Below are 57,773 nucleotides of genomic sequence, written 5' to 3' on the forward strand. Positions count from 1 at the left end.
GCACTACAAAATCGACTAGCATCGGACATGTTACTGTTGAAAGAGCATGGAGTGTGTGCTATGCTGAATCTAACTGAGGGAGAATGCTGTATCACCATCCACAATGCCACCACCTCTATAGAGGAAGCCCGTGCCAGAATGAAAGAAGTCACCGACAAGACTGGAGAACTCTTCCAGGCGATGCAACCAAGGAACTGGTTTGAAGGAGCATGGATTGCATCACTGTTGAAGTCTCTTGGACTCACAGGGTGGGGAAGATGGCTTATAAATATCGGTCTTACAGTATTGTGTGGATTCTTGTTTTTAATGCTAGGCCTTGCAGCAGTTAGATGTATGATCTCTCGCCTTCTGTCTTCTCTTTCCTCTGTACCTGTTCGCTATGTACAGATCACAACTGTCGAAGAAGAACTTGGAGTGTTTGAGCCATGGGGTGGTGTAGGAGACAACTTGTAACTCCCAGAAACAAAGATTGAGAGAAGTAGCCTGAGGGAAGCATGAACAATGTGGAGAGGGGAAACCTGGTAAAGATAAGGGGGGAGGGGGGAGGCCCTCTGAGCCTTTCTGAGAAATGTCTCAAACACTCACAAGTACCCTGAACTGAATAATGCAGGCCTTGTGCTCAATGGACTGATAAGGCTACCCATGGGGGAGGAATAGCAAAGGATGCGGCTGGAGGAGGAAGCCCTGTGGAGACAGGAGGGTTCTGCTGATACCGAAAAGCCGGTCGAAGAAACTCTCTAACACTCGTTTTGGAGTTTTAGAAAGCAGGCATTCTTTATTGCAGCACTGGATGCACGGGGGATAGTTCCACCTAGCGTGCATACCACAGCTCTAGCACTAACAGGTTATATAGAATAACTAATTGCATATTCATCAGATTAGTATACATATACAGAAAAATGATTATAACTGATTATCTTAGTACTGCCTACATCCGATCACGTGCAATGAAGGATCCATTTGAGTCGAAGGGCTGCTTTTACGACCACCGACCCATTTGAAGTTCTTGCTGGCTGTCCTTGAAGTCTTTATTCTTGTCCTTGTTCTTTGATCTTGAAGCTTAACGCAGTTTCAATCACATGTGGTCAGTTTCAACTTTGTTCTCATCTAGCATACAGGAACATCTAGTCATAAGAGCAAAGAACTGCAAAACTTATGAATAATTAGTAGTTAATCACTTGACTACACTTTTGTAATTATCTCCCCGGCTACCCTTTGTCTATTGTTTCAACCTTAATGTTAATATATGATCATTTATCAAATCTCACTTATACAGTTATCTAGCAGCAAACCAGTTTTCATAGAAGGTACAAAATATTAAAACCATAAAAATTTGAGCAAACCACACGAAATGTATGGAAATATGCTATCACTGTTGTGGTGCAACTTGTGAAGCTTGCTATGCTAATAAAGATTATGGAGATCACGCTAAACCTATGTGACTACAGCACTCCTCTCAACCCAAATCATACTATGCATCACCTGGGGAAGGGGGGAGTGTGACGGTCTGACAGATTATAATCAATGTCTCAAACATTCATTAAAGAACTTTGGTGGGGAAAACAGCCTCCGTAAAAACGCTGGAGTTTTGTGAACAGGACAATGTGGCCGGAGGAGAGGGCCCCACGGAGGGTCGGACCGCGCTTCTCCAAAGCTGCAATTCCTTATCTTAAGTGACCAGGAGAAGGAGCACAGCGTATGCGCCTGGAGGAGGAGGCCCCACGGAAGATGGGACTGTGCTTCTATCTTAAGTGGTCATGCCAGCAGGGAAAGAGAGACAACTCCCCAATGAACCCCCCCAAAGCTCACTGACTGATTCCAGAGAACCTCAGGAACGGGAACTGCGCATGTCGAGACCATCAACTAACACACTATAAAAGAAGAGAACGAGTTCTAAGTGCACGCCCTCTGGAACCGGATCTCTACGCTGGCTGGACCAACGCTGGACCCAGGACTGGTGAAACCCTTCTCTTCTCTCTTTCTTTCTTTCTTCTTCTTTCTTTCTTTCTTTCTTTCTCTCTTTCTCTCTCTCCCTCCCTCTTTTTTTTTTCTCTCTTTTCCACAGTCCCTACACCTCATCCTTTTAAACATAAACCGTTGACCAAGTCTGAGACTAGGAGTGGATCTAGCCGCCTCTGGGCTCCTCTTTGAGAAGGAGTCCAGAAAGCAAGGGGGTCTGCTCTGAACCTCGTGACAAAACGGGAGGGCTCTCCTTCTGACACAGTTTCATGTTCCTTTTTCTGCTTCTTTTTCTACACCTCCCTTCTCTTTTCAAACAGCGGTTTAATGACATGTTGCAAGGTTCATATTGATAAGTTCACTTGTACTTGGGCAAGGTTAGCTAGGTGGAATAAATGTTGATTGTTGTTTGAACTCCCCTGGTGTCGTTTCACCTTAATTCTGACAAAGGAAATCCACGAACCTGAGTCGCTCCAACTTTGGGACGCGACAGGGAGAACCTGAAACGAAACTGCCACCATAGCAGGCAGGCGGGTCGTACTGATATGGTAAACATAAAGGGGGAAGATAGGTGCCACTGTGTGGGAATCTGCAGAAGAGTGCTCTTATGAACCAGAAACTCCCTGTTGGCTGGAACAACGCTGGAACCAGGACCGGTGATCTCTTTATCTCTCTCTCTCTCTCCCCCTCTGTTTCTCTTTTCTCTTAGAGTTGTTAAGTAACGCAAGGCATACCTTACTGCTTGTCATAATTTGTTATATACCTAACCAATTATCAGAAAACCTAGTTTAAGACATATTAATCACTGTGGGAATCTAATAAATGTTTGTATACTGACCTTGAAAGTTGTCTCACCTTAGTCCATGCCGCTGGGGATTTGTGAATCTGAGTCACTCATCCTCCTCTTCTGAGTGGGTTGTGACACTGGTACAGCGTGTTTTGGATTTAATGTGTGAATAATGTCGATAACACACTGATATTTTAGTTGTTGCTAAGTAACGCTTATCCTAAGTTAAGGATTTTTCAGTTTCCCATGTACATGTAGGTATACAAGAAGCTGGGAGGGAGCATAGCCAGGACAGCTGACCCAAACTAGCCAAAGGGATATTCCATGCCATAGAACGTCATGTTCAGTATATAAACTGGGGGGACTTGGCCAGGAGGGGTGGTTCACTGCTTGGGTATCAGTCAGCAGGTGGTATGCAATTGCATTGTGCATCACTTGTCTTTTCTTGGTTTGTTTTTTTTTTTTCTTGATTTTTTTTTGTTATATTCCTTTTCATTACTATTATTATTATATTTTTATTATTATTGTTAGTAGTATATTTATTTTACTTTAGTTATTAAATCGTTCTTATCTCAACCCATGAGTTTTACTTTTTTTTCTCCAATTTTCCTCCCTATCCCACTGAGAGGGGGGAGGAGTGAGCAAGCGCTGTGTGGTACTTAGTTGCTGGCTGGGGTTAAACCACGACAACTGTGTATGATTGTGATGGAAAAGGACTTAACTGCAAGGTTCAAGCAAATGATTTATTTGAACTTCACTTACAGACTTAATGCCACTATTGCAGGTTTTACAGATACAATGGAGGAATGCACTATTGCAATTTTTTAAGGCAAGAGTAGTACATTATTACAACCACAAGCACACATGTGTTTACAAACTTACAGCATAAACAATATTCACTTACCCCTCCAGGTAAGGGCTCTCAATCCCAGGGAAGCTACCTTGACCGGTGTCCTGATCAAGGAGGGGAAGGGTTTCCTTCACAAGCCAACTGTATAGTTGGAGAAGTGACTCCCTCATTTCCAACCTGAATCTTAGAATTTTTATCCCCTGACTTGTGGAATGGTGTGTATGATTATGTCTGAGTGGATTATGATATATGCCTAAATGGATTGTGTATATCTGAGTGGAGTTTCCCCTTATCTTTCCTTTGCTGGTCTGTGATTGTTTGAATACACAAGGTTGTCATTTGAAACTGAAGCTGAAACCCTCCAGGTTTTGGGTTTTTTTTCCTTGCTTCCTCAGGCAACTGAATAGTGGTTGGATTGAGACTCAGGGCATATGTATTGGGTCTGGCTGAGATGGAGTTAATAGTCCCCATAGCAGCCCTCATAGAGCTGTGCTCTGCATTAGTAGCTAGAAAGGTGTTGATAACACACCAGTGTTTTGGCTACTGCTGAGCAGTGCTGGCACAGCACCAAGGCTCTCCCCAACATTTTTGCCCCCCCCCCCCTCAATGGCAGGCTGGGCCAGGGCAAGATCTTGGGAGGGGACATAGCCAGGACAGCTGACCTAAACTAACCAAACAGATATTCCATACCATATGACATCAGCTCAGCTATAAAAGCTAAGTAAAGGGAGATGGAAGGGAAGGCATTTTTGTCTTCCGGAGCGACCACCACGCGTACTGAAGCCCTGCTTCCCAGGAAGTGGCCAGACATCGCCTGCTGATGGGAAGTAGAGAATAACATCATTTGTTTTTCTTTGCTTTCACGCGTGACCTTTGCTTTCACTTTATTAAACTGTCCTTATCTTGACCCACGAGCCTTTTGTTATATTTTCTCTCCCCTGTCCAGCTAAGAAGGGGGAGTGATAGAGCGGCTTTGGTGGGCACCTGGCACCCAGCCAGGGTCAACCCACCACAGTCCTTTTTGGCGCCCAATGTGGCGAAAAAAGTTGGGACAGGCGGTTTTCGGCAGCCGGAGAGAGGAGTGAGAACATGTAAGAGAAACAACCCTGCGGACACCAAGGTCAGTGAAGGAGGAGGAGATGCTCCAGGCGCCGGAGCAGAGATTCCCCTGCAGCCCATGGTGAAGACCATGGTGAGGCAGGCTGTCCCCCTGCAGTCCATGGAGGTCCACGGTGGAGCAGATATCCACCTGCAGCCCATGGAGGACCCCACGCCGGAGCAGGTGGGTGCCCGAAGGAGGCTGTGACCCTGTGGGAAGCCCGCGCTGGAGCAGGCTCCTGGCAGGACCTGTGGATCTGTGGAGAGAGGAGCCCACGGAGCAGGTTTTCTGGCAGGACTTGTGACCCCGTGGGGGACCCACGCTGGAGCAGTGTGCTCCTGAAGGACTGCACACCGTGGAAAGGACCCATGCTGGAGCAGTTCGTGAAGAACTGCAGCCCGTGGGAAGGGCCCACGTTGGAGAAGTTCGTGGAGGACTGTCTCCTGTGGGTGGGACCCCACGCTGGAGCAGGGAAGAGTGTGATGAGTCCTGCCCCTGAGGAGGATGAAGCGGCAGAAAACAACGTGTGATGAACTGACCATAAACCCCATTCCCTGTCCCCCTGTGCCGCTGGGGGGGTTGGTAGAGAAGCCGGGAGTGAAGTTGTGCCCGGGAAGAAGGGAGGGGTGGAGGGAAGGTGTTCTGAGATTTGGTTTTATTTCTCATTACTCTGCTCTGGTTGATTTGTAATAAAGTGAGTTAATTTTCCCCAAGTTGAGTCTGTTTTGCCCGTGACGGTAAGTGGTGAGTGATCTCTCTCCTGTCCTTATCTCGACCCACAAGCTCTTTGTTATATTTTCTCTCCCCTGTCCAGTTGAGGAGGGGGAGTGATAGAACGGCTTTGGTGGGCACCTGGCAACCAGCCAGGGTCAACCCATCACAGCATACTATTTGTTAAGGGATTTCAAGGCTCAGTTCAGGTTTTGGTTCTTTGAATGGCACAGCCACCACCCTGTTTAGTTTAGGGCTTATCAGACAACCCAGGGCTAAGCTGGCTACACAGCTCCCTGTGAGTCGTCTCTGCAGAGACACAGGGCCTCAAGCAACCCAAGCCTGGGTCACTTTTGTAACCCCTCATGAGTCGCCTGTGTACACTAGACATGGTGAAACTTGTTTGTGAACTATGAGCTGGACAATCCACACAATGATGCACCCCAGGATGTGGTTTGCTCTCTTGGCTGCCAGGGCACGCTGCTGACTCATATTGAGCCTGCTGTCAACCAGCACCCCCAGATCCCTTTCTGCAGGGCTGCTCTCCAGCCACTCCTCTCCCAATTTATACTTGTGCCCAGTGTTACTCCATCACAGGTGCATAATCCAGCATTTGGTCTAGTTAAATTTCATGCCACTGATGATTGGCCAATGCTCCAATCTACCTCTGAAAAGCCTCTTTTCCGTCGAGAGAGTGAACAGCACCTCCCCATTTATTATCATCAGCAAACTTGCTAATGGTGCATTCAACTCCTGCATCCAGATCATTGATAAAAACTATTGAACAGAACTGGCCCTAGAATTGACCCCGGAGGAACACCACTGGTGACCAGTCACCAGCCAGATGTAGCCCCATTCACTACAACCCTTTGATCCCTGCCGCTCAGCCAGTTCTTCACCCAGCGCACCGTGAACCCGCTCATCTCACAGTGGGACAACTTGTCCAGAAGGATGCTGTGAGGGACACTATCAGAAGTCTTACTAAAATCCAGAAAAACCACATCCACTGCCTTCCCTTCATCCACTAGGTGGGTGACCTTATCATAGAAGGTTATTAAATTAGTTAGACAGGACTTTCCTTTTGTGAACCCATGTTGACTGTGCCTGATGATTGCATTGTTCTTTAAATGTCTTTCAGTAGCACCCAGTATGATGATATATTGTGGGTATCAAAAGAGAGACACAATAAATAGCAGGAGATTATAAATTCATCCATATCAATCCTCCTAATAGGTTTCTGTTTGTGTTGCCTCATATATGATCCTTCTATTTCCTTCCTGTGACAATAACCACATCAATATTAGTAACCACAGGAAAAGCTGTGGTAGTCATTGGGGAAATTAGTAATGGGAAATGGGTTTGATTTATATCTCTAATTGTTTCATAAAAGAAGGTATAATGCCATTTCCACTTCATGAAAAGCAAGGCTTTGACCCTGCAAACAGCTGAGGTGATGTCCTTACCTTACTGAGATCGGTGGCAAACCTCACGCTGAATTCAAATGAAGAGCTCTCCTCTTCTAGCACACTTTAGTTTACATGTCACGAGCATTCAAGCAGTTCCAGCAAAGTCAACAGGACCATTCTTAGTGTGTGAAGATTAGTTTAAAGGAATTAATTTTTAAGCCTTCTGGCATGTGAATTTGATTTGTGAAGAGTTTCCTGCCATGCACAGCATAGCTATACCTACTGGTTCTCCTGGTATACACAGAGTTTATACCAACAAAACAATGCTTCTGCTAATACAGGTTGTTTTGCTTGTGTGGGGAATAACTAAACTACACTGATAAAACCATACGTCTTCCTTTACTGATGAAGAAATCCTAGCATAAACATAGTCATTGTCTGTCATGAAGAACAAGAGGAAAGACAGAAGATATCCAGACTGGTAAATTTGTGAAGCAATATTTATAGCAATTTTTGTTGTAAACCATGTTATTTGGTCTTCTGAACCCAAACTGTACCTGGACCTGCAGAAGTATGTAGAGCACAGAAGAAGGTGAGAGCATTGAAGTGATCTAAATTTAACAGAAACAGCTTCTGAAACTAGGTAGGCTGAGCAGAACATGTCTGTTGTGGAAAACTACTATAGGAGGTTATGATGACATTTAAGTTGGAAATAAATATAGAAAAGAAAAAAAAAAGATATCTCCATATGAAAAGTTCTCTTTTGTTAAGCAAACTTGGAAAAGTAGGCCAAGGTTTTTGCCACAGATGCTCACACATGTTTTTAAAAGTCCTTTCAGTGAACCATGATATAAGCAAAGGGTAATTCACACAGAATTTAGACAACAGTTGAGATTTAACAACAAAGCTAAGAATTACTGGTTTTGAATGACTGACGTACCTCTGGGTAGTTTAATGAAGAGAAGAAAAACTCATTTAGCACTTTCATCCAAATTTAGTATTCTGAATACTATATGTAATTTAAGGTTCAGTTTGGTGTAGATCAGACTACAGACTGTGAGATAAGTGAAGAGATATAGCTCATTCCATATTCAGGGACTGTCTATATCAGTATATGAAAGCATTGAATAAATACAGTGAAACAAAAATGTATGGCAAATGTTGAGGTATAAGAAATAAAACAAGAAACATTTTAACTCCCACCAAATACTAACCATCAATATTTAAATACAAGTCTTAAAACTCATTTTAATATGAAAAATGTATAATGAATTTAAAATTAAATTATTTACTGCACAAACTTGGATGACGGGATGAAGTATGAGACCAAAAGTTAAAAACATATTTTGGCAGGCACTTGAAATGTCTTTGACTTTCATTTGTTCTAGGAGTAGAATACAAGATATTTATGCAACTATATTATACACTCAGATCATTAATTAAGCAATATTAAAGAAAAATATGGAAACATATTTAATTCCTTACCATTACACATTTTTGTGCCTCTTCATGAAGATGTACAAAATACTTAACCTTATACTTGTACTAAAAATCCAGTGTGCCAAATATACAATCAATCTGAACCAAAGAATCAGGCAGAAGAACAAAAATCAAAATTTTCATATAACAGGTTTAAAATCTGATTAATACAGATTTGATCCAGAAAGCTTCAGATGCAGTGAGCCCAATACTCAAAAGCTAGAAAGAAAATGGCCACCTAATATTAATAATAAAAATAAATAATAATAATAAAAACATAATGTATGTTCTTCTCAACAGAGAAGTATTTGTACAATCAGATCCCAAACACAGTGAGAATTCCTCAGTACAAACACAGTTCAAATAAACAGTCCTTGTTGCAAAGTTTTAAATACCTTTCAGCTGCATGTTCACAATATGAAACATTTTAAGTAACAAAATTAAAAGAATGTAAGCATTATACAAAAGTACATAGCAACATCTAGTCGTTATCATTTGCAGTAACACGATGAACTCTAGTATAAAGTATCTGTGCTTGTCTATTTATATCTATTATCCCTTCCAGGAAAGGAAGGTAAGATGACTTTTTCAATTGCTTCAGGATTTCAGTGTGTCTACCTACACAAATAAGACAATGGGATTTGACTGTATTAAAGAAATGACCATTATAATTTGCATCATAGGATGTATAACCTCTAATTATTTGATTTTTCAAGAGTTCTGAGCATCTCAGTGTCCAGTGTACTTTAATACAACTGACAAGTGCTAAACAGCTCTGAAAATTAAAACACAAGTGCTTGTTGACTCATTCTTTTCTGAAGAAATGTAATATTAAAATTATCACTGACTTTGATGGGAGCAGCATTCTGGGCAAAAACTTCAATAAAGCTGTAGGTAATAGTTCATATTTTGAAGCAATACCTAGGTATTAATTTTGAATGATACATAAGTATAAATTTGACCTATATTATTGAAATTAATTGATCATTTTATCTCTCTCAAGATAATGACTGTTTCTATCTGAAAGAATCAATATCTTGGTGACACTAGTGAAAAGCCAGGATAAGAACTCAGAGGCCATTCCTTTGTTATACTAATTGGAAGGTAAAAAGACTATTAAGAATCAAGCTTTTAAAAGAACAGCTTCTCCATTTCAAGTTTTTCACCCATGTTGTAACTGAAAATAGCCTGACTAGTAGCTTTTTCCCCTTTAACAGTAAAAGCATCCATCTCTAAGAAGGTGTTTCAGAAACATTAGGTGGTATTAAACCAAGGGTTATATGAAACTATTTTTAATGGTTTATCTCCATTAAGCAGTATTCCTTTCATGTAAGTTATCCAGCTAATGAATTGATGTTAAAAGGGTGCAACTGTTCTTCAAATATGTCCCAAATGAATGCTGTCTACATGACATTTATGCTGTTGAAGGATAAAGTCATGCTATACACCTTCCCTAAAATAATAAGCAAGTAAATCCTAAATATACTGAACTTCTGCCCTATTCCATCCAGGAAAGTGAAATAACAGCAAGTGAATATCCACTGTTCTAAATTTCACAGAGAGCTCAAAATAATAACTGTTAATCACAAGGAACAATTTAGATGAAAAAGGAACAAGTTGAAGGAATTATGAACTGAACACACAATACTAAATTACTATTTTTTCATAAGCTACTTATCTTTACCCTACCCTTTTCTCTATAAAATTAAATTCCTCTATTTTCCCTAAAGTGCACCTAGCTAACTTGTGAACTTAGAGCATGTTAATTTTGAAATAAGGAGACCAGATGACCAGCATGATGATAGGATTTTGCACATACTTAAATAAGAGCAAATCTCATATTTTAATGCAGGTTCATTTCACAGCCAATTCTATTTGTGTTATCCCTTTTTCTTTAAAAAATCTGTATTGACACCAACTTGACATTTTATTTCCCCCATTTTTTAACGACTAGATTAATTTAGAAACTTTTCACATCCAAGTAAAGTGAACAAACCCATTTTTGGAGGGATTTTCTGCAAGTTTTGCCCACAATGTACAAACTACCATGTTTCTTAAAAGTATGTGTAGTTACCACAGAGGCTTACTTTAGGAAACTGGCCCGACATATGTGTTGTTTCTCTACACAGACAGACCTGATGAAGGAATTGCATGTAGAAAAGTCTGTCAGTGTCTTCCCAGCTATATTAACTGGTCTAATTAACAGAATAATCTCTCCCTACCCCCCCCCCCAAAAAAAAAACCAAACCACAGTCAGCCTTAGAGAGAAAAAATTGTACCACATATGACCAAAATAAGATTCACCTACAAGAATTTTCAAGAAAGACTAAAAACAGCTTTCTGATTAGCAGAAAGTTCCATCCGTGTTTAAACCAGGCTGAAACACCCCAGCAAAGCTCTAGTATTCTAAGAAGGTTAAATGCAAAAAGTTAGAGTGAAATCTACCTCTTTCTTAGCTGCTCCTCTTTCTCTATTTTTCCCTTCATGGACAAAAATGGGCAGCAGAGGTTTCTCCTATCTGTTGCATGGTTCTGTCATCTGAAACTTTGCAAAAAAAAAAAAAAAACAACAAAGAAATTAATGGTATGAAAGGCTGTGAATAGGGTCAAGTGCAAATGAAATATTTTCTCAGGCTTGTCTTCCTGGAGCTATGTTATGCTCTTTTCCAGATCCCTCTGAAAAAAATTCAGAGGCCCTCTTTTATTCGTTCAGAATTGGGAATTTAGAAATATGGTTCCTTCCTATTGGACACCCACCCAACTTAAGTGATACTTATACTCTTATATAGTGGCATTTTTGCAGGTTGCTATTGGAAACTCCTGGTATTTGTAAATAAGTGGAAAATAACTCAGAATTTGAAATCCCTGAAATACAAACTTCAGTCTACGAAGATGATGCAATAGCTTCAAATCAGCACTGTCTTGTTTTGATTTTCACTTCTGCCAGAAATCCTGCCTTAGACTTTGGCTGAGTTTTTTAACTTTTCTGTGCCTTAGTTTCCACATCTGCAGAATATAAATGCTTGTTTCTTTGTGAACTTTTTGGAAGATAATGATGATACTTTTTATATATTTGCTAATTATTATAAACTGGCTCAAAAGAAATAGGCAAAACACTCTCAAAACACAAGTACAAGTACACATTACTTTACTAAGTAAAAGCAAGTTTCCTGCAAATATTTTTCAAATTATGATGGCTATTATGTATGCGTTTCAAATATTCTAAGAGACACTGAAAAGCACAATGTTTTTTCCTTCATACAATGTGACACATCTGCTGATGCTATAAAATTAAAATTAGCAAGGTGTAATACTAAAGAGAAATTGTTTCTCATCATGCTCTTAACTGTTTACAATTTAATCACACACATACCCTTTCATTAAAAAACTCCTACACTCCTCCTTGCCCAACAGTAAGGCATACAGAGGAGATACTGGGTCATCTGTTTTTCTATGTGTAGCTGGCTAACAGTTGTTTTCAGTTATATTGCAAGTAAAGTCACATTTCAGTGTGCAGAGGTGTCATGCTGACCATGACAATCAGAAAGCTGCTTTCTCTAAGCAAGAAGCCTTTCCTGGGGAAAGCTGGGCCCTCAAGGGAGCATGGAGCTCATCCCCTTCCCACCAGGATTATCCCATCCCTCCAGTGGTAAAACCAGGAGGGCTGTAGGGTGCAGCCTGAGGTGGGTCCCTGATAACAAGCCTTCCTTAGATCGTCTCTGTAAAATGCCCGAGGGAGCTCCCGTGGGCAGGAGCTTCGTGGGGGTGAGTCCCTGCTAAGGAACAGGCAGGAAGGTGCCATCTGGACAAGTGAAAAGTGTTCATGGGAAGCTATTTTGCCTTACCAGAGCTGAGGCTTCAAGGGAACTGGGATAGGAACTGGGTTTGCTCTATCTGGAGGGAACAAAACTGAAAAATGCTAAGGAGCATTAGTGGGTTATAATGGCATTCCAGATCAGTCAAAGGTGGAAAGTATTAAATCTTCCTTAATTTTTGAGTACATGCAGTGTGCTCTGACATAGCCTGTCTGTCATCGATCATTTTTACCTGATAACTCCCTAATCTGTGTATACAAATTTGGAAAAAGGCAAAGATGGATCAGGGATCAGAGGATGAGGTACTGCTGGAGCTGCTTGTGACTGTGACAACTTTCCTAAAAAATGTGTTTCTGCAAAGTCTTGGGATTTTTATGTTGTTAACATCTTACCCCCAGGTACAAAGAGCAGGTATGTCTACATCTTAGGCTGCTGTGTAGTTTGGAGGTACGCAAACAGTTTATATATTGTAGACTAGACTCAGCAGTGCAGCGTGTGACACAAGTTAATTTACTCTGTGTCTCAGAGCAACAGCAGAATAAATTAAACAGTATAGACCTCCATTACTTAAGTACCTAAACTAGCTTGGGATCTCTGCATTGTCTGCAAACCCAATTTAGGATGCATCCAAAGAAACTGTTCATTTCAGGATACAGCCTTTAGCCTCCTGAATTCTCAGGATGGGACACAGTCTGGGGCACTATTGCAACTGAGTGTCACTGTGACACACACCACCCCTCCAACAGATCAATATTCAATATAGCAAGTATGACAGATGCTATTTTGGCCAGAAGCAGAAACATGTAATTCCAAAGTTAAAAGCATGAGTCTTTTTAGCCTGGGATCAAGCTGAAAACGGCCAGATTCCCACTTCCTGTGTACCGGGACAAAAAATACCACTAAAAAAATGGAACAGATATTACTTTGTACATAAAACACCTCAACTTTTAGATACAATATCCACTTGTTGTGGTTTAACCCCAGCCAGCAACTAAGCACCACACAGCCGCTCACTCCCCCCCCCCCCCCCCCCAGTGGGATGGGGGAGAAAATTGGGAAAACCAGGACACCACTGCAAAGTAAATTTCACTTTCTCTGTTTAACCCACAGCAGGCAATCAACAACAGCAAGGTTTAAAGGCTTTGACATTTTGTTTCCTGCTTCAGACACTTAGGATGTAAGGTGTTAGCATAACTGCTAGCACCTAGGAAGGGGCTCAATACGGAGTGAAGAGCAGGTCGCACAACCAGGTACCACTCGGCCGTGGGGTAACGTTTCCGCACAGTATTCCCGGTCCCGGAACAGGACTGCAAATCGCGGCAGTCACAGACAAGCTGATCCAGACGGGCGCGGCGTGACGCCGAAACCAAGGGGTTTGTCCGAGTTACCTGGGCTCCAGCCGGCCTCGGGGCCCCTGAGGCAGCACAGCTAGGGCCCCAGCGACTCCCGCTCGCTTCGCCCCGGGACGGGCAGCCTCTGCTGGCCGAGGCTTCCCCGGGCGGGCGGCGGGGCGAGGAGAGGGCAGCGGCCGGGGCCGCGCCCCTCAGGCCTGAGCTCCGTGGCGGGCGCCGAGCGCCCTCTCCGGGCGGTGCAGGGCGGGCAGAGCACACTTGCCATCCGGGGTGGGAGACCGCGGCGCCGCTGGAGGCGGGGTCTAGACGCTGCTGCTGCTGCTGCCTCCGCCTCCTCCGCCGCCCCAGCCCGATCCCGCCGGTCCCTCCGCTCCCTCCCTCCCTAGCCGGCTCCGGCTGGACCACGGCGGCTGCCATTGGCTTAGCGGCCCCATCCGGGCACTCGGTGCAGCGCTGTTGCTCAGCCCGATCGTCCCAATATGGCGGAGGTGAGCGGGGAAAGCGGGCTGGGGCGTCGGGGTTCAGCTGGGCTCCCCGCGGGGCCCCGCCGCTGGCAGGCCTCCCGCACTCGCTCTCGGCATCCCCGTAAGGCGCTTCCGGGGCGGCTCGGCTCGGCGGCGCGGGGTGGCCGGCAGCACCGGGGCAGTGGGAGCCTGCGCGACTAGGCCGCACGGCGGGTGCTGCGCAGCGCGGGTGCCGGGTTCGCAGCCCGCGGGCGGCCGACAAGCCGTGGGCGGGCGCGGAGAGGGGCACGGCCGCCGTATCGGGCCCCGGGGGGCGCGGGACGGGCCGCCGGCGGCGGCGCCGCCGCAGCGCAGGCGATGGAGAAACGCCCGGCGGGAGGGAGGAGGAGCGAGCCCTGGGCTGGGAGCGGGGAAGAGGTGGCTGGTTCGGTTCTCTCTCTGCCTGCCCCTGTCATGCCGGACCGGGGGTGGCTCCTGGGGGGCTTCTGCCAGGGGAGGAGGAAAGGAGAGCGGCAGGCGGGGAGCGAGTGAGGGAAGGAGGGATGGGTAGAGGGTGAACGGGATAGAGGGGCGAGCAGGGCGGGGGCCGGGGACGAGGCCGGCGGGGGAAGGGGGCAGCTCCGGGGGTGGAGGGGAAGGGGCGTGAAATGGAGACTTCCTACCTGCTGCTGGGCTGGAGGGAGCTCGTGTCTCACCTCGCTCTCTCCTCTCCCTGCAGGCTTCCTTTGGGAGTTCGAGCCCAGGTTCGTCTTCGCCCACCTCCTGCCCTGGCACCTAGCCTGCTGCCTGCACGCCATTCTCTCTTTCCTGCTCCTTCCCAAAGTTACCCCCTGTTGCCTCGTAGCTTTCCTAACGCTTCATGTTCATGTAACTAACTGCCTACCTGATTTTTAAGAGAAGGGGATGTGCGCTATGGAGTTCTTCCCTTAACTCTGGTTGCAGTTAGTAATTGGCTGCTCGGAACCCAAAATGAAGACAAAGTTTTGTAGTACTTTTAAGTCAGCATCTCAGTAAAGCCATGTAGCTTGGAGAGAGACCGCTTCTCTTGCTGCTGATAACTGCAGGCTTGTGTAAATTTTTGACTTCTTGATAATATCAGAAAATGTTTAAAATCATAATGATATGTAATTGTTAAGGCTTTAACTGCTGTTAAGGTTCTTTGGAATACTTTACACAAGCAAGCATATTTAACATCAGTAGGGCTACTCATGAAGAAGTATTTGGGGAATGCATTTGCTTCTGTGTAATTGCTTTCAGCATTGGCTGGTTTTAATCTTTTTTTTAACTACTCATTAAATTTATTGAGCTTGTGTTATTTGAATATGGTTTTAAATATTTTAAATGAGATATTGAGTGTTCAGAGCTACTAAAGAAGTAGGACTTTTATCTAAAATCTGTGAGTGGAATAGAACTTCCACTTGAGTTACTCAAACATAAAATGAATTAGAACAGTGATTAGAAACAGTAATCTTGAGCATACGTATATATAAATATATATTACGTTAAGGCAGTTGACAGTTCTTTAAAAGCCATAGGATCAGGATGTGATGGCCAACAGCAGAAAAATTCAACACATAATGTTGTAATTGGAGTAGTATTATCAGCTATACTGAGAGTTCTATGAGACCATAATATGAATAGCATGTGAATAAAAAGCATTTTTGGCCTGAATGTTTCCCTATGGTATGGTGTTATGAACTTTCACAGTATTGTCTTAAGTGAGCTAAATGGACAAAGTTTACTTTAATTACCTGCATATAAGGAATGAACACTTAGCATAATTGCTGAAAAATTAATTAGATGCTTTAAGACTCAAAAGTGTTAGTATATACAACTGTCTCCTTGAAGGCTAGAAGCAGTGCAGAGATACTGCTTTATTTTTTTGAAGAAAAGCATTGAAAATTTGTAGCTATTTCCTTCAAAACTTCTAAAGAAGTTCTTATGTGGAAATAATTCTTAATAAACCTTTTCTTTGCTGCTTGTAAGCCAAGAATTGCAACAGAGCACTAGTATGTAAGAACTAGAAGGGGAAACCAGAAGTGAAAGAGAAATATCCTAATCTGTTTCTTTTCTCCATCCTGAAAGCCTTAAGAAAGTGAACATTAAAGAACAAAACAATTCTGTATTTCAGTAATTTTCATTGTAGAACACTGTGGTGCAGAATATTTGCATCTTTAAAACTTGTTGAATCTAATGATAACCTTTCTAACAGTTGACAAAATACACTTAAAATAATAACAGTACTTTTTTGATGACTTATGAGCATCCTCTTGAGTAATGAAAAAGTGTCTGTTGGACCACAGAGCTGTCACAATGACTTGTTAATAAATGTGATCCATTAGAAACGTTTTGTTATTTTTTGGTATATTTTCCTCTATATTTCTTGAAACTGTTATGTTTCTTAGCACTTGATCTAAAAAGGAAGAACAATTAAATTAGTTTTAATAAAATATCTCATCTGTGAGGCTAAACTAATCTGAAGCGAGTCTTGCTGCTTATTTTGCTGTTAGTAGGAAGCTGATTTGCAACCCAAGTTAGCTGTTTACCAGTGAAAAACTATGCTAGTTACCATATAAATAGAATCAGAGTCTATAAATCAGTGTCTTGCAGCATCTGAAATCTTGTGACATGGACTTTATACCTTAATGATGATTTCAAGGATGTTTTGAACAATCTTTTATTCAGTAAAATATTAATTTGGGATTGTACTTTCTGAAACTTTGTTTCAGTAGTTTAGATACTTCTCCCAAGTATTCTATACTGCAAGAGAGAAAACTGCACCTATTACTTACAAGTACAAAAAGGGAAGGCCAGCTAAAATAGCTGAATTTGTCAGGTAGTTAGGAATTTGTTCCAGTTATTCCATTGAGAGTTCTGACACTGTATGTAAAAATTCGTGCAACCTTATTTTTTTCTGTGATGTAATTTCATATGTTGGTATAGAAAAAAAATTACTCAAATTAGGGTTGTGGGTTTTTTTTTTATAGTTGGCTCTCTATCATCTGAGGATCATGACTTTGACCCTTCTGCTGAAATGCTGGTACATGATTATGATGATGAGCGAACTCTTGAAGAAGAGGAGGAATTGATGGAAGAAAACAAAAATTTCAGGTCTGAAATTGAAGATTTAGAAAAGGTAAGAGTGACTTACTCTCTCCTAAACGTCCATATATGTTGTACCTTTTTTAGCGAAAAGAACACTCAACCTGTTCTTTAGTTTGTATTGTATAATGGAGTTTCCTGCAAAATGCCTTTGCAGTTTGTTTAAAAAAAGAAAAGAAAATCAGGTTTGGTTAGGATATAGCAGTGCATCCTCACAAAAAGGCTGAACTTAGCTTCTCAAAGATATTAGTGTTATGTTAAGTTCAGATTCTTTTACATTTAATAATCCTTTCACTTTGGAAGATAAATTACTGAAGCAGGTTTTAGAGTCCTATCATCTACTATCACTTATCACTTCTAAGGTTTATAAGTTGGAAATAAGTTGAAATTATACATTTTGCATGCTATTAAGTGACAGCTAGCTGGATTTCATTCTGTTGGTCAGATTCTGTTTTTCCAATCTGGAAATGCAGTCCTGTTTTAGACATGATGGATCACATTTGTTTGCTACATAAATTGTAGTTCTGTGTCTCAGTTTCATTAGTTTGGCATTTGGTGGGTATACAAAATGACCAGCGTGCTCCTTGGCTTTTCCTATTCCTTTTTACACTCTTTAATTACATGTTTTTCCTATTTACACCTCTTGTTCATCTGTGGCAGTGCATCACCCATTTTAAACGCCTGCTGAATGCTGAACATCCACAAACTGATGCTGCTTGCAATTATCATTCAGTGACCCGCTTATACCACTCGGCATAACTGCAGATTTTGATCATCAGAGTTCCAGGAAAGCGTAATTTTTAGCATTAAATATGAGGCTGTGTTTTTGTAGTCCATGTAAAAACAAATTTTCTAAATGTAGAGTTGACAGTGTTTATACTCCTGATGTTTTTTTTTTGTCCTGCTACCTTTACAATTACATTTTTGCTGATTATGAACTTGCAATTATAATACCGAAGCAGCTTGTCAAGTCTGGTGGTTAAAATGGAGTTGTTACTCCACAAAATGATCTTATTGCTTGTCGTAGTTTAACCCCAGCCAGCAACTAAGCACCACGCAGCCGCTCACTCACTCCCCCCCCACCCAGTGGGATGGGGGAGAAAATCGGGAAAAGAAGTAAAACTCGTGGGTTGAGATAAGAATGGTTTAATGGAACAGAAAAGAAGAAACTAATAATGATAATGATAACACTAATAAAATGACAACAGTAACAATAAAGGGATTGGAATATACAACTGATGCACAATGCAATTGCTCACCATCCGCCAATCGATGCCCAGTTAGTCCCCGAGCGGCGATTCCCCCCAGCCCCACTCCCCCCAGTTCCTATACTGGATGGGACATCACATGGTATGGAATACCCTGTTGGCCAGTTTGGGTCAGGTGCCCTGGCTGTGTCCTGTGCCAACTTCTTGCGCCCCTCCAGCTTTCTCGCTGGCTGGGCATGAGAAGCTGAAAAATCCTTGACTTTACACTAAACACTACTTAGCAACAACTGAAAATGTCAGTGTGTTATCAACATTCTTCGCATGCTGAACTCAAAACATAGCACTGTACCAGCTACTAGGAAGACAATTAACTCTATCCCAGCTGAAACCAGGACATTGCTTCTATAATAGAAGGAAAAAGAACTGAGAACTGCTCATCTTAAACACTTTATTACTTTATGTCCTGATCCTGGAAAGACTTGGACATGAGTTTACATTTACCCATTGTGAAAAGTCTTTGCAGGACTAAGACCTTAGCTGACTAAAGAAAACAAATAATTTAATCAGTGTATGAGTTCAACAAGAAATTTTTAAAGGTAATATAACTTTTAAAGGTATAAATATTGAAAAATATTTCTAATTCTTTGACTTGAATCAGGTAACTAAAAAAAAATCTTCACGGTTTGTTTTATTAATTGTGTTAGCATGCAAGTATGATGATATTTAGTAAAATCACTTGATCAAAAGCTGTTGGAAAAAAACAAGTTATAAACCAAGCCTTTCTCTTGATTTTTGCTTCTGTATCATAGCTGGCTGTCTCCTATTATCTTCTGTACTGGTTTTGGCTGGGATAGAGTTAAATTTCTTCATAGTAGCTTGTATGGGGGCTATGTTTTGGATTTGTGCTGAAAATAGTGTTGATAACACACTGATGTTTTAGTTACTGCTGAACAGTGCTTCCACAGCATCAAGGCCTTTTCTGCTCCTCACAGTGCCCTGCTGCTTGGGGACTGGCTGGGCATCAGTTGGTTGGTGGTGAGCAATTGTTTTCATTTGCATCGCTTGTCTGTCTTGGGTTTTACTTCCTCTCTCTCTTTTTTTTTTTTTTTCCTCTCCCCCCCCATTTTCCTTACAATTTTTAAAAATTTTTATTTATTTTTAATTATTAAACTGTTTTTATCGCAACCCACAAGTTTCTTTTTCACTTTTACCCTTCCAATTCTCCCCCATCCCACTGGGGGAGGAGTGGGGGAGTGAGTGAGTGAGCGGCTATGTGGCGTTTAGTTGCTGGCCAGGGTTAAGCAACAACAGTCCTTTTTGGCACCCAACGTGGGGAACGAAGAGTTTGAGATAATAACAGATTTGACCAGAGCGTATTAGAAGGAATTTATATCTGTTAACAGTTGCTGGTTACAATATTGATTTATCTGTTCTCGATATTAGTTTATCTGATCTGTGCCATGCTTCTTTTTTTGCTGTACGTGTTAAAGACTGGTTTTGGCTTTTGCAGTTTGCTGTGCTCTCTAGTGCTTAGTGATGTTTTGCCTGGGAGATTTGTTACTAAAACACTGACCTTGAGTTTAATCTGGTGTTTGGGCTCTGTACTGAAGCCATTACTGTACTTCAGGTACCATCTCATGGAGACAATTAACAATTATACTCCTTCCTCTGAGAGGATTTTTGTGGAGGAAATACAGAATGGCACCTTCAGCACCTTCTTCCATGATGTTTTCTCCCTCGTTACTATAGCTCTTCAGTATCTTGAACATCCTTGGGTAGTCAAAATACTTCTATTGGTATTTCTTAGGAATATCGTTTTGGTCTTTTCTAAGGTTAACAAGCTATTTAGGAATATGACCCAGGCCCTGCGGTGCGGCAGTGTGGTTATGGGTGGCAAGGCATGTAGGAGAATATGGGCAGGTATCTAGAAAGCTTCTCGCCTTTGATGGTCTGGAACTTCACTCCCGAACAAGTGTGGAATCCTGATGAAGTGATAGAATGTTTGGGGGGGGGAAGATGCCCTGGCTATTCTAAAGAGGCACAACATACCGCACTGTGCTGGGGCCTGGCCTATACCTACCAAACACTGCTCAATACTATTCAGCACCCTCAAGGAGAAGAGAGGGTCTCTGGATCTGAAAACATACCAACACTATGGCTAAACCAGAGACCCAGCCTTCAACTATATCAGTCACCCCTATAACTAAAAAGAAACAATGGAAGAGGAAGTCAACTTGTTTAGTAAGGGATGAAGAAGCTTCTCCTGAGAGGGAGCAGGAGAGAGAATCAGAAGAGGCAGCCTGTTCTGCAGCAGAGCAATCACAAGAACAGGAGGAGGAAAAGACTGAAATCTTAAATGAGACAGAAACCACCCGATCCCTATCCTTAAGTGAGCTGTGAGATATGTGAAAAGATTTCAGCCATCAACCAGGCAAGCTAATTCTCATCTGGTTACTCCAATGCTGGGATATTGGGGCCAATAGTCAGGAATTAGAGGGTAAGGAAGCCTGGCAGCTGGGATCCCTTGCTAGGGATAAGGCCATTGACAAAGGGATTGGAAAAGGGGCAGGAGTCCTCGGTCTGACAGCAACTCCTGTCAAGTGTGAAGGACAGGTATCCCTTCAAGGAAGAGCTTGCAAATTCCCGAAGCAAATAGACCACCGTTGGTGGTCTGTTGATGGTGGAGGTGATCTATAACAACCTGGATGACAACCAGGTATCCAGAGACCCAGATGAAATCCAGTGTACGTGTTCCATGTGGTGAAAGTTTGTACAAAGTGTACCGACATCATATCCCAACACCCAGGCAGTAATGACCTGGACATACATGGAGACACTAACTATGGATGGATTGGCCAGACAACTCCAAGAATATGAAGATAATCTCGCTTCTTCCCTATGGGCCTGCATCTTGGCTGTGGAGAAACTGACCCCAAAATTGTCCCAGCAATCCAAGAAGGATAGGACTTCCTCACCCACACCAACCAAGGTCTCAGCTATTAAGAGTCAGCCTTTTTCTGTTCAAGGGAGAGGGTACTGGTGGTGCACACCACATGCAACCCTGTGGTTCCTCCTGTGTGACCAGGGGGAGGACATGAAGAAGTGGGATGGTGAACCTACCTGGAGATTAGAAGCTCGGGTACAGGAACTGCAAGAAAAAAACCCCCAACAGCCAAAAAGCATCCATCCAGGAAAATAACTGCTCCAGTGTCTGTTGGGCAGCATAGAAGGGCTGATCATACTTTTGACCCTGATGAAGGGACTTCTTGTTTGCAGTTACAAAAATCAAGTAATGAAGACTCCAACCAGGAATAGAGGGGCCCTGCCTTCAGCCAGGCAGAGGAAAGGGACAACTGGGTTTACTGGACTGTGTGGGTTTGGCCTGGCACATCAGCCCCATGGGAGTATAAAGCTGTGGTGGATGCTGGTGCACAGTGTACTCTAATACCATCAGATTAGAAAGGGGCAGAATCCTTCTGTATTTCTGGAGTGATGGGAGGATATTACACTACCATGAACCTGCCATGGCAAGCACTGTGTGCTTACATTGGTGAAAGTGACTACTGGATGGTTAGAAACACACCCTGTGACCTGTGCCACTGCCCGGAATACTGTCTTGGGCCTTGGAAAGCAAGTTTTATGGCAACACAGCACCCCTGAAAGAATTGAATCAGACAATGGGACTCATTTCCAAAACAACCTCATAAACGCCTGGGCCAAGGAGCATGGCATTCAAGCATTCCGATAGACATTTAGCAGAAGCCGCTTGGCTAGTTAACACTAGAGGAACTGCCAGTTGACCTGGCCCTGCCCAATCAAAACCCCTGCGCACTGTGGAAGGAGATAAGATCCCCATAGTACATATAAGGAACTGGCTGGGAAAAACAGTCTGGGTTATTCCTTCCTCAGGAAAGGGCAAACCTATTTGTGGGATTGTTTTTGCTCAAGGACCTGGGTGCACTTGGTGGGTAATACAGAAGGATGGGGGACTCCAATGTGTACCTCAAGGTGATTTAATCCTGGGTGAAAATAATCCATGTTTTCAGTTGTATGATGGCAGTATTACATGATGCTGTATGTCACCACTGCTGTGACTGTCATATATCAAAGGTTTTATAGCAGAAACCTCTTGCTGCTAGCCAAGCTAGAGGCAAGAGGAGGAATTCATTGCAATGTTAAACCTTATGGCCTAGTCCAAAGGGACCAGGGGTGGAGAATGTAATGGAAATACCTTTAAATTGTTGTAACCCATGATTTGAGTTGCATGTTATAGGAAGGACTACAGCAGGAACCACCTGAACCAATGAAGGACGAATCTCAAGAAGCAGTGCAAGTGCAGCAGTGACCCGACTTGAGCTGGCTTTGGTGCCCAGTAACTCCATGCAACACACCACCTCTACTGTCCTGAGTGACCACCATAACAGATGGAGCCCAAAGTCATAGACCAAATGAACTCAATGAACATTTTATGTATATTTATGGACATTTCACAAACATCTTATGGGGGAAAGGGGTGGTTAATGAGGATGTATTGCGATAGGGTGGGAACTGAACATGACGTAAATGGTATGGAATAAGGGGTGGAGAATGTACTGGTTTTGGCTGGGACAGAGTTAAATTTCTTCATAGTAGCTTGTATGGGGCTGTTTTGGATTTGTGCTGAAAATAGTGTTGATAATAGTGGCCTTTTCTGCTCCTCACACTGCCCCACCAGTGAGTAGGCCCGGGGTGCACAAGAAGTTGGGAGGGGACACAGCTGGGACAGCTGACCCCAACTGACCAAAGGGATATTCCAGACCATATGATGTTGTGCTCAACAATGAAACTTTGGGGAGTGAAGGTTGGCGGGGGCTGCTGTTGCTTGGGGACTGGCTGGGCATTGGTTGGTTGGTGGTGAGCAATTGTTTTCTTCTGCATCGCTTGTTTTTCTTGGGTTGTTCTCTCTTTGTTTTGTTTCTTTCTCCTTTTTTCTTTACAATTTTAAAAAATTATTTCTTTTTAATTATTAAACTGTCTTTATCTCAACCCACAAGTTTGTTTCTCACCTTTACCCTTCTGATTCTCTCACCCATCCCACTGGGGGGGAGTGAGCAAGCAGCTGTGTGGTGCTTAGTTGCCAGCTGGGGTTAAACCATGACACCTTCTCAACAGTCATTATAAAATATATTGTGCGGAAGATGGAAAGGAGGGATAAAAAGTTGCTATATTGGTTTACTTTTGTGGTGTTTTGCACACTTGCAGCTGTAACTATCTAGGACTAAAGTCTTCAAATTTTTCTGCATTTCTTTCTTGTAGGGGGATTGTTAGTGTTTCTAGTGTATCTTTTGTCTTGAAGAAATATAGGCAAATCATGTTCTACAGTGTGAATCAGATAAGGAGCAAATTTTTAATAATTACTCTTTAGTTTCATCCAGTAAATGGTTTTCTTTGATAGCTTGATGGGACTTCATTATATGCCAGGAGACATGGTTATGAATTATTTCAGTCCTGTGCCTGGAAATATTTTAGATCTTTAATCAAGATTCCTGCTTTCAATTAATTTTTTTGGTTTGTTTTTTACTTTTGTTTTTCAAGATATGTCTTATCCTTTTAGGCCTGAACTGTTTACAAGTATTTGGCAATATGTTGAAATGTTTGTAAATCTTCTTGTATTAGGAAGGAAACATGCCATTGGAAGATTTACTGGCATTCTATGGCTATGAACCCGCAATTCCAGTTATGGCCAGTTCCAGTGTGGATAGCTCTCCAAGTGAACTTGCAGATGAACTTCCAGATATGACTCTAGATAAAGTAAGTCAGAAGTATTTTCCCCTGTATTATAGTTTGAAAGCAGAAATCCAGGTGACCTTAAATGATATTTCACTATCTTTTGATGTTACAAAAGACATATCTTTATCAATTTCAGTATACAATTAAGAGTTACTATACTAGTGGTGGACTTGGCAGTGTTAGGTTTACAGTTGGACTTGACCTTAGGTCTTTTCTAACCTAAATGATTCTGTGGTTCTACTCTGAATTCATTCTTTTTCAAGGATATTGAGGATCTGAATCTAATTATAATTATCACACTTACACATGCATAGCAACTTTAGTGGCACTATATTACTATATTTGAGAAATGAATAAGTTAACGGTTCTTCTAAAACACATCCAGAGAACTTTAAATAGATTTCTTTTTTTTTTTTTTTTTTATAGAAGTGGGATTCTTCTGAAAAGATCTGTATTTTATTTTAATGTATGTAATGTCCAGAAATAATAATTCTGGCTTCCAACATACATGTCATGTATCAAACCTTTGTGGATAACTTGAAAATGCACTCCTGAATGCTTTGGAATGTTCCTTTCAACTGCATATAATTTGGAAAGGTCTCAACTTGGGGGGGGGGGGGGGGGGGAGATTGTTTCATGTGCAATGGCTATATGTATTGCATTGTTGAATATAAAAACATGAAACTTCAGGTTTTGTGATTCGCAGGCTAACTTTAAATTCTGAGACTGTAATCTGATTTTTGGCTGTAAGGCATATGCAGCTAGTAGTTTGTATTATAAAATCTGTAGGTAGTAAGTATGTGTGGGTTTTTGTGTGTGTTTTTGGGTGTGTGGTTTTTTTTTTTACTTTCTATAAGTATGATGAAATGATAAACTCCACAGAAAGTAGGGTATAGTGATGGCTCTGCACATCTGATTCTCATTAGGAGTCATGATTGTGTTGAGGCTACAGAAATGTAGTCAGCTTGTTGTCTAATACAGTTCTTTCCCTCCCTAATCTCTATACAGAGGGGTTCAAACATGTCTGCTAGCGGAGGAAGTGTGCTTTTTCTTTCTTTCTTCCTTTTTTCTTTTTTTAACCTACAGAAACATCAGGTTTTTTGTGTGATTTGGGAAGATAATGGGTTGTCTATTATCTGTAACTCTTCTCAGCAAAAGTCTACAAAAGTGCTTGGCTGTTTTTTTTGTTGGTCCCATCGTGTCCGTGTCTGTGTGTTGTCGTATGTTGTGTCCCGTCCCCCGTGTCCCCCCCTCCCCGAGTTTAAGGGGTAACAGCCTGTTAAAGCTTTAGTATATCTGTGATGCAAAGAATGACAGAATTCTAAAGATTTCCACTGGCGTTTTTCATTGGAAGCAGTTGGAGGAACATCTGAGATTTGATACTTGCAGAGGTTACTACTTGTACATTTATTTTAATAGAAGACAAGGGGGAAATGAACCCATGTTCAACTCTGAAATGAATGGTTGTATTTGTTCTGAGATTTAGGAGTGAACTAGCTTTTTAATTGAGAGGATGGTCTGCTAAAATTACTTATGGTAAAATAATTCATTTTAATGGGACTTACAATTTTCTGAATCTAAATGCTCACCAGTCTATACTTAACAGTCAGTCTGAGGTTTTATTTTTTTTATTTTAATGTTACAGGAGGAAATAGCTAAAGACCTCTTGTCGGGTGATGATGAAGAAACACAGTCCTCTGCTGATGACTTGACACCATCAGTTACTTCACATGAGGCTACCGACTTCTTTCCTCGGCCATTAAGATGTAGGAAACCTAATTTTATAATAGTACTCAAAAAGTCTTAGCATTACATATAGCTTCATAGTTTAAAATATCAAAATTGCAGAGTAGTGCTGACTTTACCAGGAATTGAGAAGCAGTGCTTTGCAGGATGTTGTACATGAATGTTGTCTTTGGTTGGTATTATTGATTACCTAAAAGACCTATATTTAGTACTGTGCGCAAAGCACAAGTACAATTAATTTTTCTACAAATACAGTAACTTTTCATAATTAATAGTTAATGTGTTGAGGAACACTCTTCGTGATTTTCAATATGTTAGTGAATGACATGAATATGTAACCCATTCTTTTAAATTAGTGTTTCTCTACTAAAATTTTTGCTGCGGCTTTTAAGCCAGTGACTCCTCCATTCAGCATGTGGATGTGAAGTGGGACGTGGTTTCTTTGTAATTATTTCCCTTCACACATTCAACGATTTTCCATAGGATTTCGTGAGCCAAAGTGGTTTTATATGGGATGGGGCCTATGAACCCATGGCCACCAAAATTTCACTACCCATGGAGCTAGTATGGGAAAGAACTGAGAACCAGTGGTTCAGTTATCCAACCTGGACAAAGATATTCCTCATTGCTCCAACTCTAGTATACCAGTGAACAAATGAACTGCAATAGGCAATGTGGAGGATTTTTATCACAGTTTTAATTTGGCAAGTATCTTGAGCTGTTTCTGGGGGATTTCATCCCTCTCTAGAGAAGGGGGATGATAAAGGGGATGTGCTGTCTCAGTCATCAGCAATAGTAGCCCTTTGCATGCTGCTGATTGTGTAATGCAAGACATTTGTATTGAGAGATACAAAAACCTTAAAAATTATAATGCCCTTTTTTAGTTAAGCAAACCCCAACCTTGCTGGCACTTAAACATTGCTTGTGAACTGTTAATGAATATGACACTGAAAGTGTGGCAGGTTTACGGAAAAAAATTATTAGCCGCTCGTTACTCAGGATTAAGAAACAGTCATCTTTGCTTTCAGCTATTATGGTTTTCTATCAGAATGTTACTCTTTCTTTATTAGAACTTTTGGTTAGGCATTTTAAAATCTAATATCCACCATTTCAGGGAGGAAATGTCAGTTTTCTGTGCTGTTGATAGTTTCAGATTTTTATTTTTTTTTCTGATCCCTGTCCATTTCTCTAAGATAACATTCAATTTTAAGATAAACATCTAACACACAGGCTATTTTATTAAATTTGGATTAATTGGAAAAAATAATTGCATATTATTATCCAGGCATATTGTTGTTTCATGCATTCATGTTAGCTTCTTGCCTGCTACTTCTAACAGCAAAAAGAGATAGACTGGTGATTGTAGTAATGACTACAGAAGAGGAGCCTCAGTCCATACAGTCTTGGATATTGTCTCCGATGTTGATGATTCTATTTAGTTGTGATGAAGCTAAAGTTGCAACCCTATTTATGAGCATGTTGTTACTGAAAATTGAGAATACAAAATAGCTTTAATCTTACCAGAACTGTAGATTCCATTCTGCTGGGGATAAAATAAAAAATAGAATTACTTCAGAACCCAGTACCACAACGTTCCAGATTCTAAAATATGAGTTATTCTGTGGAGTACTGTATTTGAATTACTTGGAGTGCTCCACTGTATTTCTTCCTAGGAAAAAAAAAAAAATATTAAAGAGGAATAAGCAGTCTTTTGCTGTCTTTTGCTTATTCTATTTTGTATATATCTACTATATCTTCATTCCATGCTGAGTCAGCCTTGTTTAAAGGAATGTTTTGAATGCCCATTAAAACTTCTGATGAAAGGCTTTAGTAGGTAATAAAGACTTGCCTTCAACTTTACTTTCTTTGTGATTAACCTGGGGCTAAGTCATAGCCCTTGAAGTTTTCTGTTTTTCTCGTACCTTTTCTATAAGGTATAAGCCTTTATAGAAGAAAATTTATGAAGAAAAATGATCTAATTTCCTTTTAATTGTTAGAAATACAGTAGATTTATCATCACTGCAACTGAGACAATGTTTTAGTTCTGCAATATACAAGTACCAGTGCTTTCTGACTTCATGCTAGTTTGATAGAAATGTAGATCAGAAGACTCATGATGAGTGTCTCCCAGAATAAAAGCAGAGGCTCCTTTCAAAAGTAAAGGGTATCTTGTAGTTCTGTGTTTGAACTGAAAATTCTTCCTAGCTAAAACCAAACTTCTTTGTGTCTGAAGCAAACACTACGTGTGATGGAGATAAGGAATCAGATGGTGAAGACATAGAGGCAGACAATGGTAATTCATCTGAAGATTTGAGAAAGGTAATAACTATATCTTTTAAAAAAAAAAAGTTAAGAAATCTTTACTATTAAGAAAAATGCATTAAGATTTATAGTACATATCTAAAATATTACCTTAATTCTGGAATTCTCTGCAAAATGCCATGTTAATGGAATTTGTAATGCTTCCATGCACAAAATATTAAGCTAATACCTTTCTCTTGTGATTTTTTTTTTTTTTTTTTTTTTTGTTACATCTTCAGGAAATAATGGTTGGTTCACAGTATCAGGCTGAAATTCCACCTTACCATGGCAGATACAGTGATAATGAAAAGGGTAAGTTCTTCTGATTGTTTTACTTTTTATCTTATGTTTATACATAGCAGTTGATGGGAAAATGTTATTTAAATTTATAATATAAATTCAGTGGCTTAGTTAAAGTCTCAAGAGACCATACAAAAAACCCCAAAAAACAACAAACCAACCCCCCCCCCCCCAAACCAACCAACAAACCAAACCCAAACAAAAAAACCCCTAGTCAACTGAAGTAACACAACCACATAATTATATCTCAGAAGTGTGATTCTACAACTTTGAGAGGAGATTCTCAATAAGACATAGGAGGGTGGATTACAGTGTTAATTCTGAAGTATCTAGTAATATTAGGAGGCAACAAACTGTGGGTCAATAAGGAAATATTTTCATCAGAGTATCATAACTGGGCTATGAGCATGTAACTTAGTTTACATTGAAGATCTTAAAACCAGTATTTTTCTTTGCTGCTTTTTTGGCAAGCACAACAGTGTGGGTTACAAAATGGCTATGAAAAACAAAGCAATAAACTATTTTAAATTTCCATAGCATGAGTAGATGTAGGTCCTGATACACCTTGTCTTTTAAAAAATATGATGTTTTGAGTATGATGTTATTTCTGTGTAAATTTAGGTTAAAAACTGCAATTGTGCTAGAGTAGAAAAAAATAACTTGTTTAATAGAGTTTTATTTGGTATCTTTAGAAACCTTCACTATGAGAAAAGTATAGCACATATAGCTGTGGAATTCAAAAAGCAAATATTGGAAGAAATTTGCTCATGGGTGGAACAGCTGTGAAATTAAGGAACAGTTTGGGGGATATGTTAATAAATGAAGGGCATTCTGGTTTTTTGTCTGTAAGTTGTGTTTGAACTGTAACATTTCATGGGAATATCATTCTAGTGAAGTGTATCAAGTCTTTTCATCATTACCAACTGCTTTTTGAAGAGTGATCCTTTGCAATAGAGAAGAAGGATGTATAGTACGGATGGAGCTGGAAGCATTAGCAAGTGAACATCTCTTGTGTTGCTTAAGAGACCTAGGGAAGTTTCCTATTTTCTAAGATTCAAGCATGATGCTTACCAGTTGTAAGAAATGGAGGAGTAAGAACCAGATTTATCTGGATAGTCCTTTTACTATTTACACATCTTGACTTCTCCTTGGCTGAGAACTAGAGAAGGGCCAATAACCAGAGAATGATCAGGAAGGTGTTAATCTGACAATTTTCTCTGGAATGAGCTGGTGCTAGAGAGAACCAGTAAGGGTATTGTCCACTGGCATGGCCAAGAGCAGAGGTAGCTCCCAGATGGGAGAGCCTGAGGAGCTCCTCTTGAGAATATCAGGCATGGACTCTAGCAAGAAGTGCTGGGTTGTCTTGGTTGATAATGGAGGTTGAAGCTGAGCATCACCAGTGCTCAGAGAGGTTGGACCTGGCTGTATGGTTGGAGGATTCTGTGAAAGCCTCTTCTGTACTCCCTGAAGAGCTTGTGATGGTAAACAGGGGCTTCTATTTCTGCTATGTAGTCCCAGCTACTGGAATTGTGCTAGAAGGCAGTTCTGCTCTTCTGTAAACCTTACACTTGTAACATGTCTGTTTGAAAGCTTTCCATGTTCTTAAGCCATAACAGAACTTTCAAAGGAGATGTAATTTTGTTCCTCACCCTAACTTAATATTCTTTCCTGTAGTTTTATGAGAGATTTGAGAATCTTCTTCATCTCTTCTACTGTAACTGCCATTATGCTTGTGTGTGTTTGCATTTAATAACTCTAATTTTGTATTGCCAAGAGAGTACATGAAGCATTATGTGTAATGTTAATCACACCTATTGATCAGAGTAAAGGATTTATAGTTTAATTTAGAATTTAAATGTGTGCACAGACAAAGGTTCAGGCCAACTCTTGAATATTTCCAATATATTGTCTTTCAAATAAACTACTTGAGGCGCATACATGATTTCAGTATACTATGAAGGAGGACTATACATCCTGATTGCTTGTAAAATATGGAACATACAAGTTGTTAACAGCATTCGGTTGTTAGTGAATGGAAAAAGAAATTACCACATTGAGACCTAGATTTCCATTCTGTTAAGTTTTGGCAAATTTTAGTTGAAAATGACCAGTTAGCCACCACCCCTTTTTTTTTTTATATGTAATATTTGAAATATTAAAGTAATATCCTGTACTCTTTCACTGTAAACTATAGCTTATTTGTTGAAAAATGGCTGAATAAAACTGAGTGGTTTTGCTAGTTTGTTTATATGAAGATGATGAATACATATGCATAACTTGACTTGAATCATCTAGCTGTCAACAAGCTGCTCCTCTGTGAAGACTCTGTCTCGAGTTTGGTCCTTTATCTCATCCTCATGGAACCTGAATCTCTTCGCCATACCACACTGCAGAGTCTGTCTCTTAACTGAGAATTTTGGGGGAAAAAGTGAGCTGCAATTTAAAAGTGGCATGATGGAGCTTGATTTGATTACTTCTGTATTCCTGTTCTTTGTCTTTGTGAAATAGCTTTTTATGTTGTAGACTTAAAAATGTCACACCTGGCATTAATGGATTTCTGTTTTAACAGCCTATGAAAATGAAGACCATTTACTTTGGAAACCTGATGTGATCTCGGAAAGTAAAGTTAAAGAATACCTTTTTGAAACCTCCTTAAGAGCAGGAAATGAAAACATGATTGGCAGAATTCCTGAAGGACTACATACCCGGGACAATGAACAAGTATGTTTTATATTTTTTTCCGTTTGTGACACATTGCTTTGTAATTAATATGTGTTCTCTTTCTCTGCCTTGTATTATAAAGGCAGCAATATTCAATATTTTTTTTTAATTAGATGTTATTGGGGTCAGGATCTTACGAGTATTTGAATGTTGGCAGTGTTGTGATCTGTGATGTTTCTGATTGCCATGCTGTTGACAAATCCAGCTTTTGTAATAATTGCGTGTAACGTTTTACATTTGCTTAATTAAACCTTTCCTCAACTTTTGGATGGTTTTGCTTTTGGTTGTTGTTTTAAAATTTTCATCCTGTATAAAGATAAATCCTCTTTTTTACATTAGATATGCTCACTGAAAGGCTAGTTTCAGAAGTTTAGATTGGATATTTGCAACCTTTGACTCTTTCTAAAGACTACTTCTTCTATTTTATAGGCGCTATATGAACTTCTCAAAAGTAGCCATAATGTTAAAGAAGCAATTGAGAGATACTGCTCAAATGGAAAGGCATCTCAGGGTAAGAGAGGGTACCTGCTTTTTAAGAAATGTGTGTTTGGAGGAAAAAAAAGCATTAAAAAAAATTGCGTAGAAAAATCTTGAGTAAGATTCAGATTGACGAGCACATCCCTTTCCATTATGTCTTTAGCACAGATTAGGTATAATCTGACTGTTGGCCAGATGCAAATTTCTGCTAGAGAAGTTTGCAACTTGTATAAAGGTTGCAGGATCAGCTTTTACACCTTTTCTTCCCTTCTTTCCTCCATTGCCGTTTTAAGAACGGCACAGGCTGAGGAGAAGGATGGGGAGGAATTGTGATTTTGCTCCCATAAGGCAGTTCTCACCCACATTACAGTACCTTTTTGAGATCATGATCAATTATAATCTGATGACATTTATAGCAGAATCAGAACATAGCTGGCTATGTAAGTGAGCCCCACTCTTCATCGCTGTGCTAACATTGTGCTATGTCAACCCTAAACTGGTTCTACCGTATAGTTCTATAGGTCTTTGGTAGAGCGTGGAGAGATTTGCTCAAGTTTACAGTGGAAAACGAGTTTCCATCTTGTTTGTCCCTAACTTTATTACTCCCTTAAATAAAAATCAGAGTTTATCATTTAGCAAAGACGGTTCTTTGTCCTGTATTTTAACATATGCGTTGCATAAAGCAGAAATGGACTATGAGCCCTGGTATAAGTTGGTATTCTGGCAGATATTCCCTACTCAGAACTGGATCCAAAGGGAATTTGAGTGTTTACAAGTTAGGTGCTGTGAAAGCTAAGTATTTAAGGTAAAGCTGAAGGGAACAATAAGGAATATCAGAGCAGTGCTTCAGAAAGTTCTCGTACAAGAAGAGACTGTGTAGAGCTAAACAATAAAGAAGTATCAGTTGCAGGGCTGTATCCTAAGCCCCACACCCCTCTAGGATTTAGATTATTGTTTTGGGATTGAAAAATACCTCTGCCCATTTGTGGGTCAGAGCCCCAAATTCTGTCTGAAGGACTAGTGCTCCCCCCCCCCGCCCCAAGTCAGATGGGATTTATACCCTTGTTAAAATCATAAAGGATGATAATACTGTTAGTGCCTGTCTCTTATAGAGTAACCATTGTGCTATGATTTTTGATTACAAACTTCTTAAGAAATAATAAATCAAGTCTTTTGAATGTTCTTTGCCCTCCAGGATAAAAGATTTCAGAAATCAGACTCTTTTATGAGTCTTTATAAACAAGAATATTAGATTTCAAGTAGGATATCTGTACAGTAGAGGAAAGAACATGGGTCTAAACTGAACTATTGGGGTTTTTTTAGAGTGCTTTTGGATATTCATGCATTAGCAACACAAATATTTTATTCTCTGTAAAAGGTTAGTGAGGGAAAATAAGTTTATCATGCTACTTTTGCAATTGTCTAGAAGAGATGACAGCATGGACAGAAGAAGAATGCAGAAGCTTTGAACATGCACTTCTGATTTATGGAAAAGACTTTCATCTCATACAGAAAAACAAGGTTAGTATTTTACAGTTAAATGGAAGAATTGGTAGATGATACGATGCTGAAAATTTGTAAAAGCAATGCATTTTTCAGAAGCCATGCAGAAGAGTGAAATAAGAACCAACATATTAAAACCAGTTTGGCATTTTTGTGCTAATTTTACCTCCAATGTCATTGGAAAAGCTAGGCGTTGCAAGATGAGTCAAGATATTATCTCTGAAAGTGACTCATGCTGACATTACTTCCATTTATGCATTTATACTGTAGTTAGTTTAAATGTCTGCCTCTCCTAGAAGTATAGTATTTCCATACCATGGCTGTGGGAGGGGAAGACGCATCTTTAATTATTTTTGTCACCAGGAAGGTGTAATTCTACAGAAACAGGCTTAGCTCTTTGTGTTTTCGGAAAGTGTAGTCATCCATCAGTACTCTGCTTTCTGGCCAACAAAGGAGTTCTAATCTTGATCTGGATTGCTTCTGATTGACTCCTCTGTGCTTGAAGAATAGGAATTGGATATTTTTTTTAATCAAATATATGTATCATTTGGTACAGTTGACAATATGGATGTTTCCAAACTTTCTGTACATTTCCTGTATGTTTTGATATCACCTTGAGGTTTTGTACTGGTTTTGGCTGGGATAGAGTTAAATATCTTCATAGTAGCTAGTATGGGGCTATGTTTTGGATTTGTGCTGAAAATAGTGTTGATAATACAGGGATGTCTTAGTTACTGCTGAACAGTGCTTCCATAGCATCAAGGCCTTTTCTGCTCTTCGCACTGTCCTGCCAGTGAGTAGGTTGGAGGTGCACAAGAAGTTGGGAGAGGGGACAGCTGGGACAGCTGACCCCAACTGACCAAAGGGATATTCCAGACCATATGATGTTGTGCTCAACAATGAAACTGGGGGGAGTGAAGGTTGGCAGGGGCTGCTGTTGCTTGGGGACTGGCTGGGCATCAGTCAGTTGGTGGTGAGCAATTGTTTTCTTTTGCATCGCTTGTTTTTCTTGGGTTTTATTTTCTTCTCTCTCTCTTTTTTTTTTTAATAAAAAATTTAATTTTTTTTTTTTTTTAAATAGTAAGCTCTCTTTATCTCAACCCATGAGTTTTGTCACTTTTACCCTTCCAATTCTTTCCCCCCCATCCCACTGGGGGGAAGTGAGCAAGCAGCTCGTGTGGTGCTTAGTTGCTGGCTGGGGTTAAACCATGACAAGTTTTTTCTTTAGGAGACTGGTGGTTTTGTTGTATTTCAGGTAAACTTTATAGGGTTGTGGTTGCTGTTCAACAACAGTCAGATAGTCCTGCTCAACACTTGGCTTAACCTGTCCTATGATAAATATTTGGGTGGTTCAAATTTTAAATGGACCTCACCAATAAACTAATTCACCAGAGATATAAAGAAATAACTTAAAAATATTTTTTCCAACATGCAACAAAACATGTGAGTTGATCTATCTGTCACTAAGGACCAGAATTTGTCTAGAGTATCCAAAGTCTTTTCTGCTTCACTTCTCTTAGGTCATTGATTTGCTCAGCTTTTTCCATCTTAAGAGTGAGTCTGTCTTATAGTTTAAAAAATTGTTATATAGGTTATGAACTGAAATGCTTCAGATGTAGATACAGTTTCAATGTAGTTTAAAAAACAAACAAACAAACAAAAAACCACCAAACAACAATAATGTATACAATAGAACACATATGATACTTATTTAGAATAGAATAGAATAGTTCAGTTGGAAGGAACCTACAACAATCATCTAATCCAACTGCCTGACCAATTCAGGGCTGACCAAAAGTGAAAGCATGTTGTTAAGGGCATTGTCCAAATGCTTCTTAAACACTGACAGGCTTGGGGCATCTACCACCTCTCTAGGAAGCCTGTTCCAGTGTTTGACCACCCTCTCGGTAAAGAAATTTGAATCTTGTTGTGGTTTGACCCCAGCCAGCAACTAAGCACCACACAGCCACTCACTCACTCCCCCCCACCCAGTGGGATGGGGGAGGGAATCGGGGGGGAAGTAAAACTCGTGTGTTGAGATAAGAACAGCTTAATAGAAAAGAAGAAACTGATAATGATAACACTAATAAAGTGACAACAGTAATACTAAAAGGATTGGAATATACAAGTGATGCACAATGCAATTGCTCACCACTCACTGACCGATGCCCAGTTAGTTCCCAAGCAGCGATCCCCTCCAGGCCAACTCCCACCAGTTTACATACTAGGCATGATGTCACATGGTATGGAATACCCTGTTGGCCACTTTGGGTCAGCTGTCCTGGCTGTGTCCCCTCCCAACTTCTTGTGCCCCTCCAGCCTTCTTGCTGGCTGGGCATGAGAAGCTGAACAATCCTTGACTTGTTGCTAAGTAGTGTTTAGACTAACTGAAAACATCAGTGTCTTATCAACATTCTTCTCATACCTAACTGTCCTGGTTTCAGCTGGGATAGAGTTAATTGTCTTCCTAGTAGCTGGTACAGTGCTGGTTTTGAGTTGGGTATGAGAAGAATGTTGATAAGACACTGACATTTTCAGTTGTTGCTAAGTAGTGTTTAGTCTAAAGTCAAGGATTTCTCAGCTTCTGATGTCCAGCCAGCAAGAAAGCTGGAGGGGCACAAGAAGTTGGGAGGGGACACAGCCAGGGCACCTGACCCAAAGTGGCCAACGGGGTATTCCATACCATGTGACATCACATCTAGTATATAAACTGGGGGGAGTGGGGGTGGGGGAATTGTCGCTTGGGGACTAACTGGGTGTCGGTCAGCAGGTGGTGAGCAATTGCATTGTGCATCACTTGTATATTCCAGTCCTTTTAGTATTACTGTTGTCATTTTATTAGTGTTATCATTATCAGTTTCTTCTTTTCTATTAAGCTGATCTTATCTCAACACACGAGTTTTACTTCCCCCCCGATTCTCTCCCCCATCCCACTCTGTGGGGAGAAGTGAGTGAGTGGCTGTGTAGTGCTTAGTTGCTGGCTGGGGTTAAACCGTGACACTAACTGAAAAACATAGCACTATACCAGCTACTAGAAAGACAATTAACTCTATCGCAGCTGAAACCAGGACAAAACTGTAGATCTCTCTTCAAGTCTCCTGATTTAATTGGTTTGTTCCAGATACTAGAACAGTAAAACTAACAATATTGCAGGAATATGGGGACTGGGGAGATGACAAAACATAATTCTTTGCATTAACCTTGTCAATTCTTCTTGCCGCCTTTTAGGTAAGAACCAGAACAGTTGCTGAGTGTGTGGCTTTCTATTACATGTGGAAAAAGTCAGAACGTTATGATTACTTTGCTCAGCAAACAAGATTTGGAAAGAAGAGATATAACCATCATCCAGGAGTTACGTAAGTAAAACATTCTTGGAATATGTTTTCTGTTGCAAATCATAAATGTAGAAGATTATTTTTTTCTTCCTGTCATTGCAGTGTAATGCTGCAGTGGCTATGGCAACTGAAATTAAATCCATCATTGTTTTTAGGCCTTGTTTTCCTGTTAAATAACCCATTATGAATGCCATATTCTTTAAGGGACTACATGGATCGTTTGGTAGATGAAGCAGAAGCCCTTGGTGGAGCAGTACATTCTTCAGCCTTAACATCTAATACTCGAACAGAAAACATTCCTGATCAACAGCTAAGCATTCTGAACTCTATCACTGCCAATGAGTTGACAGGTAAATCAAGGAGGGTGAAAAAAAAACAACCACCAACCGAAAAAAAAACCCCAAACCCTTTTTGTTGTAACTATATAAACAACTATTTTGTTTATATTTTGTGTTCATCTTTTTTTCCAGCATTGACAAATAGCGTAGCTACAGTCTGCCACACTTCAGATGTGAACTGCCTGGATGATGCCTTTCCTCCTATGGACATCTTACCCCGAGCGCCAGTTAATCATGTGCCTGTTGGAACAGAAGAATTGCTTAACTTGCCTAGCAATGGTGAAAGTGATTGTTTTAATTTATTTGAGACTGGCTTTTATCATTCAGAGCTAAACCCAATGAACATGTGCAGTGAGGAGACAGAAAGACCTGCAAAGAGATTGAAAATGGGAATTGCTGTCCCAGAATCTTTCATGAATGATGTCTCTGTAAATAACCTTGGTGTGGGCTTTGAGAACCACACACACCATATTACCAGTGCCAAAATGGCTGTTTCAGTGGCTGACCTCAGCAGTCTATCTGCAAATGAGACAAATGGTTTTATCAGCACTCATGCTCTTCACCAACATACTGCCCTTCACTCAGAATGACTGTGGAAAACTAAACATACAGTGGGTACTTTATGCAGTAGTAGTAAACTTGATAGGAACTATCAGGTTTGCTTAGTCTTTCACTGGAAGTTTGAACTTTGACATCAGTGATGTCTTTTTATGTATAGAACTATATCTTGATTTATCAAGAGTAATTTCTTTTTTCAGTCCATAAATGTGGAAATGTTTGACAGAGTTTGGGACTAAGAGAATTCTGTGGTGCAGCTTTAAGCTCTGCTTCATTTTTATTTTTTTTTTAAAGCCTGTAGACAGAGGCCACCATTTCAAAACCAGCACAGAAGTTCTGAACTGATTGGAGTGGCTTTTTAGTCTAAGTTACTTTTGCTGTAACAGATGCAGTGTAATAACAATGTTTACAGGTACTGATCCTGATCCCTGCTTAGTGTAGCAATTTTGTAAAATTTTTTTCTTATAAAGGCAGGGATGGGTTTCTTTAACTTAAACTGCACAAACATACAAGGATGTTTTTAAAATAGAACCTTCTCTCATGTGATACTAAACTAGAGCACTTCAGTTTAAAAAACAGCAAGTTCATCTTGGTGGAAGCTAGCATAAGGGACTTAACATGAGTAAAGTATGAAGACCTACACTTGGATGCTGTTGCAAAATTATAGGCCATGGCTATCTTACACAGAAGTAATTATGCTGTCAGAGGTATCTGTGTACTTTAAACTTACTGGCTTAAACAGATGCATTTTAGGCTATTGTATTCAGATGGGTTTTGTCCACAACTTTGAAGATTAATGCACCTGTGCAACTTAACTTTCCTAAGGCAGCTGATGTTGCATAAAGCTACAGTCTGCGCAGCTTAGGATTTACCACTAAACACAGTCTACATTTTGGAAGACATCTTAAATTGTTTGGAGCACTGCAGTTCAAAGTGTTACAGTTTTGAGGGACTATCATCTAGTTTATATAGAAGTAGTAGAACCTTGATGTATTTGAAAGTTTTTCTTCAGCGTGGATTGCATTTATTTGTTTTAGCAAGTCATTGGCTCAAAAATGGCACTTCACTACCTTGGTCAAACAGGAAAGGACAAGTAAAAATGTTTCCCATAAAAGCAACTATTTAACTTTTATTTTGAACATTGAGTGCAATTTAGCCATCCACAAAGTTTGTCTTGCAAATGTTTGTTCTAATTGTTGTGGGAGAACATTACTTTGGTAGGATTACCCCTTTCCCTCCATACTTTTTCTTTGCACTGTTCGTATTACAAATTTAATTGCCACTAACTTGTTTTCATTATTGAAGTGATTAAGCTTGCGTTGTTGATATTTGTAATAGTTGCTTCAAGGTTATGCTGAGTAATTAGAAAGTAGTGACTTTAATATTAGAAAGGGAAGAGGTTATTTATTATGCATACTGTGAACTGCATTGACATCCTGACTTTTGGATGCAGCGTATGGAGTTTTCTTTACAGCATTGTAATGAAGATTGCTTTGAAGCATTTACGCAATAGCACATTTACCATATTAAAACAAATTAGTTTAGCACAGTGGACAAACATAAAGATAATTTTGTAATCAGTTCTTAACTTATACATCTGAAATATGTAATTCTAGTAAGTACACAGTAAATAATGGGTAGCCTTGGCCCTGTGTTGTACTCTTGTACTCTGACATTTTTAGTCAAGTTGTCAGCTTCTTGTTGCTGTGTTTTGTGCTGAACTGTGTACCTTGTTTCTTTTGTTTATGAATCAACACATTTTATGTAATTTTGTAAAATACTGGCCATAATCCTTCATTGTTATACATTCAAGTTTATGGGTTTACAGTGAGTGGCTGGTCTGTATAAAAATCATTATGCGAAGATGACTGAATGCTTATACCAGTTGCACTTAAATGAACATGCCCATTCTCATTAGCTGATGCAGTAATATATTCAATTTATCTATGCATTGCTGGGCTCTTAATGTAGACAGAGACTTGTCTAAGGTTTGGGTTGTCAGCAAGTTGAATGGACACTTTATTAAATAAAGACTTGACCAAAATTCAGAAAATGATGAGAGAAAAATGAATTCCAGCTAGTCTAATAGATTTTTAAATGCTTATCTTAGCCTGTTGGCTAGCTAGCTGGAATCATTTACTTTTAATTCCTTGTTAAAATGAGGCAATAATTTGCAAGATTTTGTAAATATGTAAATTCTTCATACCTTTTTAGATATCTATTACAATATTTTCTGACTACTACTGTGTATAGTAACATTTTTGTGCATGCTTGATGTGACATTCATAAACTTGTACCACTATGACTTTATCCATGTAAAATAGCTATTTATTGAATTTTTCTTTTAGAAGCTGGACTTAATTATTTTTCTCTCAGTTTAAACATTTAAAATGGAGAACTTATTACTGTTTATTAAAAGAATTGCATTTTGAAAGTCAGCATGAAGATAACTAACTGAATTGCAACCATATGAAGAAATTATATTGCCTTGGTTCTTTGATGGTGAAGCACAATTCTTATAACAAACTGTGATGAATTCTTTGTCCTCTGCCATACTTTTTCTTCATATAAACAAACCAAAAATCCATAATGGGCAATTGCAGTGTTGGTAAATGTATCCTTTTTATGTACAGGGAATCTGAAGAAGATAGTTGATTCATTTAGAAGTGTAACTTGGTGCTGTGATTATAGCAATACTTTTACTTTGGTTACTCGTATGTCATCTTCTCATGCTAGGTTTTTAAATGTTTAGTTTTCCTCTTGTCATGGTCAAACTGCTGAATTTACTTAAAGGATACTAAATTGTGTACTATTAGGTCAGTGAATTGTGCAATTGTTTCTTGTTTTTAATTTTTAAAGCTGAGGGTCAAAAATGTATGAAAAACTTCAGATCAAGTAGAACATAGCGATGCTACTTAATTTAACCAAAGTCTTTAGGTGACTATTTCAACTTTGAATGTAAACTAATGGATAAACTGACCACCAGGGACAGTATTTGCCCAGCACTACAAGCACATTGTCTACAGATGGGGAAACTAAATACAGTAATTTATAAAATAATGACAAGGTTACTATTTTTTTATTCCTATTATTTTTCATTGGAAGAAGGAAAATACTATCAAATGTAAAATACAGTAGGTATGGTTATAGTAGTCTTAATAAAACAGATTCCAGTTATTCAAAGTAAGTACCCTGTGCATAACAACAAATGTAGTTACAATCGGAACATGTTTTCAATATCAGATGTTCAAGAGGAAGTCGCTATTGTTGCATTGGTTTTAATATTTGTACATAAACACTGATTTTTTTTTTTTTAGCATTATTTTGTATTTGTTGTACTTTAATACCTGGTGTACAATTCCAGAAATAAATGTCTGGAAAACTTTCTTTACTTGTAAAGCTTTTTGTGCATCTGCATTATGTTTGCTACTTCCTTTTCAGAATTATTTAGCAATAACTGAACACATTTTAAGATACTCTGGGTACTGCTGATGTCACGACCCAGGCTGGACAGACCAGGGAGGGGTCATGGTGAAGTCAGAATTCCCTCGGGCTAAATTAAGGTGAAATGACACCAAACGATCAGTTGTTAAACATTTTATTCATGGCAGAAGCAAACTGAACTTGGGAGGCATAACAGTAGGTGGCAGGGTTTCTCACAACAGGAACTGGCATGGAACTACCTCAGTAAACCGTGTAACCGGTGGTAACCATATACATCAATTCAGGGAAGAAGGAGAGCCCTCCCGTTGAGTCACGAGGTTCAGAGTGGACCCCCTTGCTTTCTAGACTCCTTCTCAGAGAGGAGCCTAGGGGCAGCTGGATCCACTCCTAGTCCCAGACTTGGTCAACCGTTTTATGTCTAAAGCAATGAGGTGTAGGGATTATGGAAAAGGAGAGAGGAAAAGAAAAGAGAAAGATTTCACCAGCCCTGGGTCCAGTGTTGGTCCAGCCAGTCTAGAGGTCTAGTTCCAGTGGGTGCACATGGGTGGTGCTTCAGTTTGTGTCCTTTTATCATCTCCTTGCCCCTCCTTCAGGCAGGCACTCGAACTCATTAGGCTAATTAGGTGTCATGCATGGTTTGTGCTTTCAGAACCTTCAGGGAAATGGGTCGGTGGGCTTTGGGGGTCGTTTGGGGAGTAACTTTTCCTTCCCTGCAGACATGACCATTGTTTGATCTTTGGCCATGCATGGTGAGCTGCCCTGCTCAGCATAGCAGAACAGAGCTGCACATCCCTTGGCAGGCCCCTGTTGCTGATGTCCTGTGCTGATCAGCTGCTTTTCACCTGTGGTTTGTTATGCAGAACTTGCCCTGCCACAATGTTTGAGACATTAACTTTTTCAGTCCCTCACATGTGCTGTTGCAAGCAAGTTCCATTCCTTCCCTCAACTGCAAAAGCCAGGCCCCAGTCTCTGTCCATCACAATGGGTGCTTGAGGCATTAACTCCATCCAGTCTCTCACAGCTGAAGTGCACACTACCACTTACCTAATGTTACAGACAAAACATTTTATAGGCAGTTGGGAGAAGTCTCACAATTGCTAGCCTTTGTTCTTGTGGGGGGACGTCAACTCACCAGATGTCTGCTGGAAATACAATACAGGGCAGAGGAAACAGTCTAGGCAGTTCCTGGAGTGTGTGGAAGATAACTTCCTCACTGCTGTGGTTTAACCCCAGCCAGCAACTAAGCATCATGCAGCTGCTCACTCACTGCCCCCCCCCCCCCCCCAGCAAATCATCTCTCAGGAGAGAGATTGTACTTACTGTAATGAATATTTTATTAACAAACAATAAATAGATTGTATGGGGAATTTTACCAGGATATTAATCAGATTGCACATTACATCTGAAATAATGTCAGAATGCATCTTCCTCTTAGGCACTGGTGGTGTCTGTTTGGTGGTAAAGAATGGACACACAGGGAATTAAAGCTGAAAGTCATTCTAACAAAGAAACAGGAATCTAAAGACAACAAGGAAAAGTCTGATATACCTGAAGCTATTTCCATAGGCTGTAGCACTTTACTGGGACTATTATTTCTACTCTTCCATTTTCCTCTCCTGCTCAGTCACCATGTTGTGCTGCTTCTTGCTCAGACATACCACCTGACTTGCACCTCCTCCTCCTCCCAGTTTTTGGCTTTCTATGGCCACCATCAGACAAAAAAAAAAAAAAAAAAAAAAAAATCAATTACTGCTGCCAGTTGCAGGCCAGGTCTTGCTTTCCCTCATGTATGAGCAGTCCCTGAAGCAGGGAGGCTGTCAGGTTTCAGTATTTCAGCAAGGAGAAACCAGTCCCACATGTCCTGTTAGTGATAGGCAGCCTGCACTTCAGCACTGCACTCTTCCACTAGTGTACAACATTCACATCCAGGAAGCAGCAAGTGCAGTAAAGCAAACCATTCTCAATAAATGAGTTGTAAACCTAATTTTCACAGTTGTCAGACAGGAATATACTTTCAAATCTGGTCATTTAATAATTAAGTGTATAGCGAGACAGCTGAAGTAATCTATGCCCTTGCATAACAGCATCTCAGCCTGGAGAAACATGAACAGCACCTGCCTCTTCTGGCATGCTGAGACTAGTATTCCCCACCTACCCATACACCCTGACCTGTTGAGCTAAGCAACACTGCAGGCACCTTGATGACCAGCCTCCTCTTCAGCAATCAAGAGATGCCCAATAACCTCCTCCCAGAGAGAGCTAGGGAAAAGGCCCAGCTCAGGAGAGAAGGGATCCTCAGAGTGATGGAGGAAGAGCATCCTCTTCAGTAGACTAGAGCTCACCACCTGCTCTGATCTGTTACCACAGTGAAGACACAACAAGGACTGCCACTAGAAGTTGTCCCCAGCATCTTCATAAAGCTTGTACAACACATGCTGAGCCACATGCCACTGTCTCATAGCTCTGCTGTTTGTTTAAATCTTAAATCTGAGAAGAACTTCTTCCAGATGAATATGAAAGACAAGGTTCAGGCTTGGAAGGAGACCAAATATAACAGACACCAAAAAGCTTTGAATTCTGAAAAGGAGACTAGATGCTTCTGCAGCTAAGCAGGGCACCTTGGCTGTCGCAAGCACCACCAGTTTTGTTAGAGCAAACCATTTCCCAGCTCCTCCTTTCTTATGAGCTTATGCCAACCACAAATTCATTGGGAGGCTTGCTTAGACTTTTGCAGTAAAATATTGGGCTGATTTTTCTTTCCCAAGAAAGCTGTTTAGTCAGATCCAAAGACTGACAAGCTGTCTTGTTTACTTTCTGAAGGCAATTTACAGACAGCAGCAAGAATTAACATGGGAATGGCTGGCTCTGTTTATGCCATTAACTCATTAAAAAAAACCTCAAAACACACAGCACACTTGGTTGGCATTATTTCCTCCAGCTACGCTGCAACATGAAGTTCTCTCTCTTTGACTAGGCATGACATCACATGGTATGGAATACCCCTTTGGCCAGTTTGGGTCAGGTGCCCTGGCTGTGTCCCCTCCCAACTTCTTGTGCCCCTCCAGCTTTCTTGCTGGCTGGACATCAGAAGCTGAACAATCCTTGACTTCTTAGTATAAATACTACTTGGCAACAACTGAAAACATCAGTGTGTTATCAACATGCTTCTCATACTGAACCCAAAACATAGCACTGTACCAGCTACTAGGAAGAAAATTAACTCTATCCCAGCCAAAACCAGGACAGAATACAAGCTATGAAAGTTGCTACATGCCAGGAAACCTTTACTGAACCACTAAAACTAGGGTTGGACAGTGCCTCAAGATATCATAGCATCTTTCCTGTTACCCCAAAACAGGCATAGCTAAAGCAAGTGGCTGAAGTTGGCCTCTTGATGACAGTGCATCATGCAGGCACATCGGAAGTACATATTAGCACTGTCCAAAATGCTTCATAAGAGATTTGGACAACTGGCTCCACTGAAGTACTTCCTAAAAGGAAGCAGATACCAAAGAGAATGGAACCAACTCCAAGAAAACCAGAGCAAGAAGTAGTAATTACTGTAAACTAATGAGGATCATCTGAGGAATACTTCACAAGAGGGAAGTAATTTTTACAAATTGTGTCCATTGTAAGCATAAGAAGTGAAATGGCAAAGTATTAAAACTGAGTCACAGTTACAGACAACTCTGCAAACTAGAAGATTAAATGACATGTCCAGGACTTACTTACATTTTTATTTTATGAGATATTGTATGGACAGCTGAACACCAATAAACAATATCATCAACAGTAGATAGCTGAGAACCTAATTATGTAAACAGTTAAACCTTCACCTCTGCATCAAATGTGGAGTATTTTCAGGGAAATACAAGCCTCCAGCTTGTTTTCTAAATGGTAAAGCTACAGCCCTCCATTGTGTAAAAATGCTCACGAAGCTTGAAGTACACACACAATTAGTATTTCAATGACACAGATTTCTTCAGTCTTGAATCTATTAATTCAGTTAACAATAGTGTTGTAATTCAAAAAAATTTCTTCTTGTTTGATGTCTCAGAGTGACAAGCACTACACCCCTCAGGTGTACAGCATCCAGGCTTCCTGAATGTTCAGTCTTACCTCTTTTATTAGCATTTATTTATTTATCTGCAGTTTACAAGTGCATCTTTAACCTTGCCTCAACAAAGTCTAAGGTTAATCAGAAAAGCTGTTTTTCCAATATGCACCATAACTCTCTCCAACCAGCTTTCAGAGTTTTAAAATAGCTTCAGAATTACAAGTCTAGATGATCTGCTCTAAAAATCCTTATACAACCTCTAAATGAAGAGGATTCATTTGGCCCCTGAAGGTAGCAACTGGACCAGAAGTGCAATGTCTTTGGTTTGTTAAATTCAGGATCAACATTGCAACTTACTTTCTCACAGCTTCAAAGTTATTCTTGACTACATACCAGTACAGAACACTTACTTGCAGACAGGTCCTTGTAAATATTCATCTAATTGTCACTTTTCCCACATTTCCAAACAAAACTACTACTACTACAAAACTACTACACTGTAGCGTAACCACTGCTTGTAAAACCGCATCTTCAGAGCTATGCTGATCTCATTTGCAAAGATGTGGAAAATGGAACAAAAAGCAATAGTCTCATAAATCACTTAAAAATCGGTCTATTAAAAAGCTAACTCTTCTACACAGGTGCACACTTTTGTGTAACTCATCTTCATATGGAGTAATATTCTTCAACCACGTTTGTCTTTTTTACACATACAGTATACTTTGTATCATACAAATCTATGAGCTCTTTGATTCACTACTAACCTATGTTGTGGCTATAGACGATTTTCAGTAGAAGTGAAACAGTATCTACCAAACAACATCCCAGCACATCAAACTCCTGATAACATACTGTCATGGTTTCAGCCGAGCCGGTAACAAAGCACCACGCAGCCGCTCGCTCACTCCTCCCCGCCCCCAGCCACGGTGGGATGAGGAGAAAATCTAAAGGCAGGCTCGTGGGTCGAGACAAGGACTGGGAGGGATCACTCACCACTTATGGTCACGGGCAAGAGACAGGCTCAACTTGGGGAAGAAACAAAATCAATTTAATTTACTACCAATCAAATCAAAACAAGGATAATGAGAAGTAAAACCAAACCTTAGAACACCTCCCCCCCACTCCTCCCTCCTTCCTGGCTCAACTCCACTCTGGAATTTTCTACCTCTTCCCCCCGGTGGTGCAGGGGAATGGGGGTTGCAGTCAGTTTGCCACACCTTGTCTCTGCTGCTCCTTCCTCCTCAGGGGGAGGACTCCTCACTTTTCCCCTGCTCCAGCGTGGGGTCCCTCCCACAGGAGACAGTCCTTCATGAACTTCTTCAGTGTGAGTCCTTTCCGCGGGCTGCAGTTCCTCACAAACTTCCCTGGCGTGGGTCCTTTCCGCAGGCCGATCTTCAGGCACAGACTGCTCCAGCACGGGCTTTCCCATGGAGTCACGGCCATCTTCTGGGGCATCCGAGTGCGCCGCATGAACTTCTCCACAGCCTGCAAGTGGGCAATTGCTCCCCCGCTCACCTCCATGAGCTACAGGGGGACAGCCTGCCGTCTCACCACGGACTGCAGGGACATCACCTCCTCAGGTGCCCCTCCTCTCCCTCCTTCCTCACTGACCTCGGTATCTGCATAGGTGTTCCTCTCACATTCCAGTCCCCCTACTCACTACCGGTTCCCCTTCTTAAATCTGTTCTCCCAGAGGTGCTACCACTGTCACTGATTGGGTCGGCCTGGGCCAGAGGTGGGTCCGACTTGGAGCCAGGGAAGCTTCTAGCAGCTACTCACAGGAGCCGGCCCTGCGGCCCCTCCCCCGCTACCAAAAAAACCCGCGCCACACAAACCCATCACACACACATTGGCTGCTTTTTCTAGAAATAAGAAAAAAAACCAAGTCTCTCTGATACATAGAAATTCTTAGATAGGCTTTAGAGATGTGTAAAAATATTAAATGTACTGCTGCAAAAGGACCAGATGCTTCATCAAGCCTGAAAACCATGCTTCTGTTGGGAGCTACTACACTCCTCAAGTCCTATTTTGAATTTACACGAGAGATACACAGCCAACTATAGGAGCTTTAATTCATCCTTATGGCATTAAACATGGCTATACTCCTGCTTCAGCAGGCAAAACATGGTCTGCTGCCCAATTCTTGGGCTGGTCCCAATCCTGTACCACCAGCATAAGCTAGAGACCACATGCAAGGGATGATTCTGATAACATATGAAACAGAAACAAATCCAAAGCATTTCAACAGATCTGTCCTAGCTTGGCTATACTGACAGAATTACAAATCTTTTTAAGAAATGTAAGCAAATACAGTTCCAAGAAATGAGAAGGAAGAACAGAGAAGTGCTGATTTTCCAAACATGCTTTATTGGAAGAGAGTTCTGCTAAGTAAAGCGTTTATTTTCGTTCTCCAATTTGTATTTTTGTGCTTTGAAAAAATTCATAGTCTTGTCTGCTGATCTGTGTGGAGACCTCAAAACCCCATTTTTCAGATCCTTATCCAAAACAGAAACCCCAAAGGATTGCTCACCTGCTTGAAATTTCTTCCATGCATTTGTGTTTAAAGAATCTGGAACAACTTTTCTAGCAGGTGAGAAATCAGACATTAAGTATGGAAAGGTGGTTTTTGTTTTTAGAAACAAAATTACCCCCCCCCCCCAATATTGCTTTGCTTATTTTGAAAATAACTCTATTCAGTTTATACAGAAATATTCTCATTCATCTAATTTGTGATTTTGTTAAGGAATGACAGAAATAAAACCCGTGGGAAAAAAAAATAGTGTAGAATTTTGGCATTCTATAATTAGATGGTTAGAAATCACATCTAACTTACTTAACCAGAAATAAGAATGTTTCATTACCAGGATACGTAGATACAACCAACCCTTTCGGTACAAAATCTTTGGTAACAAAGACTCCAGTTCCAGCAGACACCAGGGAACTTCAGTCTCGAGTAATACTGAACCCCAGTGTATTAAACAGAACTTCTTCTGGACTAAACACATGTTGACTCTGATAGTTACATGAATTTACTTTTGAGCGCTTCCGCTCAACAGTCAGTAATTCCAGATATATACATTTAATTTCTGGAAATAAGGCCAAGATATGCATTTGTCTACTGAAATCATTTAGAAACAGAGCTTTAAATATTTTTCAGTAGTGTTTCAAGGACATCATCAGAGATAATTTTGTCTTGGGAGCTTTCAGGAACATATCAGAGGGTCCTGTAAAAAAAAGAAAAAGAATATCTTAAGATTACATGTTTCCTAAATAAAATATAGAAGAGTCATTTTACAGCAGCAGGTTATCATCTGCACTATTGTTTTAAACAAACCTAAACTCTAAAGAATATTCTTTCATACCAGTCCTACTATAAACCCATCATCTGATGTATTTACAGCAACACAAGTAGGTTAAATCCCACTGAGCCCTTAGTGACAAACATACCACAAATCAAATATATATATATTTTTATATAAATGTTGATAATCAAATATAAGTTCATTACACTTTAAATGAGGAGAGGACAAATATTATGCTGACTAGAGACATTTTAATTTATGTTACTTACAACAATGTCCTACTCATTTAAATTCAAGCACCACTTTTACTTTTGAAAAGGTGTCAGCCATCTTATCAGGGGAAAAAAAATTAAAAAAAAAAAATTTCTATCTGGCTACTTCCAGCTCTGATTTTAATGTTAAATACCACTCTAAAGTATCCAAGTATTAGCATTTTACACCAGTTAAGTGACACAGAAGGCTGAACCGCTTTTGCAAAGCAGCCATGTCCCAGTGAAAAACCCGAGTTAGCTCCTGCGGTAACCCTGATCACTCCCAAAAAGCGGGGGGGGAAGCAGGGTCTCAGCCACGGCAGCCCCTTGCCCCCAGAGGGAAGCTCTCTTCCACCTTCAGCAGCTACTCAAGACCGGAAAACCCTGCGGGAAACCCACCAGGCAGCGCTGGGTGCCGACACCAGCTCAGCCGCTGCCTCACCCCACTGGAGGGCAGAAAGGGCAGCGGGGCAGGCTTCCCCCCAAGTGGCCTCGACGCTGCCTGGGGGAGCTGCCGACTGCCTAGGGCCTGCCCCCCGCCTCACCTGCGCTTGCAGCGGAGATTGAGGTCCAACCAGAGCATGAAAAGGTATGTGGAGACGCCCCAGAGCCACCGCAGGTCGTTTGGTGTCACTTCACCTTAATTTAGCCTGAGGGAATTCTGAACTCAACAGGACTCCTTGGTCTGTCCAGCCCAGGACATGACATTTTTTGCATAGTCGGCAGGATTCCCTCGGTGTTGCTAAAGCAATCATTGGGACCAGGCCCTTACTGTGGCCTCTCTCTGAGAGGAGTCATACACAAGGAAGATGATAGTTCTCAGAGGACTAATAAAGGGATCTGATACTGTATTGGGTCTGGCTGAGATGGAGTTAATTCTCCCCATAGCAGCCCTCATAGTGCTGTGCTCTGCATCCATAGCTAGAAAGGTGTTGATAACACACCAGTGTTTTGGCTACTGCTGAGCAGCGCTGGCACAGCATCAAGGCTGTCTCTCCAACATTTCCACCCTCCCTCACCGGCAGGCTGGGGGTGGGCAAGATCTTGGGAGGGGACATAGCCAGGACAGCTGACCCAAACTGGCCAAAGGAATATTCCAAACAAATCATAGAATCATAGAATCATTTAGGTTGGAAAAGACCTTCAAGATCAAGTCCAACCATCAACCATGCCCACTAAACCATATCCTGAAGTGCCTTGTCTACGCGCTTTTTAAATACCTCCAGGGATGGTGACTCAACCACTTCCCTGGGCAGCCTGTTCCAATGTCTGACAACCCTTTCAGTAAAAAAATTTTTCCTAATATCCAACCTAAATCTCCCTTGCCGCAACTTGAGGCCATTTCCTCTCATCCTATCACCAGCCACCTGACAGAAGAGACCAGCACCCACCTCACTACAACCCCCCTTCAGGTAGTTGTAGAGAGCTATACAGTCTCCCCTCAGCCTCCTCTTCTCCAGATTAAACAGCCCCAGCTCCCTCAGCCGCTCCTCATAAGACTTGTGCTCCAGGCCCCTCACCAGCTTGGTTGCCCTTCTCTGGACACGCTCCAGCACCTCAATGTCTTTCCTGTAGTGAGGGGCCCAAAACTGAACACAGTACTCAAGGTGCAGCCTCACCAGTGCTGAGTACAGGGGAACAATCACCTCCCTGCTCCTGCTGGCCACACTATTTCTGATACAGGCCAGGATGCTATTGGCCTTTTTGGCCACCTGGGCACACTGCTGGCTCATATTCAGCCGGCTGTCAACCAGCACCCCCAGGTCTTTTTCTGCCAGGCAGCTTTCCAGCCACTCTTCCCCAAGCCTGTAGCGCTGCATGGGGTTGTTGTGACCCAAGTGCAGGACCCGGCACTTGGCCTTGTTGAACCTCATACAATTGGCCTCAGCCCATCGATCCAGCCTGTCCAGATCTCTCTGTAGAGCCTTCCTACCCTCAAGCAGATCAACCCTGTCTCCCAACTTGGTGTCATCTGCAAACTTGCTGAGGGTGCACTCAATCCCCTTGTCCAGATCGTTGATAAAGATATTAAACAGAACCGGCCCCAACACCGAGCCCTGGGGAACACCACTTGTGACCTGCCGCCAACTGGATTTCACCCCATTCACCACAACCATCTGGGCTTGTCCATCCAGCCAGTTTTTCACCCAGTGAAGAGTACACTTGTCTAAGCCATGAGACACCAGCTTCTCAAGGAGTATGCCATGAGAGACAGTGTCAAAGGCCTTGCTGAAGTCGAGGTAGATAACATATTCCATACCATATGACGTCAGCTCAGCTATAAAAGCTAAGTAAAGGAAGATGGAAGCAGGTGCATTCGTTATTTTACATTTGTCTTCCGGAGCAACCACTACATGTACTGAAGCCCTGCTTCCCAGGAAGTGGCCAGATATCGCCTGCCGATGGGAAGTGGAGAATAACATAATTTGTTTTCCTTTGCTTTCGCTTTGTTAAACTGTCCTTATCTTGACCCATGAGCCTTTTGTTATATTTTCTCCCCCCTGTCCAGCTGAGGAGGGGGAGTGATAGAGCAGCTTTGGTGGGCACCTGGCACCCAGCCAGGGTCAACCTACCACAGATACCTATAATTGTGTGTTCATTATGGCCCCCCTGCGGGGTCCAACCGTAGACTGTACCCCTCTCCTGGAGAGATTAGAGGGGTACAATGCCCAGCCCTCTCCCCTTGGTGTGATGTTGGTTTGTGCAGTTTTAGGAGCCGCTCTGGTGGCAGCACAACAGGACGAACACCTAGCCCAAGAAGTAGAAGGGGAGATGATAAAATCCCTTCAAGAATTAGTGAAGACTTTGCAGGAGCAATTGGAAAATGAGACAAGAAGTCTCTCCAACCAACTCACCACCGAGCGAGTGACTAACCAGAGACTACATACCACTTTGATGGAGGCTTTGGAGCAGGAAAGGGTATTAAGGGAGCAATTGGATGACATTGAAAACCCCTTTGAACTTTTATGCATGGATAGCAACCGATGCACGTGGAAAAGACCACCAAATCCACATGTGATGGATAATACCCTCGTTTTAATCTATGTATGCTTTATATTTGCACTTTTTAAAACCAAAGAGAAATGGAGAAAGATAGCAAGGGACCCATGTTAGTCCTAACTATATTAATTGTTATTTGTGTTATCATTTTATTGTTACTTCTAATTTCTGTCTGTTATTATAGGGAAAGATGCTTTGGGAAGCCTTTTCCCTCATCCTGATCCTTTCTACTGGAGGACAGGGAAAAGATTCTCCAGATTTAGCTTGGAATTTGATTCAAGGTTTCATGCACCTCTGGAATGACACCAATCAAGGTATTTGTATAGCATTACCAAAATGTGTCGATGAAGGAATTCAATTTGGCCTCATTAATCTAAACATCACCAATCTTGTGAAAAGGAGTCTTGTCTATGGTAATATTTTATATAAACCAAATTGCTCCTGGAACGACACTTCCTGGGGATCTTTCATGGCTCTAAAAAATCCCTCTGATGATTCAAAGATTTATCTTCTTCCCCAAGGAGGAAAACTTGAATCTTGTGATGGTGGTGTTAAAAGAACACGAGGTCTGCAGGATGTTGAATCTAACCGATGGAGAATGCTGTCTCACCATACACAACACAACTACCTCCTTAGAAGAAGCGCAAAAGAAGACGAGATAAGTTACAGACAAGACTGGAGAACTTTTCCAAGCGATGCAACCAAGAGACCGGTTCAATGGAGGACTGTTGCTGACCTCTCTCCTAACATCCTTGGGACTCACGGGGTGGGGAAAATGGCTTGTTAACATTTGACTCATGTTATGTGGATTTCTGTTCTTAATGCTTGGCCTTGCAATTGTTCACTGTATGATTACCCGTGCCATCTCTTCCCTCTCTTCTCTCCCTCTTCTGTCCACTATGTATGAATCACGATGGCCGAAGTTTTGTACCGTTCAAAGCTTTGTACATGTTCTCTCTCTCTCTCTCTCTCATTTTCTCGCTCTCCCCTTTCTTTATGTCTAAATCGCCACCCTGGAAGAAGACTATGGAGAATCCACAAAGATTATATAGACAATGTTTGAGCTACAGGGTGGTGTGAGAGACTGAAAGAGTTAATGTCTCAAACATTGTGGTGGGGCAAGTTCCACATAACAAGGAACCCTGCATAACAAGCCAATCAGCACAGGACATCAGCAACAGGATGCGGAGGGGCCCTGTTCTGATATGCTGAGCTTTGACCATGTATGGCCAAAGATCAAACAACGGTCATACCTGCAGGGAAGGAGAAGTTACTCCCCAAACGACCCCCAAAGCCCACCGACCCATTTCCCTGAAGGTTCTGAAAGCACAAACCATGCATGACACCTAATTAGCCTAATGAGTTCAAGTGCCCGCCTGAAGGAGGGGCAAGGAGATGATAAAAGGACACAAACTGAAGCACCACCCACGTGCACCCACTGGAACTAGACCTCTAGACTGGCTGGACCAACGCTGGACCCAGGGCTGGTGAAATCTTTCTCTTTTCTTTTCCTCTCTCCTTTTCTATAATCCCTACACCTCATTGCTTTAGACATAAAACAGTTGACCAAGTCTGGGACTAGGAGTGGATCTAGCCGCCCCTAGGCTCCTCTCTGAGAAGGAGTCTAGAAAGCAAGGGGGTCCACTCTGAACCTTGTGACTCAGCGGGAGGGGTCTCCTTATTTTCTTCCCTGAATTGATGTATATGGTTACCATGGGTGTGGAATGATTGCTGGAGGTGACTTATCGATATGACACACCCCCCCTCAAGGGAAGGTGAACCTCCAGGGTGGAATGCAGTGGTCTGTCCTGGTCGAGACGGACAAACGACAAGTACGCATTCTTATAGTACAAGCAAAGAAGGGATTTTTTATTACCTACAAGCCAGCAAATTTATACCTATTATATTTGTTACCTCGTACATATGTCTGTCCCTTATTGGTCAGAAAGTTGTTAGAAGTTGTTTTTCTCACCCCTCATTGGGTGGCTTTTTTCAGGTTCCTTACCACAACTGCAAACAGTCAACACACTCCTTAAACTTAGTTTCCCAGGCATGCTTCTCCTCCTTTCTTGTTCTCTCACGGGAACACTGCAATCTTGTCAAGGTCAATATCCTCCCCAGGCCCCTCGGTCCAGCCAAGGTCCTCCACAATTCCCCTTTTTTGTTTTTGTGCCAAATATGCCATGTGAATTGTCTACTGCAGGGCCCTTTGCAGTACGGACAGTACACATGGGATGATGCTCAATGTAATGATAACAATTGCCAATATTAATAATCCTGTTTTCAATACCTTTTTTTTTTTTTTTTTTTTTTTTTTTTAGCCTCCCTCCAATCTCCCATTGAGAGAATAAGCTATTCAACCCCTCCTAAAAAACCCCAACATCTTCTGTCAGCTTCTGTACCTCCTTTCGCAGTTGTTGGATACTTTGGGACACTGACACCGAATGACCTGATAGGTTTATACAACACATACCAATAAGGTTTTCACAACTGTGGCCATAGGCCAACAATAGAAAATTAATAGCTGCTCTGTTTTATAGCATAGCATGGCATATAGAATCTATATTTAGCAATAATCCAGAAAGAGCTTGTAATGTAGCATCGCTTTGCGTGTTTAGCCAGCATCCCTCTTGGCCCGTAGCATTTGCAAGCGTTACTCATACGTTCATCTTGGGCTGCGATGGTACTCATATTGCAACCACTACTCTGAGGAGACTGCAGCAGGCGATGACACTTCTAAGTAGGGTTTTACCAGTCGTACCAGCACCCATCGCGGTCCAGTATCTGTGGAGACACAAGCATAACCTCGACCCCAGGTTAATAAGTCACAAGGTGCAGACCACTGACCCGTCTGCAGGTCCCGTATCTGAACCTTAACCCCGGGGGCCACACCAGATATACTTGTCAATGACCCAAAATGACGCAGCATTGGTGGTTGTTGAACGTCATCAGTGACCTGCAAAAAATTTAATACATACGTGGCCTTGTTAAGTCGAGCCTCCGGGCCCTCACCCATCATTCCCCCTTTTTGTTTTTGAAGCATATGCTTTAGAGTTCCATGGGCGCGCTCTACAAGGCCTTGTCCTGTGGGAGAATGAGGGATACCGGTGACATGGGTAATTCCCCAAAGCTGCAAAAAGATAGTCACCTTGGTAGAAAGATAGGCTGGACCGTTGTCAGTCTTAATCTGCTGAGGTACACCAGCCACAGAAAACGCTCGTTGGCAGTGTCGAATAACATCCCTGGCGGCTTCACCTGTATGAGCGGTGGCAATAACAACAGAAGAAAAAGTATCAATAGACACATGCACATATTTCAACCGCTCAAACTCAGGAATATGTGTCACGTCAGTCTGCCAGATTTGCAAGGCTCGAAGGCCTCTAGGGTTGGTTCCATAATAATGAGGTACATGGTGGCCCTGACAGTCAGGGCACGCGGCGACGATGGCACGAGCCTCAGAGTTCGACAATCGAAATTGCCGCTTTAAGGCCCGATGTCCTTGGTGAAAAAAACGATGAGCTTCGATCGCCTGTTGTCTCACATTTGGTACTGGACCTATTGCCACCCCCGATACGAGAGCATCTGCACGAGCGTTCCCTTCCACAATAAAACCAGGCAAGCTTGTGTGGCTTTTAATATGCATGACATAATATGGGGAGCGGCGTTCCTGAATCTCCATCCATAACAGCTTCAACACCCCAAATAACTTTTCATTTCCCACCTGACCAAGCACAGCCTTAGCCAATCTTTGAACCAAACCCGCCACATAAGCTGAATCGGTGACAACGTTTACAGGATCTGGAAAATGTTGAAACACCATCCCCATTGCTCAAAGTTCTACAACTTGAGGGGAGCCTTCTTGCTGTTCTATCTTCTGTTGCCATTGCTGGCCATCATGCCACACAATGGCTGCTCTTCCTGTTTTTCCTGAACCGTCAGTGAACACCGTGGGACCAATCACCGGCTCTGATTGACTTAGTTGCTTTTGTGCAAAGCGTATTTGACTTCCCATTTTAATTAACGGATGAGAGGGAAGATGATACCCAATTTGCCCAGTATAATTTGCCAAGGCTGCTTGCAATGCGGAGCTATTAGCGAGACACCATTCAAAATAATCGGTTTTGACAGGCACAGTGATACATTCCGGGTCCCTGGCTATCAATTCCATACATCGAACTCGGGTCTTCATGATAATTTGGGCTAAAAGCTCAAAAAGACCTGGGGCGGTTTTGTTTGGTCTGAACGGCAAGAAAGCCCATTCTAACACATGCAATGGATCCGGCCAATCAGAATTCCATTGTGCGATCATGGCAAAAGGTACCAATTTGTCTATTAATACAAAAACCTGAATTGAAACTGTCAGATCAATTCTCCACACATGTCTATGCACAATTGCTTGTTCTACTTCTGTAATTACTTGTTTTGCCTCAGGGGTTAATGCCCGTGGTGCAGCAATATCTGTATCACCCTTCAATAAATCCAAAAGTGGCTGTAATTTCGATGATGGCAACCCTAAATAGGGTCGAATCCAATTGATCACTCCGGCCAATTTTTGTACATCATTTAAAGTTTTTATCTCCAATTGTAACTGAATGGGTTGTGGTGCGACCGTCTGATTTAATATTTTCATACCCAAATACAGCCACGGCTGTTGACGCTGTACCTTTTCAGGTGCAATAACTAGGCCTAATCGCTGTAGTGAATCACGTGCTGTGACTTCCATTTCGCTTAACATCTGTTGAGATGGAGCGGCTAGCAAAATGTCATCCATATAATGATAACAATAACATGTTGGGAACGCAGCACGAACTGGACTTAAGGCCTTTGCCACAAACCACTGACAAATGGTGGGAGAATTTTTCATTCCCTGAGGCAAAACTTTCCAATGATACCTTTTCGCCGGCTCACCGTTGTTCACTGAGGGTACGGTGAAAGCAAACTTCTCCATATCAGGTGCGGCTAAAGAGATGGTGAAAAAACAATCTTTTAAGTCCATTACAATAATTTCCCATTGCATTGGAATCATAGTTGGAGAAGGTAACCCTGGCTGCAGTGCCCCCATGGTTGCTATTACCTCATTAATCTTCCGTAAATCATGCAATAGCCTCCATTTTCCAGATTTCTTTTTGATCACAAACACTGGTGTGTTCCATGGGCTATGAGAGGCCTCAATATGTCCTGCGGCCAATTGTTCTGCAACTAAAGATTTCAAGGCGAGGAGTTTTTCTTGATTGAGGGGCCACTGATCCACCCACACTGGCTTATCTGTTAACCAGGTCAGTGCCAGTGTCGGGCGCTCCACGCCCTGCAGCACAGTGGCCCCTATGAAAAATCCGCACCCCCCCATTGATCCAACACATCTCGACCCCATAAATTAAGTGGCAAAGTGGTGACACATGGCCTCACAGTGGCTTTCTGTCCCTCTGGGTTGCTTATTAGCACAGGTTTTGCTGCAATAAAACTATTTGAAACTCCACCTACACCCAACACTCCTTCCGCATTTACAACCAATGGCCACGAGGAGGGCCAGTTACGCTGCGCTATGATGGTCATATCAGCCCCAGAGTCCAGCAAACCTATCAATTTTATCTGTGATGGGGATGCATTTGCCATAGTGAGGGTACAGGTCATTTCTGGCCTGCTTTCCGTAATGCGTTGCGACCAAAATACCTGCGGCTTTCCCGTGGACCCAAAACCTTGAGTACCACGAGTTACCTGTTCTGTCGCAGGCACACAGCTCATAAATGGTACGAGTTGAGCAATTCGTGTGCCTCCTTTTATAGTGACTGGAGGGGTTGCAGTAGATACCATTGCACATATTTGCCCGTGATAATCAGCATCAATAACTCCCACATGCACCATTAACCCTTGCAAAGTACTACCCGATCGTCCTATTAGTAAGGCACTTAATCCTTTGCCAATCGGTCCCCAGGCTTCCAGGGGCACTTTATGCACTCCTTGGGTAGATAAAGTTACTGTGTGGGCGGTGCATACATCCATCCCGGCTGCTCCTTGGGTTTGTCCCCGTAACTTGTCACAAAGGTTTGTGGTGTCTGCGCTGGCTGTTGTACCAGAAAGGGGTTGCTGGAGTGGTAGGGCATTTGTGTCTGCACGCGCCCCTTCGCGCTCTTTCTGCCGTTTCCCGGCTGGAGGGGTTGACCGTTAGCATGACATTTAGATTTACATTGCTTTGCAAAGTGTCCCAGCTTTCCGCACTTAAGACATGTAGCTGCTCCCACGGCCACCTGCCCGGCTCCTCCTTTTCTATTTTTAGCGGGACAGTTAGCCTTGACGTGTCCAGCCTGCCCGCAGCAGTAACATTTCTGATTAGACGTACGCATTGCAGACATAGCTGTAGCTAATGCAGACATTTTGTGTTCAACAGAGCCCACCTTCCCGCAAGCCGTAATCATAGCTTCTAGGGTTGGATCCCCAGGGAG

The 57,773-nt window shown here is 41.6% G+C and overlaps 2 protein-coding genes across 5 annotated transcripts in view; both read left to right on the forward strand.

Moving 5' to 3' along the window:
- LOC121232904 (endogenous retrovirus group V member 1 Env polyprotein-like) overlaps nt 1-784 on the forward strand; it is a 1,036-nt gene extending 252 nt beyond the window's left edge. Inside the window, exons 1-2 of the mRNA XM_041121415.1 lie at nt 1-248; nt 388-784. The exon at nt 1-248 is cut by the window's left edge and continues 252 nt beyond it. Of these exons, the coding sequence (XP_040977349.1) occupies nt 1-248; nt 388-439 (300 nt within the window). The 3' untranslated portion in view covers nt 440-784. The remainder of the gene's footprint in view (nt 249-387) is intronic.
- A 12,962-nt stretch (nt 785-13,746) lies between these two features.
- Nucleotides 13,747-40,665, forward strand: LOC121232900 (mesoderm induction early response protein 3-like). Of its 4 annotated transcripts, none has more exons than XM_041121398.1 (13): nt 13,747-13,945; nt 14,640-14,664; nt 16,909-17,057; nt 23,887-24,021; nt 25,646-25,766; nt 27,980-28,065; nt 28,287-28,359; nt 30,917-31,068; nt 31,498-31,579; nt 32,975-33,066; nt 36,277-36,404; nt 36,588-36,733; nt 36,854-40,665. In XM_041121398.1, exons 1-13 carry the CDS (start codon nt 13,937-13,939, stop codon nt 37,309-37,311), a joined length of 1,656 nt encoding a protein of 551 aa, XP_040977332.1. In that variant the 5' UTR covers nt 13,747-13,936; the 3' UTR covers nt 37,312-40,665. The 4 variants fall into 4 exon arrangements, with proteins under 4 accessions (XP_040977332.1, XP_040977331.1, XP_040977334.1 ...); XM_041121397.1 differs by having other exon boundaries at nt 13,748-13,945; nt 32,972-33,066; XM_041121400.1 differs by lacking the exons at nt 13,747-13,945; nt 14,640-14,664; nt 16,909-17,057 and adding an exon at nt 18,611-18,827 and having other exon boundaries at nt 32,972-33,066.
- The last annotated feature ends 17,108 nt before the right edge of the window (nt 40,666-57,773 follow it).

The sequence above is a fragment of the Aquila chrysaetos genome (genome assembly GCF_900496995.4).
Source record: "Aquila chrysaetos chrysaetos chromosome W unlocalized genomic scaffold, bAquChr1.4 W_unloc_1, whole genome shotgun sequence".
In the NCBI taxonomy this organism is placed as follows: Eukaryota; Metazoa; Chordata; class Aves; order Accipitriformes; family Accipitridae; genus Aquila; species Aquila chrysaetos.

Excerpts from the sequence above, each read along its gene's own strand:
- LOC121232900 (XM_041121397.1), top strand. Across the intron at positions 17,058-23,886 it reads AAATTGAAGATTTAGAAAAG|GAAGGAAACATGCCATTGGA; the intron begins GTAAGAGTGACT and ends TTCTTGTATTAG. Across the intron at positions 36,734-36,853 it reads CACTGCCAATGAGTTGACAG|CATTGACAAATAGCGTAGCT; the intron begins GTAAATCAAGGA and ends CTTTTTTTCCAG.